A 61,271-nucleotide genomic window follows, 5' to 3' on the forward strand; every position below is an offset into this window, starting at 1 on the left:
ATTGAGTAAGTAGATTGAATTCACCACTCAGACCCATTGTCAGCAGCATTAAATCAATAACATATAACATTGCTAAACAGCTTGCTAGTATTTTAGCCCCCCTGGTGGTGAACACACCACATTACATAGAAAACTCCAATGACTTTGCAAAGAAAGTCAAACATTTAAAGATGACGCCAGGAGAAACTCTGTTGTCTTTCTATGTCACTTTACTTTTGACTTGCATACCTACATCAGAGGCAGTAGAAACAGTCAGGAAATGTCTTCAACAAGACAGTGACCTAAATAACAGAACTAATTTCACTCCGGACCAGATCTGTACCCTACTGGACCTTTGTCTTTCTACAACTTATTTCAAGTTCAGTGATCATTTTTACAGACAGAAGCATGGTTGTGCCATGGGATCGCCAGTGTCAACAATTGTAGACAATCTTTACATGGAAGAAATGGAAAAGAGAGCTTTGGAAACCTTCAGAGGAACACCACCAAGCCACTGGTTTAGATATGTGGACGACACCTTTGTCGAAATCCATTTAAAAGAAGTGGAAGCTTTTACGACACACATCAACTCGGTGGACAACAACATTAAGTTTAACAGAGAGGATGCCAACGACAACAAGCTACCTTTTCTCGACTGTTTGGTGAACATGGAAGGAGATGAAAACCTCAACATTGAAGTATATAGGAAACCCACTCACACAGACCAATATCTTCTTTTTGACTCACACCACCCACTGGAGCACAAACTGGGGGTGGACCTGGGGCCCCACTCTGGAGCCAGGCCTGGAGGTGGGGCACGTTGGCGAGCGTCTGGTGGCCGGGCTTTTACCCATGGAGCCCGGCCGGGCTCAGCCCGAAGAGGCGACATGGGTCCCCCTTCCGATGGGCTCACCACCTGTCGGAGGGGCCAAAGGGGTCGGGTGCAATGTGCAACGGGTAGCAGTAGAGGGCAGGGACCTTGGCGTTCCGATCCTCGGCTGCAGAAGCTGGCTCTTGGGACGTGGAATGTCACCTCTCTGGTGGGGAAGGAGCCTGAGCTTGTGCGCAAGGTTGAGAGGTTCCGACTAGAGATAGTCGGACTCACCTCGACGCACCGCTCTGGCTCTGGAACCTGTCTCCTTGAGAGGGGCTGGACATTCTTCCACTCTGGAGTTGCCCATGGTGAGAGGCGCTGAGCTGGGGTGGGCATACTTGTTGCCCCCATCTCGGTGCCTGCACGTTGAGGTTTTCCCCGGTGAACGAGAGGGTGGCCTCCCTCCACATTCGTGTGGGGGGACGGGTTCTGACTGTTGTTTGCGCTTATGCGCCAAACAGCAGTTCAGATTACCCACCCTTTTTGGAGTCCTTGGAAGGGGTACTGGAGAGTGCCTCTCCTGGGGACTCCCTCGTTTTGCTGGGGGACTTCAACGCTCACGTGGGCAATGACAGTGGGACCTGGAGGGGCGTGGTTGGGAGGAATGGCCCACCTGATCTGAACTCGAGTGGTGTTTTGTTGTTGGACTTCTGTGCTCGTCATGGATTGTCCATCACAAACACCATGTTCAAGCATAAGGGTGTCCATATGTGCTCTTGGCACCAGGACACCCTAGGTCGCAGTTCAATTATCGACTTTGTTGTCGTTTCATCTGATCTGCGGCCATATGTCTTGGACACTCGGGTGAAGAGAGGGGCGGAGCTCTCCACTGGCCACTACCTGGTGGTGAGTTGGCTCTGATGGAGGGGGAGGAAGCCGGTCCGACCGGGCAGGCCCAAACGTATTGTGGGGGTCTGCTGGGAATGTCTGGCAGAGTCCCCCGCTAGACGGAGCTTTAACTCCCACATCCGGGAGAACTTTAAACACGTCCCGAGGGAGGCGGGGGACAATGAGTCTGAATGGACCATGTTCCGCGCCTCTATTGTTGAGGCGGCTAGTCGGAGCTGTGGCCGCAAGGTTGTCGGTGCATGTCGCAGCGGCAACCCTCGAACCCGCTGGTGGACACCAGCAGTGAGGGAAGCCGTCAAGCTGAAGAAGGAGTCCTACCGGGCTTTATTGGCTTGTGGGACTCCGGAAGCAGCTGATGTGTACCGGCAGTCAAAGCAGCAGGCGGCTCGGCTGGTCGCTGAGGCAAAAACTCGGGCGTGGGAAGAGTTCCGGGAGGCCATGGAGAAAGACTTCCGTATGGCTTCGAAACGATTCTGGTCCACTATCCGGCGTCTCAGTAGGGGGAAGCAGTGGTACTGTTTTATGAAATGTTTATTTCAGGATCGGAAGAGATCGGCAAACACAAATAAGGACTCAAACACTGTTTCTGTTAGAATATAAGGCACACATTTATTATTCCCCACAGAAAACAGCAACACAAAACAGCAAGCACTTCGCACACGCAAAGTAGCAAGCACTTAAAGCCTGGCAAGCTTTCAAACAGGCATGTTGTTCCATCTCTTACCATGGTGAGGACTGGGAAGTCGGTCAGTCCGGTTAGAGCACAATCCACGCGGCCGGGCGTCCATACAACCCACGGCTGACTTCAACGACTGAGGGCAGTCCCCTCCTTTTTATACCAATAAACAAAGTATCAGATGGGAGCGAGAGTGGCCACTTCTCCCTCCCATCTGAGCTGTTCGTCCCATTTCCAAAACAAAAAACGTTCCCAGCATCTCAGCAGTGTGTGAAGCAAAATAATATTGCAAACTCAGATAATAGCACAAATATAAGCAAAATGAGGAATACAGAATCAGTCTTTCCCACAACACATTGTCATAGGTTCCCACCACAAGTTAAAACAAGTTATAGCAAAATAACACATGTTGTTAGTTTTAAGTGAGCAACATAACAGACACAAGCATATATGTTGCTCTTAGTTTAAAACTAACCAGTTTTTCACAAAATGCATTGTCAAAGAACAAAAATAATTCTTTAATATATCAAGTACCAACACTGTTTATAGTGGGGGTGGAGTGCTGCTGACCTCGACTCGGGACGTCGCGTGTCGGTGAGCGGAATACTTCGAAGACCTCCTTAATCCCACCAATATGTCTTCCATTGTGGAAGCAGAGCCTGAGGACTCTGGGTCTGGTTCTCCCATCTCTGGTGCTGAGGTTGCCGAGGTTGTTAAAAAGCTCCTCGGTGGCAAGGCCCCGGAGGTGGATGAGATTCACCCTGAGTACCTTAAGGCTCTGGATGTTGTGGGGCTGTGTTCGGTACTCCGGGATCATGGAGTACCGGACCCTTTAAAAAGGGCTGTCAGGTCTCTGTACGACCGGTGTCAGAGTCTGGTCCGCATTGCCGACTGTAAGTCGGACTCGTTTCCGGTGAGAGTTGGACTCCGCCAAGGTTGCCCTTTGTCACCGATTCTGTTCATAACCTTTATGGACAGAATTTCTAGGCGCAGCCAAGGTGTTGAGGGGATCCGTTTTGGTGGCTTTAGGATTGCGTCTCTGCTATTCGCAGATGACGTGGTCCTATTGGCTTCATCAGGGCGTGATCTACAGCTCTCACTGGAGCGGTTCGCAGTCGAGTGCGAAGCGGCCGGGATGAAAATCAGTGCCTCCAAATCCGAGACCATGGTCTTGAACCGGAAAAGGGTAGAGTGCCTTCTCCTGGTTGGGGAGGATGTGCTGCCCCTAGTGGAGGAGTTCAAGTATCTTGGGGTCTTGTTCACGAATGAGGGGAAGATGGAGCGGGAGATCGACAGGCGGATTGGTGCAGCATATGCTGTGAAGCGGGCGCTGTACCGATCCGTTGTGGTGAAGAGAGAGCTGAGCCAAAAGGCGAAGCTCTCGATTTACTGGTCGATCTACGTTCCTACCCTCATCTATGGTCACGAGCTTTGGGTCGTGACCGAAAGAACGAGATCCTGGATACAAGCGGCTGAAATGAGTTTTCTCCGTAGTGTGTCTGGGCTCTCCCTTAGAGATAGGGTGAGGAGCTCAGTCATCCGGGGAGGACTCAGAGTAGAGCCGCTGCTCCTCCACGTCGAGAGGAGCCAGTTGAGGTGGCTCGGGCATCTGGTCAGGATGCCTCCTGGACGCCTCCCTGGTGAGGTGTTCCGGGCACATCCCACCGGGAGGAGGCCCAGGGGAAGACCCAGGACACGCTGGAGGGACTATGTCTCCCGGCTGGCCTGGGAACGCCTTGGGATTCCTCCTGAGGAGCTGGCCCAAGTGGCTGGGGAGAGGGACTTCTGGGCCTCCCTACTGAAGCTGCTACCCCCGCGACCCGACCCCGGATAAGCGGAAGAAGACGGACGGACGGACGGATGGACAATTGGAATTTATCCTGTAAATTACTGCAATTTATTACTGCATTTTAATCCTGTACTGTACAGCAATGTATCCTGTAGAGTTGCTGCAATTTTTCTGAGCTGTATGAAAACGAAATTTCGTTCTGTATGCACTCTATGCATAGAAAATGACAATAAAGAAAGTCTAAGTCTAAGATTAGGAACAGACATTTTGGGGGAGTGAAAGTTACTAATATAAGAAAAAAAGTAAAAGTAAAAAAGTAAAAAAAAAAAAAAAGACAAAGTGGTAATATTATGAGAAAAACGTCATATTATGAGAATCAAGGGGGGACATTTTCAGAATACTCACAGTTTGCGGAACTTTTTCAGTCCTGGAGCATTAGGGCCAGGTTAGATTATTTTAATTATTTTATTCTTTACAAGTATAAAGTCAGGAGAATGAAGCCAAAGGGATACGAAAATAAACTCGTAATATTAAAAAAATAAAAATATTACGAATATAAAGTATGTTCTGAGACTGAGTCTAACTGCAGATTTGTCACATTCTACACGGCGGACGCTCTGACGCATCCGCAGCATAGGCAGAACCCGCCCGACGAGACGTCTACGTATATGATGTCTATGGGATGGACTATATATGTCACACCAGCTGCTGTGACCTTCATACCTGCGCATCATCACACCATGATCAGCAGCTGCTGCCATATAAGGACGCATCCTCCACCTGCACCGCGTCAGATAGTGCAACTGCTGACTGACCTTCGAGATCTGACCACTGCCTGTCTGACCACTGTTTGTCTGACAAACATTAATGTCCCATCAGTGTTCAAAAGATCGCTGTCAAGTAGTTTAGCTCACTAGGTAGCATTGCTGTGTGACCTGCTAACATTAGCTTTCCAGATTGTTTTTAGAACTCATCAGAAATAATAATAACCAAACTGCTTCATTCTAATTTTCCCTACTTCTGCCAGACCTAATGCCTCTAATGTGAAGTTTTGGAAGAACAAGGGTTGTCCAAATAGACTGTTTCAGTCACTCTCCGAGGTCGGTCGTGTCTTTTCTCTCTCTGCAGCTTTTACCGCCCCCCCCCCCCCTCTCCTGCTTTGCTTTGCTATGTCTTGTCTTCTGAGCACTTTCTTCATATCAGCCGAACTCTGAAAAACATGGATCTGGTAAGCTGGTCTCTCAATACTATTGATAAAATTTTTTCGACAGGTAGGCAACGGAAGGGGGACCCGTCCGGTCCTGATTTGACTTATTTTGTGAGATACACCCTAAATTCCTGGAGGAAAACGGTGTGTCTTTCGACCTTGTCATTCCTGGACGTTTGAAATTTTCACATTGGATTAAGGATACTGGGATCTCTACTTATTGGTTTTTGTGGATTTTTGAAGTATCAGCAAATACAGCGGATGTCGGAGCCATTTGGCCTTGATCAGGCTGCCGGCTGAATATGACACGCTCACTATGGCGGTGAACGGACAAACCTGGCAGGTGAATGGAGCGAAGCCGAAAAGCTGCCTGTGTTGGAACGCAGACTGTCTTTGGTGGTTGAATTCAAGGGGAGATGGGATAAAATCTGGAAGTGAAGCACAAAAAAGCCCAATAATTTGGAAAATTGGATTTATGTGGAGCCAGCAAAAGACTTAAAAGCTAACAGGAAAGGCAGTGCAGCTTGTCTCATAACAAATAACATATTTGGATTCCCTCCCTATCTCTACTCCTGGATTGTTATGGCGGAGAGTGCTCAGAAAAGCCCCCGGCTACCCCCCTCCCCCGCTGACACCTGAGGATGCTTCTCTGAACTGTGGGCCGGCTGATAACGTCAAGGACAATGGCTTCTGGAGAGTGTTCACGGAGATAAAACACTTTCACCCATACACACACGCATAACTGATACTCAAAAAACTGATGAATTACGCACACGCGACAGGTCTCAAATGTTTACCTTCTGCATACATGTTGTCTTGTGTTATTTGTGCTTTTCGTGCTATGAGGTTTTTTTGTGTCTCTTTATTGGTGAGAGCATAAATAGGCAAACATCTGTCTCTTTTTTTCTCCCCCCCTCTTTCCCACATTTTGTTGCACTTCCTTCGACAGTTCAAGGGCAGCGCCTCGTGAACTCCGTGTAGGCAGGGTTCGGGGCTGTTTGGAGGAATGTGGCCTTGACGGCTGCGCTATTTAGCAGTGGCTGACTGGCTGCGTTCCTTGGCAACGCAAGGCCTCAGTCAATTGTTCCCCCCAAAATGTTTGTTTGTTTATGTGATGGACGGTTGTACTGGAACTGACTTTTTGATTGCAATGCAAATTGTAATTGACAATAAAATTTGATTGATTGAATTATGTTGCTGTTTGGCAGGGAGCTTCGCACTCAGGGGAACTTATGCCAACCACTGCAATGGGTTGAAGGTGTGATGCTCACTCAGGCTCCTGTCACTCCTGGGCAAAGCCTTTTATGGCTTTCTAGTGCAGCTGGCTGCTACAAAGTCCTGAAATATGCTGATCATGGAAGGAGGAAGCTTCTTCTCGCAGTTCTGGTTCAGCTCAGTTTGTGGTTCAAAGCTGGGAGAAATGGTAAATGGCTTGTACGTGTATAGCGCTTTATCAAGTCAGACAACCCAAAAGAGCTTTACACTGCAGTCAATTATTCACATTCACACCCTGATGGTGGTGAGCTATGTTGATAGCCACAGCTGCCCTGGGGAAGACTGATTTCCTGTATTTTCAGCCAAATTTAAGTGATCCGTACGGGACGTGCTTGTCTCATTATTTTTTTTTACGTGTCCTGTCTGGCAGTGTAATGTAATGTATATATATATATATATATATATATATATATATATATATATATATATATATATATATATATATCAGTGGCGGCGTATCACTTCACTCAGAACGTATCATTTCTCTTCTTCTACACTTTTGGGGCTGTCACGCAAGGAGCCCTACAAGTGTCGGCAAAATATAATACTGTTTTCGCTTACCACCGAGACAAAACGGGTGAATTAGAGCATACTTTTAGTTTATTTTTGAAATCTAAACAATGCCTACGACTTGTGCTCCCGGTTGCACACAGAGGCATTCCAAATCGTCAGATGGACGTTTCTTTCGTTTACCGAAGAATGAAGAAAGACGAAAGAAATGGATAATTTCAATGAAAAGGATGCAGGCAGACAATCCCAATGATGGGAGCCATCATACCACGACAGAATTTGCAGTCTACACTTTATCTCCGGTAAATACAACTTAATTTTGCACTAGTCATTGTTCTACTTAAATCATTATATAAATAAAAAAATTAGGATATATATTTAAGTCAAGATGTAAACGTTTGTTTCGTAATAATATACGTACATGTACAATGTATGCAAACCCTCTGGCATGAGTCTGTGAAAAGGATTAATAAGAAAAAAACACCAAAATAATCCTTTGTGAACAATGTTTTTTTTTATTAATTAATACTTATTGTGGAATCGTAGTGAACAAACGTTTTAATGCTACGAAGGCTGCCGCTGCCTCAGGTGACCACACAGAAGGTTGCTTAACGGGCGTGAGTCTGGTTAGTGGTTGGGCCACAAGACTTTATCCATCCATCCATTTTCTGATTCGCTTTATTCCTCATGGGGTCGCGGGGTGCTGGTGCCTATCTCCAGCGTTCACTGGGCAAGAGGTGGGGTACACCCTGGACAGGTCCACAAGACTATAGTTCTTGATAAACTTACGATAGAAATAAGCAAAACCCAGGAAACGCTGAAGATGCTTCCTGGTTCTGGGTTCTGGCCATTCCACCACTGCTTTGGTCTTGGCTGATGTTAAAATTTGTTTTTACTATTCGCTATATGTTTTATTTTATTTTCCATATTCATCATATTTATCATGTATTTACTCATTACTATTAAAAAGGTTTTAAGATTTGAGTTTATTCAGATATTAAAGTGTCTTTCAGATAACTAATCTTTCTCTCCTATGTGACAGAGTAAGGTTTTGTGAAGAGAAAAAGTCTCATGATATAAAGTTGTTTTGCAGCACTATCTGCAACTGTGAGGAATTGCACCTCGCCATATGGGGCAACTCCTTTCAATGAGAACTGAATGCTCAATTGTTCTGTGTAACTGAACTGCTAGTTTGTGAAGTTGAAGGTCATAATTGCAGTTTGCTTCCCTGGGAAAATAAAAAGTAAGGGGAGGCACGGATGCACTTCAGAGTGATAAGAGACACATGCCTGAGAGTGTGTTCCTGTGTGCTCTCCTTGCAAGATTTATAACTAACTTCCCTGTTGTCTATAATCCTTGTGTTGTTTAATGAGTATTTTAGATGTTTGAACCTGACAGCTGGGTCTGATCTTATCTGTCCTTTACCGATGATAAAACCTAGGAAGGTTTTATCATTGGTGAAACCTGAGGACTCCCACCGCCCCTAGAGGGACGTGGGAGTCCTCAGCTTTGACAAATTTTTCTAGCAGGCGTTGGAGGACTTGGGTGACATGACTAAGATGCTCTTCTTTGGTTATAGAGAAAATTAGTATGTCGTCTAGGTAGACAAACATGAACTAGTTCAGAGAATTATCCTCCCTGTGGACCAATCAATATGTGGGTTATAAAGGCTCAACCAGGAATATCCCAACACAATACTGAATTTGGAGTTGGGAATGATCTTAAATCGGATTAACTCACGGTGGTTACCTGAATTAACTGCCAAAATAGGGACCGTTTGGTGGGTGACATGAAAAAATAGTTTGCCGTTTAAACCATTAGCAAACAACGGAGGGTTGAGAGGTTCAATAGGAATGTTTAACCGCTTTGCCAATTCAACATCAATAAGATTGTCTTCAGCCCAAGAGTCAATCAAAGCAGTTAGGGAATGGGAAACAGAGTCAGGACACAGTTTAACTTCAAACTGAAAACGACTTGAAGAAGGTTGGGGAAACTAATTTTTGCTCATTAGAATCCCCATTTCTAATGACCTCAGTCTTTTAAACCTCTGTACTCCCACGGAGGGTGGGCAGCTGACTACTCTGTGGCCAGGCTTGCCACAGTAAAGGCAGTCACAGGCTTGGAGACGTCTCACTATTTCAGCGGCGGATAGACGTGGGCCTCCAATCTGCATGGGTTCTCCACCAGGGGGCTCTGGGGTCTGCGACTGTTCGGGGGTATAAGTATTATTAAATAAAAGATGTATATAGTGACAGCCAAAACTATTTATAGGATTTATCTGCATAGAAGTGAAACTGTAAGAACCTGGATGCAAGCACTTGAAGGTGTTTGTGAGAGTGCGTTTGCATATGCAAGGTTTATACACGAGACAAATACTCAATCGTGGTTGTGAGGAGCCAAAGACTCACCCCCCAGAGCATCGAGGCAAACACTCAGGAGACCAAAAGCCCAAAAGGGCCCCCAGAGCAAAGGAGCCCAAAAGGGACCAACACAGGGATAGCTTCCTCCTCCATCCCAGAGAACAGCAGAGGAGAGCCCCATGGAACCCCCCCCCCCCCCCCCTCCCAGCAGCCACAGTACCTAAGCCCCCAGGAGCTGCAGTGATGAGCCTGCGGGCTCTATCAGCAGCCAGCTACACCAGAGTGGATCCAGGCATGGGCCCAGAATCCCGAGGCCCAGGGACACCCCAACAGAGCCAAAACAGAGCCATGGAGGCCCAAACCCCACAATGCAGCCACCAAGAGTCAGCACACACACAGGCCCCTATCCCCAGGCACTGAGGACCACCAAGGCACCAGCAGGTCAAGGTGCCAGCCAACGAATGGGAGCCGGAGAGGAGTTTGGGTTCCACACTTAGAGGAGACCTGAGATACCCCAGGAGAGGGGCCAGTCCAAAACCCAACCAGACAAACACAAAACCAGTTACACATTTACCTTCACATGTTCCCACGCCAGTGCCCCCACATGGAAATGCTCTTAACCACACACAAAAAAAGAAAAGGGGAAGCTGTACAAAAACTCGCACTCACCACACACATCCTATACTCCCAGGTCCAGGTACCGGCACCCCAGCGGGGTATTCAGCCCCCATATGACAGAAGGCTCACAGAATCCAGTACTTACAATGTTTGTAAGTACTGGCACCCCAGTGGGGTATTCAGCCCCCAGACCTGGGAGGTAATAAAAGTGTCACTTTGAAGTAGAAAGCACAGCTTTGTTTTTGAACCTCCAACAAATTAAGCTTCAATCTCCACCCCCCACCACACACCCCTCACCATCTCCACCCCCACCCGGTGAAGCTGTCCCGTATTTTGTAAGTCCCGAAAAATAACACAGGTATACTCTTGTATATATATATTCTAGGTATCCTATCTATTCCAGTCCTTAAACTATATATTTTATTCCTCAGTTTCTCATGGGGTAAAAAAATCTTTGACAGTGATTAATCATGTTTATAAACATGTTGTACAGCCCAGGCAGTGTTTTTGAAAAGAAATATCTTATGGAAATAAAGGATCTATGAATGGCTGTGGAAGCAGGCCCTCGGGGAGTCATTTGTGACCCAACTGGAACTCTGTGAGCTTCACAAGCGCAATAAAGCATGCTTTTTACAGGTTTCAAATTGGCTTTCTCGCTCCAGCGTCTGTCAGCCATAAACTGAGAATAAATACCGCAATATATGGGACACTTATAAATGCCTTCATAATTCATTCCTTTGGGAAGAAACTCAGGTAAATTAATTTGTTTCTGTGATACTGTGTGCATTTATGTGAATAGTATCCCAAAAGCTATCCTCACTACCCTAGCCCTGCTCACTACCTTTTTTATCTTGTATAAATTGGATAACACTGGAAAACAAAGGCACATGTAACATAATGCAGAAGATTAGACTCAGGGGTATATGGGTATTGCTGACCCTTACATAACATTATATTCATGTCACTGTCAGCTATAAAATAATCAGGGTCTGACATTTTTGTGAAATATAAATTTCCAATTTCTTTTGCCAGCCTTCATTTTTCCACTTTGATATAGTTTGGTTTTCAGTTATTAGACATTAGTGCTATCATTTTATCTCTGCCTCGAAATATGAGGCATTATTTTGAACCTCTGTACTCCCACGGAGGGTGGGCAGCTGGCACAAGACAATGTCTTAAATACAACAATACAAACATATTGCCTACACAGCTCCATGGATTTGATGCTAATAACCTGATAAAAGACAAAGACCTAAAGGACATAATACACCCAAAAATAAGAATCCAGGAGAGCTGAGTGCCAGATTTTTGATCAAAGCACCTTTTGAAGTCAGCACAGGAGGTGTGTATGTTTGTGTGTGTGTGTGTGTGGTGTGCATGCATGCGTGCATGCATGCTGTGTGTGTGTTTCTGTGTAGAAGCTAAAGAAAACGAGACAGTGAGAGACCAAGACAGCATATTTATCCGTCTTTATCGACACAAAAAAACTTAGCAAATATCCATAATTACAGTGAAAAAAGCATTATAAGAAGAGACAGACAGTTTTATAAGTCTAGTCCAATATTTTGAGGGTGGATAAGATGAAAAGGTCTGCTCAGGAGTGTACAGTAACATGTATATGTACTGACACATAATGGTACATACAATATGTCACTCGGAAGTACATGAACATGATTATTACAGGGGATGTACCACTCTTATTTAGAAGAGTACTGAAACACATGCTTTTACAGCTTTTTGTTAATGCTCTAATAAGAAACGAGTAGATGAAGTTATTTTAAGCAGTCCACAGCAGATCTAGAGACATGCAGGAGACACAGCCTCACATGCAAAGTTTCATTGAAAAGACTTAAAGACTAAACATTATGAAAATGTGGTTGAAAAGCTTTGGATAATCCACAGCAAGCATGAGGAAAGAATGGTAGATGAATGATGAGCTCAATGGGCGTACACTGACACATGTGGAACACCTGATTGAGTTTTATACCTCCCAGATATCAAAAAATGCTACCAGCCCCTTAACTAGCACCACCTAGTGTCCCAGCAGTGTCACATCATGTGAGTGAGTGAAAAACAGTTGTATCTTCATTTCATATTTTATATTGTTTATTATGCACAAAGATATCCCTAAGTTTGTACTTGACCCTACTTTTTGTGCAACATGTGGTCTGTAGCAGACTGGCTCAAACCAAAAATAATTTCAAATAAACTCTATGTTGTAGAAAATCTGTTGTCTTAACTCCACTAGGCAATTTCAGAATTGTGTGGGACTTTAACATACCCACTGTACGAGCTCAACAATATAAAATCTGAATTGTAGTTTAAGTGACACTGTGTGATGAAAATACCAAACTGTATAATTTATTTTTGTAGTACAGTTGTCAGAGATGTCAGTCCCAAAATAAGTGGACCTTAGGCGGCAAAGTTTTTTGTGCTTATAATCAGAGTTGGATGTGGAAGTGGGAGAAGATGGTGGTGAAGGGCAACCGTTGTCGAAGCCCTACTGCTACTTCTACTAACGTCATCAGACATTAGTAGAAATAGCAGTATTTAGTTGTGAAAGTGCTAAATCAACTTATGTTACACTGAATGATAAGAGATTAAAAGAAGATTTTGTCTTAAACACATGATGCATGCATTGTGTGAAACTGGCTTTAGGTTAGTTCACTTTTCAGCCTGTCTCTGTGGGGCTATTTTTACCAGAAAATGAGTGAAAACGAGATCTAGCCTTTTGCATGTTTCTTTTCACTGGACTGTAGCCATACAGAGCTGTGACCCAGAAACTAAGGTACTGAACAATGATCTAGGCATACCATGGTACCATGACCTCACTATGTTAATGTTTGTAAGTACAAATACGAATACGTTTGAGACCATGAATCAGCCATGAATGGTCCTAAGATGAAGGCGTTAACTGTCAACTGTTTCTTAGCCTAGAAGAAAAAAAAAGTCTGTGTTGTAAAACCAGTTCACATAAGTGTTTTATAGAAGGTGGGGGAAAAACACAAGCAACTGCTCAAACAGCCTGTGTAGAAACAACAACGATATTGACAAATGTCAGATGACAGATTGACTCATCAAGAAAAAGAAACACCAGCAATTATGAAGTAAGCTAAAATCTCACATAAAAACCTAACTTAGTTATTTCGTGTATTTTTAATTGAGCCATATGCTTAAAAGGTCAGACATTTTTCCCCAGTGTTTGATAGTCTGTGGAAAGATTTGTGTCAACAGACAATTGGCTCAAATATAAACTAAAGTTTATATTTGACAAACAATAACTTGCTTTGTCATTGCCTTTAAGAACATGGTAAAAACCAGACCAAAATCTTGGAATGCCTCTGACACCTTGTTGATTCCTCCCAACAAAAGATTTAGACATCTCTAAAGTCAAAAGGGGGCTCAACCCAGGATTAGCTAAGTGTACCTAATAAAGTGGCCAGTGAGTGTATGAGATGATTTTTATAAAACAAAGGATCTGATGTGAAGCAGCAAGCCAAATATCTACCTAATATGTGATTAAAAAACAACAAACAAATAAAGTAGACCCTGATAGTAAATTCATAATTCAGTTTAAAGTGAATAATAATAATAAACACATTAATGTAAACATGATCCAAATATATTTGACAACATTCTGCCACAGAATCCTGAGGCCAGAGTGCCTTAAAATCTTAGGGTTAGGTAAGTGCACTTCTAGGATTATTAAAGATGTGCTTGAAATCTTAGATGGCTCATAAAGCATATTGCATATAAAATGCCAGAGCTGTTCTTGAATGATATTGTTTTAAAATATCGTGGGTGATTACTTGTGAAGAATCAAAGGAAAGAGATTTAAAAAAAAAGCAGAGTTAGTCCTCCAGCCTTGGAACAAGTACTCTCTGTGGTGCTTGTGTTTAATGGTCCCGTAGAGAATATTACCTCCTACCTATCTGAGAGGAGCTCTCCTGAGTTAAGTGAGTTTGATGGGCTGCCCCCTGAGCTCCATGCTTTTCTGACATGGGAATAGAAGGCAGAGGCCCCTGTGAAGTGAGGAAAGAGATTTGTGCGTGGCCTGTTGTTCCCTGCCTCTCTTCCGCTGTGCCATAAAGCTTCAATCTCCCAGTGTGCAGAGTTTGGAACAATGAGATCCAAGTCACATAGTCTAAAGGGTCCTCCCTTTGCTTATTCCTGCCTGTTGTTTTAATCCATCGTACTGAAACAGAGAAGAAAGTAACATTCTCAACATATACAACAGAAAGTGTTTGACAGCATAGGTGGGTTTAGGTTGCAAGGCTGTTGCAGCAAAGATGAAATATTCTTATCAAAATAAAGTAAACATTCTTGTTAAAGTCAATATATCGATTTCAGAAGAGCCAAATCCTTTCAATTAATAATACATGATAGTGGTCTTATTATGGTCAAAAAGTTGACTTCTGTGTTTGAATGTCTGATCTAGGTTTTAAAATAAATTCTATTTTTATAGATGGGGAAAAAACACAACACAAACTGTTTTTACTGAGCTCATACTGAGACCGTTTTTCCTTCAGGTGCTTTACAAGAACAGATTTAAACAGCTTTTTCTGAGCATCTTTCTGTTTGCTGAGTAAATCAACTGCTAATTTTTTCACCCAGTAAACGTGTTCATCATTATCCATTCATTAGAACGTATTGTTTGTTTACTGTGGCCCCATTTCCAGAGAGCCCAAAAGGAGGCCGGTGGAGTGGGAAGCCCCAAACAAAGGCTTTTCTTCCCCACCCGCCTGGGCCTCAGAAATGCTCACCACTCAGTCAGCACAATGCCTTTCACTGAGCTTTTGGCCACTCATGAGTGACAATTGAATCACAGTGAACTTTCCCAAGTACATGAGCCGAGGTGGCTACACTGTAAAAATACTTCAGAAAAGTTTAAATATATTTATTATTTAGAAGTGTTGGTTTACAATCAGTTAAAGTTATGATAAAGAAATACAGATAGGTTGTCTTGTTTAAGAAATCGACCACTTCAGGTAAAATGTGGCAATAAAAATTTTGAATTTCATAGAAGATTTCCACTAGCTCATATGAAAAAAAATACAACAGATACTGTTTAATTGATAACAAGATAATGTTTCCACATTAAATTTATTCTTTTCATATGTTCACCTTGGAACACATACTGACAACGCTAAACAGCCAACGCTAAACAGCCAAGTGTTATCCTTTCTCACAGGCATATGGCAACATGTGAATACAAGAAATTTCTACATTAACATTTCAGATTAAAACCTTTTTCACTCTACAGATTGACTCCTGATCTATGAAGCAGTATTAGTGGTTTATCAAGATAATCTCAGGCTTAGTTCAGGATTTTCAGTATCACAGAGCTGGTTCACTTCTTACCTGGGTCCATCATCATGGTAACTCATTCTAGAAATATATATGTACAGGCATAGATGTCCACTATTTTCTTTTTCAAGAACCGCTCACCAGCTGCTATCTTTGCTTTTAGAATTGACAGGAAAAGAACAACATGTTTTCACTTTTAATTTTGTCTTGTTTAGGATTGTATACATAGGAACCAGAAATTCTTCAAGGAACCACATTTCCATTTGTCAGATGAGAGAATTCATGTTGACCAAACAACAGATACAAACACTGGATGACTCAATTTGACAACAGTGATGTTTTACAGTGTACGGATGAGTGGTTCTGCATGGAGGGCCAGGCACAGCTGCATTGCTGGGAGGTCTGCCTATTGTCTGAGCCACATAAAGGCTGTAAGAGCTGGGGACAAGGCTTTACAACTCAGCCCAAAAAGCTGCTACAGCACCCCCCCATCCCACCCCTCCATGACCACATCACTGATGCATCAAGAGACATTGGCGTACCCTATGAGTGTGAACAAAAAGACACAATAACAGCAGGTTTGTTAAAACAAGCACTCATTAATTCCAATTTCATGTCATTATACAAATGCTACCACGTTTTTCTTGAACATGATCTGTATTTATATAGAAGTCAGAGATATTTTTCGTTTTTCTATTTTTTGCTTCTTTCCGTCCACAGAGTTCATCCCTTCCCTTCTTCAATGAACCTTTAACAGCAGCTGCTGTGAACCCCAGGTTGTCAGTGCAGGCCTTTAGCACTTGGGTTCATGTCTTGTCAGGTGGGTCTGTGTTGATGACCGAGTGAAAGAGAAGACTGTCAATCATCTGCTGGTGAGTCTTGTTGCAGATGGGCCTATTCCCAACACATAAAAACATCGCAATGCATGGAAAGAGACAAGTATTTCTTTTGTAGATCCTTCTGTGAGTTAGGTAAGATCAAAACTTGTTTAACACAAACATGAATCCTAATAACGTCAATACAGATTACATTCAGCTCTTACACTTAATATTTAGACGACAAAACTAACAAGAGATTAATTACACATGTTGAGATCTTTCAAAGCTTCACTTTTGTCATGTTCTTTTGTTTCACGTAAATAAGAAAATCTTTTGAAAAAAGCAATCATGACTTGTGGATCTTTGTGTTTGGGCTGTGTTCTGCAGTGATCATTGTGAGCTTTCCATTTCTTTTTTGATTAGTGACCATTTTATGTTATATAGATCAAAGAAATCAAAGAAAATGACACATGGTTTTCTGTATTTCATAAATAAAATACTAACATTTGTTTGCATATGTATTCTTCCCCCTTTTCACCCCAACACCCAGGGAATGGTGGTGGCAACATCATGCAGTGGGGAGGATGAATGAATGACCAATGAATGGACCATATGATGGTGCAGATAGTGAAGTTGCTCAGTGGAATAGAATTCACAGTATCCATGTAAAGTGACTAGTTTTGTATGTATGGGGGGATTATTGAGAGTTTAGCAGTCTTATGACGAGTGGAATGAAGCTGTTGTGGAATAAGGTTGTTCTGCATTTGAAACTGTTGAAACTCTTGCCAGAGGGAAGCAGGATGAAAATTCCTTGATGGGTACAGTGGGATGGTTTAGATCAGAGTATATTCATGTGTAAAAATGGCCCAATCAAAGTCCATATCTAAACTCAATTCAGAATATTTTTAAAGATTTTAAAAAACATGTTCGCAGACTTTTATCCCATCAGAGCTATTTTTATAAAACATTTACCAAAACATCAAATGAAACCTGCTGTTTAAAGCAGAGAACATTAGGAACAAGCAAAAATTAAAGCTTGATGAAGATGTAAAGGACACAGAACTCAAGGCTACTACTGGAAGTTACTTTTCAGGAGATGCATGCACTGTGTATGCTGTGCCCTGCTTTGTGACCTGAATGTACATGCAATGGATCAGCTTCCTGCTAATAGCGTGGACCTGTGCCTGTGGCCTTTACAGTGTGCTCAGAATAAAGTTCAAGTGTCAGAAGTTCAATTGATTTATAATGGTGAACTGGCTGTGATGAACTGCTGATGTCACAGGATTTCTCACCACTCATTTAGGGAATCAAGTAGTTTGCATCCAAACAAGACAAATGGACTGGTGGCTGCTTGTAACCTTTCTCATATGCGTGTCCCCTGCAAACCATATGCCAGAGCTTCTTGGCTCTATGAGCTGCCTTTATTTATAGCCATGCCTTGCATGTGCATTTTGTGCTCACCGTGTGTCGCAGTTAACTGGCAAACAGAGTTATTCAGATTAATTACATGTTTCTGGCACTCTCTGACCTAGGCTTTGTAAACCTGGGACCAGTATACCTGCTTTCAAATCTACTTTTCTGCTTTACAGGTCAAAATAACCTTGCCCATTTGACTCCATTAATGACACAATGTCTCCACATGGCCAATCGAAGTAACAAATATGTCCTTTGATAAATGCAACAAGGACATTACATTTTCAAATAACCTGGCAGATACTTTTTCTATCTAGTAGTCAGACTGATGTAATTTTACTTCTGCTGCAGCAGAATGTGATAGAATTTGACATTTAACAATTAGCAGGCTAACAGGCTTTTGGATTCTCCCTTGAAAGGTAATACGTTTTCAAACACATGTTTTAGCACAGCATGTGGTCCACTGTATGATGTAATTCAACATGGAAATATTACACTATTTAAACTAGAAAGAATGTACAGTCATATTCAATAAATCAAAATATGCGTCATAATGAGACTCATTTGTCTGGGTAAAAGTAACTTTTGAAAATAACAGCCTTTAAGCAGGTATTTTATTAAGCCTGCATTTCTGTACTAAGAATGTTTTTATTGGTCTGATGTAATATTCTAATGTTAAATGTTGTATTTCTATTAAGCTGTAACCAGAACATCATCATTGAAGGAAACAGGCTTAGAAATATGAGTGGAATTAATCTACTTAATGTGTTTCACCATGTACATTTTTTAATAAATTAACATTTAATATAATTCAATACCCGATATTCTAATTGAATGAAATGTCTGCACTCAAGGTGAAAAAATAATAAAAAATAAATAAATAAATAAATAAATAGAAATACAGAAATATCAGTTACAGTGATGCTAGTAAACGTAATTTGTAATGTTCCATCACTGTGTTGCTTTATTTATGTCTTTTGTTCTAAGTCTTTATGTGTTTGAAGGGTGCTAGTTGATAAAACCTAATAGTATTATTATTAATGCTTAACATAATTGTTATTTTCTCTGTAGCATCAACAATAAATGTGACATCTGTGACAGCAAAGCTATTTCCATAGCACACCATTCCTGTTTCACCTGTCAGAGCTGTTAGCTCTTTCCTTCTGTCTCCTAGAACTTTTCTGAGGTTAACAGTGACTTTCAAATACACTAAAAGTTTAGATGCATCTTTGTCTTTCCTTATTTCTTTATCTCCCTTAATTCCATTCAATTTATTTGTGTAAGGCACTAATTCACAACACATGATTTCCAAATGCACTACAAAAAAAGTAAATTCAACTGTATTAGAACAACAGACAGATTCAGTAAAGTAAGAGAACAAGGAAACATTTAGTGTCGATGTCCTTGTTCTGAGATAACTAAGTACATTCCATACATGGCATCCATGTAGAATCAATAGTTGACACATCAAGTACTCTGTGTGGGGGCTAGAATTGTCTTTTTTGTTTTTATATAACATTGCTGGAATTAGCATATTTTAACACTAACAATTGCAATTTCTAAAAAGGTCTGTTGTATTAGACAGCAACATATAAGGGAATGCCAATAATGAACACATGCTTAGCAGATAAAAAAACAGGAAACAAAATGTTTTTTTGTTTTTTTATCACCAAAAGGCCAGAATTTCTGATCTAGAAGTTCCTACATGTGGACTAATTCAAAATTACATACTGTTTTTTTTTTTAAAACATGTCTGAAAAACATTTGCCAGTTATGGTTTTTCTTATTGATTCCCCTAAGTTTTTTACTGCAAACACAATATACATTTATGTGGATGAAGTATTAAATACAATTGTGTTACAGTGTTGGACTTGGGCACTGCATGAGTGAGTAGGACCCTTCTTCTAAAAATAGTGTTTGAGGCATTGCAAAATGTATCATCTATCTGTCGTCTTAGCTCGCATGCAAGTCAGATGAAAATGACAGAAGGAGAGACCTCAGCTCCGGCTGTTAACCTTTTCATCCCAAACACTTTCACGCATTGTGTCCCAGTACAATATTTGACCTGATGAAGAGGTTTACATGCATCAACAGAGTACCGCTTCGGATCTTGTTTTAGGGATGTCTTTTTCTGAATGTATTTGTTTTTACATTTTAGATTTTTAGTTTGGATTTGTAACTTTTTCTGGAACTGATAGGTGTTCTGCCTTGCTCAACTTCTTATTAAGTGGAATAAGATGGATTATGACTGATTTCTGTGGTTGCATCACAACCAGTGTGCCATATGTGATAGGATAAAATAACAAATTAGACTTATTCCATAAAAATATTCATTTTTATGGAATAATATTAATTATTGAGAGGATAATTTCTATATGATTTAATAAATAGATTGTTGTATGAGGCAACACTGTTTCTACATCAACCCCCTTAAAGATCTGACAGGGTCTCACAAACTTCAGACATTTATCATAGACTTTGATTATTTTAGTAAAGTTACGGGTTCTATGAGGGTTTTTTTTACAAAACAAGCAAAACATGTAACATTTTGAAGCCTTGTAAATCTAAATTATGCTCAAAATAAATAACACTGGGCCCAGCACTGAATCTTGGGTAATTCTAAACAACACCTTTATGAGAAACCTTTCTACAGGCCATCAGTTAATATTAAACCAGCTGATATTGATTTATACACAGCAGCAAGAATGCTTTAATACTGACTGATTACAACTTATTTCTGGGGCTTTTTATGCTTTGCATAGATATATATTTTCTATACTATTCCAATTTCTTCCTGTAGAACTTCATTTGTGGATTAATTTGTGTTGATTGTTCATATGCCAGGATTACATAAGGTAGGAATTTGTTGTCAATAAAATATTGAGGCAATAAATGGTTGTGCAGGAAATAGGAGTTCACTCTGTAACCAGCGATTGCCGGTTTGATCCCCCACTCCAACCATCTAAGTTTTTGTGTCCTTTGGCAAGACACTTCACCTGCTTTGCTTGCTGTCGGTGGTCAGAGAGACTGGTGGTGCCGATTGTATAGCAGCCTTGTTTCTGTCAATCTGCCCCAGGGCAGCTGTGGCTACGATGTAAATCATCACTATCAGCATGTGAATGTGTGAATGAATGGATGAAAGGCTGAATGTAGTGTGAAGCGCTTTGGGGTTCTCGAACTTGACAAAAGCGCAAGTACAGGCCATTTACCATGATACCATCAGAAAATAGTTAAACTGAAAAACATTGACATCTTCCATACTTATATTCACCCATTTGATGAGTGTCTAATTAAGGATTTCTTTGAATATTTTCTTAACCACCATGAAGTATCTTTACAATTTCCTAGTTGACACTTTGGCATCAACAATATCATAAACTTCTCATTTAAAGGGATCAAATGGTGTTAGGTGAATGTCTTTTTTCTCTTGGTGTCAACAAAAAGATTGACAAAAACAAAGACTGTTATCATCATTCACCATAATTTTGGTTAAAAGCTGACTCAAAATGAATTTACACTTTTGAAATATCCACACTTACTTTGACATCGTAGATCTTGCCTTCGTCATGGTTTACTATTCAATTTGAAAATAAGCTGCCTCAATGAACTCAAGCTGACATTTAAACCATGTTCTGCTCATGAATACATAAACTATATATGTACACGAAAATCAACTCCTACACTAATTGTATCTCACAAAAACTAAAACCTTGACACTCGCTGCTCTCGTGATGTTGTTTGACACTGACAGTTGTTGGACAGACAGTGTTAGCAGGTAGGCATTTTATTTCAGTTATTTTGTGATTTTGGAATATTTTCTGCATCTGTAGAGACAATTTTTGTTCTACTTCATTTCTTTTTGGGGGTTAGGGTTGTAGCAAATCTGGGAAAGATCGCACACACAGTGTGTTGCTACAATTTCATGAAATGTGCTCTTTCACTGTCTCCACTGTTTGTGTGCATGTGTGCATGCATGTTAGTGTCATGCTCGTCATTGCAAAGCCAGTTAGTGCGACTGATAGGGCCCACACACTGGAACTCCTCATTTATTCTGCTAATGTTTTTTTCTACAAAGACTTCATCACACGGCATTTCATAGAAGTCTTCAGACTGCTAGGTGAATCAAAATGCCGGCGACACCCATCCCCGGCCTGTATGTCATCTGTGAATAAACAGGGTGTCAGTCTGGCTGTGCTCTGGCTGCCTGCAGACAGCCTCTGTCAGCGTCAGACCAGGAAATGCCACCTCTCTGCTGACAGCTGCCTGTGCCGCGCTCACACCGGTACCCGCAGGGAGAACCCGGCAGCTCCCCACATGGCTCAATGCGCTGCCAAGCTAAGCACAGATCCCCAAACCTGCCACGCGTTGCCCTGACAGCACTTCAGTATATATCTAAATAGAGCAGTGTCCCAGGGAAACTTTTACATTCGCCTCCATTCAGGGAGGATTTGTCACTGGGGAAGGAGGATAATGAAGCAGTGTTTCTTCTGTGCGTGTTCAAGGCAGTCCTTTCTAGCAGACATGGTAATGGCTGGATTGGATTAAATGAGCTCTTCTGCCTGTCTGTCAAGTGGAGATCTGTGAGATTTTATTTTTATATGCTGCAAGGGCATTAAATGAAGATAATATGAAAACAAAATTAATAAGGGAGATGTTTAATAAAAACTACTCTGGACCTATACTGTTTTCCTTATAAAAACATACTTCTTTGACAACTAAAATTCAAAATGGTAAAAAAATAAAGAAGGATTTTCCTATTTAGCGGAGCTGCTTAATGCTTAAATATACTAATCAAAAAACATCAGGTCCATTCCACATGGCTGGATCGTGCCAAATTTTGTGAAGCTCTTTCAGTCTTAAAGTTGATCATTAACCATCTCATTCTATGACATCCAGCCTCACTGAAAAACATGTAATATCCATGCTAGTCCACAGGGGGAAAGGTAGTATTGTCACAATTTGGCTCTTCAACACGTGTCAGGCTTATGCTTTATTAGGACAATTCATTTACATTGACTTGCAACCAGGTCACGTGACCATAAAGTTTTCCCCAGCAAAAAAAAAAAAAAAACGAAAAGAAAAAAGAGCATGGCTGTCGTTTCCCATGCAAAAGTAAACATTTAAACAAAACAACTGCGTTTAATTCATTTTGATTACATTTATAGCAAGAAGTATGGATATTATTTTCATAATCTTTGTTCAGGGAAGGTAAATAACCTTTCCTTTATTAGTTTTGCCAAAGATTTTCTCAGAAAGACGAGAGTAAGTGACGTTTCCTACCTACTTCACCAAGTGTCACTGAGATTCCAATACATATGAAAACAACATTTAAGCAAAACATTTTGCAGTTGTATGCATTTTGATGACATCTCTAGTATAATATAAAAAAAATGAAACAAAATATATTATAAGCTTCATTCAGGGAAGGTAGACAGCCTTTCCTTTATTAATTTTGCCGAAGATTTCAGTGCATCTCAGAAAGACATTAGCAGTCACGTCACGTTGCTTGCCGGTTCCAGGACACAGCCAGTTACGTTGCCGACGTGCATGAACTTTCACGTTCATAAAAATCAATATTTAAGAAAAAAATATTGCAGTTCTATGCATTTTGCTAATATCGCTAGCAAAACATATGCATAAAAAATGTATAATCTTCGTTCAGTGGAGATAGACAAACTTTAATTTATTAGTTTCACTGAAGGGTTCAATTTCATGTGTTCTACTGTATGTAGGCCAGACCAAAAGCGGGGTGCATTTTGTATCACATTTTATGACATTTCTAGCAAAAGGATTTCTGCCCACTTTATTTGCTGCCAATAAAATAGGCAGAAAATAAACACAGCGTCGGACACAGAAGAGAAAACAGAGAGATACAAAAACAATGTCATTCTGTATGTGTCAGGAGTTTCTGAAAAACTCACGAGAATTTTCTCCAAACACAACACACCAGTACATTTCCAACCTAATAACCCTCCAGACATAAACTGGTTCATCCCAAAGACAGAACACCCAAACCACAGCTGAGCGCCGTTGTGTATGCGGTCCAATGCAGATAGGATTGCTCAGACTTGGAGAAACTAAACAACAGCTACATAAATGCATGGCACAGCACAAGAGGGCCAGCAGCTCAGGACAAGATTCAGCAGTCCACTTGCACCTCAAGAACAAAGGGCACTCTTTTAATGACACTGATGTCGAGATTTTGAACAGGGGGAACAAATGGTTTGAAAGAGGACTGAAAGAAGCCATCTTGGTCAAAAGGCTGTGCTTCCAACTCCCCGGTTTTTATAGCTTGGTCCTCCATCACGTTCCAAAGAGATTACAGTGACGGTGGGTCATTGATTTGCATCTGAGCTAGAATGTGCCCAGGAGGAAGGGCCTCCATGTACTTTAAAAACAGCAGCGCACCAAATACAGGTTGTTCAAGTGGGAGCCACCAGAAGTGAGAAAGAGTCCTGAAAAGGTGTCAAAACGTTTTCAGAAATAACTGAGCAGGGGTCCAGTTTCCTCCGATTTAAGCCTGTTTGCCATGTTTAGTGTGATTGCCATTTTATCCAGAGTTCAGACACCTGGTTTCAGCTTGATGTGTTTTAGTCTTCTTTGCTAGATACTTATAACCTGACTCATTCAAGACGTATGTTGCTCAGCCTAGCTCCACTTACATACATCTGGGACATCGCCCATAGAAAATTATTTCTCCAACCAATTTTATGGTCTGGCCAATCAGGACGCAGGGCTGGAATTTCATAGATGTGACGTAGTGGAGACGCGACCATGATGTGAGATTGTTTTGATAGCAATGGCGGCTCGTCGAGGAAGCAAGCGTTAACATTGATGCTGCTATTTCTTCCGTGTTGTCCAATCTACCTAATATTGTTTCATTAAAAGAACATCAGAGAACGGCTTTGAAGGCTTTTGTTGGTGGAAACGATGTTTTCGTCCTCCTCCCAACCGGATTTGGCAAGTTTTGTTTTCTGGGGCGCGTCCGCTGCAGACGCTGGCGCCCCGGAAAACTGACGCAGACGCTGATGAGAGCGTCTGCGTCGCTCTCACAGCGTCACGGGTTAGCTTCGGTGTGAGTGGTTGAAATAGCACGTCAATAAAGATGACAGACAAGTGGCTTATCCAATCATATGCAAGACTTTTTGATAAGGCCCAGCCTTCAATAAAGGCAATTCCTATGGCGGTGTCCCAGAATTATGTGAGTGGAGCTAGGCGGAGCGAGACATGCATCTGGCTTGAGTCAGGTTAAGATACTTATGTCATGAAGAGGAAGACTCATATCCAGAAGAAGCATGTAGCCTTTTGAGCATGCTGAAAAACGGATTGTCTGTGTTTTTTATGTGCATGTGCTCCATCTAATGCCTCCAAATATTCTTAATGCCAGTGGCCTTCATCTGATCTTTGGCAAAATATGACCCAATTTATTTTCCATAGTCAAAACTTTTTTTCGTAGGACTGTATAATTTTATTTCTGTTTTAAGTTGAACTTCTATCCTTTTTAATGGGATTTTTCTGGTTTCATAATTCTTCCCTCGTTTGTTTCAACTCAGTTCCCTGCTTTGTATAATAAAAGGCCTTGTATTTTTTGCACAAATGACAAATTCCTATTTTATCAACTGCTTTATTTAAATTAGCAATTATAATAAATTACTATTATACAATATGCCAGTTAACTGGGTTATACATACATGTGGTACGTGTTTCATATGAAAATAAAAAAATATATAAATACAGTTATATCTACCATAGAAAATGATTAATTTCGGGTCATCAGTCAAAACATCTACAGCACTATATTTTCCTCCAAGTCATTTAAAAACTTCTTTAAAATTTAGATCAGCTCTACCATTAAGCTCATACCATCTGATACAATAAAATCAGATATAGATAAAACAAAATAACTAAATCACATCTGCTATACATGTTTTTTTTTGGAAATATAGGAATAACTCCTAAAAACAGTGATTTTTATGCTTTGTTGAAGAATATAAAACTGAAGGTAAACTGGAGCAGGAAAAAGCTGGAGGACAAAGTCTAGCATTCCCATCTTAGCATGCAGAGAAAAACTGAAACAGCTTTAAAACTGGTAATATTACTCCTGTTTGTTGTGCGTCACATGGAAAACTTTTTTCCATGTGTTTTATATTGATCAGTGAATTGAGTTAACACCTATTTTTTTATCAAATATGATCTGTAGCCCCAATATATTCAGCAATGTGTGAGGAACAACATTTTCACTCTAATATTTAGAACACAGATAAATGTCCCTGCCGTGCTCACTGCACTCTCAGGTCTGTAGACTCATATGACTTGGTTGGTGGTCTACTCACTCTAGTGGTCTGGAGTAAGTTTACAGCTTTTCTTAATTTGCAGCAGATTTTGCTACTTGCAGCATTTTCCCTTTGCATGTGTTTTGTGTGTTTGTATGTCAGCATCATTTGTGTTTGCAGCATGTTTACACTTTGTGTTTAATTTCTGTGATTGCAGCGTTTCTCTGCATTTTTCCATTGCATGCGTTTGTGTGTTAGCCTCTGTGTTGTGGTTGGAGTACTTTTTGTGTTTGTAGCGCATTTATGTACTTGCAATGTGTTTGGACCTCTCGGCTACCGTAACTATCCATATGGATTCCTGTGTGTGATGGAAGTGGAGACAGCTGGTTTTTGTTCTCCTCCAGTCAACTACAAAAGTTGAGGCCTGATGACTTTTTAAATTTCACACTTTCTGTATACCGCTCATTACCTGATGGACAATTTGATATTAAATATGATTAAATATATGTGCATGTAAGCACAGACCCTGTGTATGGCTGGTCAATATATTGAGTTTTTGAAGATAGTAACACATTTTTAGATTAATGGTAAGATAATATTGCTAAAATTACATTAAAATTTATGTTTTTAAGGATAATTTGTTTTATATTTTAGGTTATTTTTCATGTTCATGTTAACACCATGAGGCTTGGAGTTAAAAGTGACTTCATGACACTTTGAATTTGGCTTATGTGGATTTGATTTAGAACTGCCTTTGTTCTTTTGTTCCTTGTCATTTCTGTACAGTGAAACTATTGATCTATATAAAAATAGTACTCATGTTTCTCTGTCATATTTATATGACATTAAGGGGAGTACCGGCACTTATTTTATTCCATTTAAACCACGGAATGAAAGGAATGTGTAATGATAAAAAGTTATTATTTTTACTGTCCAAATTTCCATGGATGGAAATTGAGAGAAGCATGATATTTTAGAATTGGACACCACCAACAAATATTAATCTGGATGAAGGGGATCAACCGTGTGGCAATCCTTCCACTCCTGCTGCAAATGCTAATTCTATTAGCAGTGGAAAGCTAGAGGATCTTAGCAGAAGTCAAGATGACCACTTCTGCAAAAATATCCATCTCGCTTGTTTGGGGCAACAGCAAAGTTTGAACAAAGCCTGACTTAATTAATAATTTTCACATTTCCAGATACATCTGGGGAAACAGAAGACAGTGAATCCATTATAACAGTTTACATATTAAACTATTCAGTCACATGTCATGTTTGTATATGCCTTAATTGAATAACAGAATACCACATATTCATTATCTACTTAATTGGTGACTGTTGCGAATGTCAGTGTTCTGGGTGCACCTTTGCTTGTACTTGCGTCTGTGTGGGTTGAGAAATTATCTTTCATAGCACCCTCAGTAAAATGTTTAGCCCCCTGCAGAAAAAAAGATCTGGAGCTGCCACTGTGAATAGATACCACTCAGGGCTTAGCCCCTACCGACGCATTCATCTGAAGACAATCAGGACCCGTTATTACCACACACACAAAAAAATGGTCTTTGGTAAAGAAGTAGGAAGAGTAACATTGGCCTCGTATTTCCAAGGTGGAGAGTGTTTCAAGAGCAGAATCAGCTCCAGGTTGACTCAGAGCTAGTTTTTTTTCCTCTGGACAAGTGAGTAGCAGATGTCAAATGCTGTTTTTTGTTGGTGTTATAGTGTTGTTAGACTTGTATTGCTATGTTGATTTGATTTCAATGTGATGCTACAATTGTGTTTCTGTGTCACATGTTCTACTGCGTGTAGGCTCACTAAAAGCAGGCCGCGTTCCAATTACTCTCAACCCATCCGCCGTATTTATAGAGAAATTCAACATTTGAAGATGGGATCTGCAATTCTATCAGCTATCAGGCACAGGGGTAGATCTTGTCCAAAATCAGCACACCTGTCCAGACTCCACCCTGCCTGCAATCACCTCTACTGGTTCTATCTGTCTCCACCTGCTTATAAGCCCCGTCCAAGTCAGCCTCCAGTGCCAGATCGTCTCGAACCAGCCCGGTTAGAACTTTCCAGCGCTTATTTCTAAAAACCTGCCTGTCTGCCTGTCTGTTGCCCGACCTGTTCTGAGCCTGCCTGACCCCTTTGACTCTCTTTGGATATTGTACCTGGAACTGGACCTGGACACCTTTACTGGATTTCCCCTCAGTATTGCCGCTAGACCATTGGACTGACTGTTATTGGACCCGGACTGCCTTTTGGATAACGTCTCTGGAAAGCCCCGTTCCCCAAACGGACCTCTGTGCCCGGACCCGTGCGCCTGCTTCTCTGTCAGCTCTCCTGGCTCAGGAACCCCGGCATCAGGTTAGTGATCTAGCCAATCTCACTTTAGCCCATCACCTCCTGCTAATCACTAACCTGTTGCCTTTGTCCCAGGGGACTACCAGTGCGAGCGCGAGTCACGGCGCCGCTAGAAGCCAAGCCCACTTCCTGCTTCTAAATAAACTATTTAAACGTTACTGACCTGCTTCGGTTGAATCTTTAGTCCGTTTTCCCGTACATTACAATATTGGTGTCATTCCTTAGACACTGGAAGTAAAGGACACGCGCAAACTGGGAATTTTAACAAAAAAATGCTTTATCTATAAAAAATTACATTTTTCCTTTTCCATGTCATACACAGTTTACACGGTAAAACTGTATTGCTCCGTGTCTACATAATCCATCCATAGTTTTTTTCCAATACAATATATGGCTCGACAGGAAGCAAGCCTTTCAAAGTGGCCTGAACAATCTTCTTACTGAATATGATAAAAATAAAAAGCAAACGATCATACAAATAACTTAAATATTTTCTATTTATGGCTCTAACACCACTTTTTTCTCTTTAAAAGCCACTGTTAAATGATGTGTTTGTCTGTTTATAACAGCCACCAAGAAAAATCTCTCTACAATTACTGTTGCGCTGCGCTAAAGGATCCTGTCTATTGCGCAATAGGCGATTAATTCGAAAAGCTCTAAAATTATTCTTGCACCTTCCGCAAATGGTTGCTGTCGTAAAAATGGACATGGCTACGACAGACTTGCCTATCTCCTCCACTTATACAGCTGTGATCTAATCCTGTTTACATGAAATAAACCTGCTCTTGAGCAGGCTTAAGCTTGCGCACATGTTGCTATGACAACAAGTGCGGGATGTCTTTCGAAGAACCAAACGATCCAAGATAATGCCAAATCGTCAACAATCAAATCCACCTTAACTGAGTTAGCGACCTACTAAGAATGGACCCAAGGACTACATGTTGATTTGTGCACAGGGCCATCACTTCAAACACAGAGTCATCAATGTACTGCTTAAAATAATCCATCGGGGTCCAGTTTTGGCTTGTCATGGCATCATATCTCTGAATGATGGGAGAATCACTGTGTTGAAATTGGAATAAATAAAAACAATTAAGGAAAGAAAATAATAATTAAAATTAGTCTCCATATTTAGAGAAGAAAATTTTTTTTTTCCGAATACAAACTCATATTCTGGCTAAACAGAGGACGCCTACTGGACTGAGATGTGGACTGTCTTGCTTCATCTGACTCTGCATCTGCTTGCCCTGCCTGAATTTCGTCCTCAAAGCGCTCTGAATCAACTTCCTCTGCTTCTGCCTGAAACATCGGATCTTCACCTTCTTCATCAGACAACTCAATATCTGAGTCTCCATCAATAATCCGCATTAAAATTCTCTCTGCATCTGAGAACGACTCCCTTTCTTGTCATTTAAAAAATCAACAGAAAAAACAGAACAAAACAGAGGAAATAACTACAAATTTCCACTACAGAGGAATTTTTTCAACTTTTAAATACTATGGTAAAATACAGTCAAAATACTTCATTGAATGTTTTAATTCTATTTATAAAGCCCTTAATATTCAAGCTCCATCATATATCAGAGATCTGATTAACCATATGTTCCTAACAGAGCACTTTGTTCTCAGACTGCAGGTCTACTGATGGTTCCTAGAGTCTCTAAAAGTAGAATGGGAGGCAGACCCTTTAGTTATCAGGCTCCTCTCCTGTGGATCCAACTCCCAGTTTTGGTCCATTAGGCAGACACCCTGTCTACTTTTAAAGGCATACTATGCAACATTTTTCAGTTAATGAATGTGTTCCATACCGTTTTGGATGATTAAATGAGTCATTTCAGGTCGAACAAAGGTTTTCTCGGCCGCCCTGGTGGTCTGTAGGAGAAATACCGCACTTGCAATTGCAGGAGCCCTCGGCCCGCACCCATAGGCTCAGAAATCTGTGCATCGCGAGAGTTGGTCTTGCTTTACGGCGAGAACTGCTACACGCCCCCAGTGAAAGGCATGCTCGTTGCTAGCGCAGTGGCGATATTTGTGCAGTTATCATGGCGGAACCAGTGAGAAAACAGCGAGAAAACAGCGAGAAAACAGCGAAAGCCCATGTCAGAGCAGGCAAGAAAGAGGAAAAGGGCTCTGGACAGAGAGAGGAGTCGTACACGGGTGAACATCGAGCAAGCTTTTTCGGAATGGCAGGAGCCAGAGCCATAGAGAGAAAGAGTTGCGACAGTCCCATTGGACTCCGTTGAACGCTTTTTGCTGCCAATAACAGCTGAAAAAGTAGTAGGGTGTATGTTTATATATATATTTACCGTTAAATAATGCAATTGCTGCTGTCTGTCCCATAGAAGAACATGAAAGCCAGAGTATGTTTTGGAACTATAGCGGTTTACACGAACCACGTGACTGCCCTGGCGGTGACATCAAAGAGTGTCGCAACTCTTTCTCTCTATGGCTCTGGCAAGAGCTAAAAGAAAAAGAAGGCTGCAAGGCTAATGCGGACCTCGCGTTTCTGCTGATGCGATTGTAAGTAACATTGGAATGGTTTCTCTCTCTCTGTGTGCATGTTCATACTTTCACTGTGTTAGTCATTGTTTGTACTGCCGTTTTTTTCGACTTTTCGTTGCGTTCGCCTGTCTGCTAAGCTCAAAACAACCGCGCCTGGCTTGACGGAGAAACCAGGAGAACAGCTGAGCATCTTTACGACAGTGCACTTTTACTTTCGCCCTCTGGGGGGAGCCTCGCTGGAAAATCAACCCCGGTTGCATAGTATACCTTTAAGACTAGGTTTTAAACTTCCTTAAAGCTTTCCTTGGCTTAGGTTACCCTGAGCTATCTCTGTACTTATGCTGCTATAGGCTTAGGCAGCTGGAGGACATCAGGGTCTATTTTTCTCCTACTGTTCTCTAATTTGCATTGTTTGTTGTTATTTCAACTTTCAGTTCTGTTTTTTTCTCGTTATAATAGGTACACCTGGTCTGGCATTCTGTTAGCTGTGACATCATCCAGGGGAGGCAGATCATCTGCTATCACCATATGACATAGAAAGGATTCCAGGATCAATGTGAGCTTCTGTGCTTTTGTGTCTCTGCTCTGTCTTCTCTAACCCCCAGTCGGTCGAGCCAGATGACCGTTCATACTGAACCTGATTCTCCTGGAGGTTTTCCTCCCTTTTAAAGGGGAGTTTTCCTCTCCACTGTCTCTTCATGCATGCTCAGTATGAGGGATTGTTGCAAAGCCACCAATAATGCAGACGACCATCCCCTGTGGCTCCACGCTCTTTCATGAAAAGTGAATGCTGCTTGTCAAGACTCGATGCAGTCTGCAATCCTTAGATAGGAATCTTTTTAGCCAATCTATATTATTTGACTGAATTTGACTTTGTAAAGTACCTTGAGATGACATGTGTTGTGAATTGCCGCTATATAAATAAAATTTTATTGAATTGAAATTGAATGGCACGTGAGGCAGTCTTCCTTTTGGGGGATGTGCCTAATGTTGAGGGGCATCCAGTAACCAGAGGAGAAGAAGGAGGAGGGACAAGGGGAGAGAAATACTTGTGTTTCCCTTTGTTTTTTTTTTTTTTTTTTGCTGCTGGAGTTTGTGTGGTACGTGACCAGCTAGGAGCCCAGTGCTGGAATCTTGTAATCATGTCTCTGCCTTCTTTAGATTAAAGTGTTAAAAGGTTTAACACAGAGTTTAAGTCATTCTTAGAGAGTGTTTACATTGCAGAAAGGGAACTGAAAATAAGTACAATTTTCTTGGAATTAGTGTATTTGTCATTAATTTGAGCTGGTAAATAAGACTGATGAGTAGTTTGACCCCTAAAAAAAGATAATTAGATACTGCACTGGAAATAAGATGATAAAGATGAGTTGTTCTTATTTTAAAAATCTTATTCCATTGGCAGATCATTTAAACTTGCCTTCTCAAATCAAGGAGAAATACACTAATTTCAAGAAAAAATTACATACTTTTAGTTCCCTTTTTGCAGCTAATTTAAAGTGTGTATCCATGAAGGAAGAAAACCATGCTTTGCTGAACCATGTGCACAGTCAGCATGATCTTTCATCCAACATAAAGTAACCATTGTGAGCTTTGTAAAAAATAAATAAAAAAATATATACTCCTCCTATGTAATGAATTATGAGGAGATGATTCAGCCAGACACTAAAATAATGCTTGACGGGATTTATTGAGGAGATGATGGGTCAGGAAGGCAGACAAAAAAACAATCCAAAAAGGTGTACAGAGCAAACATCCGGGTGACAACAAAAACTGGGACAGATTCAAAAAACAGAGGAACTGGTCAGGTAATACATACAAATGCTGAAGGGCTCTTACCAATGAAATGTGTGTGAGAAGTTCCAGCAACAAACAGAAAACTGAGGAGGGTTTAAATAGACAGATGGACAGGTGAAACGAAGTGACTTCTAATTAACTAGGAACAGGTGAGAGTGATCAAGAAAGGGGAAGTGATAGAGAGGCTGATGGGACAGAAACTAAGATGACCAACTACAGAGCAAAAATAGCCATAAAGAGAAAACCCAAGATAGAAAACAAGGCTAAGACTGAACAGAACACAAGCTTAAATCAAATCTAATAAAGGAGACCAGATAACTAAAACAGTTAAGGCTAAACATGAATCCAATACAATACTAGAAACAGAAATAAACCCTAAGGCAGGAAAGTTAACTTAACCAAAACAACAACAACATGAACCAGAACAGAAAATTACACAGTAGTCAAACTTACTCTGTAGTTTCTGAAGTGATTCAGCCTACCAACATGGCAGTTAGCAGCAGAGTGCCTGGATATATGACATCACATTAGAATTATGTATTGGCCCCCATCATCACTCAGATCTTCAATAAGTATCTTGAACTGTGTAAGGGTCCCTCATGCTTTAAATGCTCCAACATTCTGAGCCCCAAGACATGCCAGTAGTTGTGCTTTTTGACATATTTGTTATGTTCCTTGGGTCATACTTTGTTAAGTTCATCCATTAATATTTGCTTGATCATTATGTTGTGATTTAGTTTGATTCAGTAAGTCCTTTCAGGTATTATTGTTTGTTTTATTTCTACCTTTTCTCACTTTCTGCTCTAAGTGGCTGGAGCAGGCTGGCTGTGTATGTTTTTCTGTCACTTTAGTGAAATGGCATGGGCATAAACAGAGTTAAAGTGATTGTGGAACTTGTACAATCATCTGCAAAACCAGGGATTTTAAGAATTTAAGAATTTTTGGTTTTAATAGATTCTTTTATTTCATACTACTTCTGCGCCCCTTGAAAACACAATTTTTTTTAGCTTTTTTAATTAAGAAAATTCTATTAAAATATGTGCAACTATATACGGTGAACAAAATAATAAAATCCAAAACTTTTTACATAAATATAACAATATCTATTTTTATAAGAATATCTATTTTTAGTGAAACATTCTGTGACTGCGTATCTAGGTTTGAGGAGGGTAGCTAGGGATAGGACGCTCATGGACTATAAAATCCGAAGCTTTTCCTGTAGTTGCCTGATGAGGTGGTCTCCAATTTCTAATGCAGCTGCTGTTGCTGGCTTTATCATCTCCTCCTGAAGGCTTTGTTCCAACATTTTCTGAGTGGAACCACTTTGGAGGCAGAAAAATTTCCATCAGTAGACATCTATCCATCATGGACAACACCTTCCACCCCCTACACCAGACTGTAGAGGAGCTGAGCAGCTCCTTCAGTGCAAGACTTAGACATCCTGTCTGTAAAAAGGAGCGCTACCGCAGGTCATTTATTCCTGCTGCTATCAGATTTTACAATGCTGCACTGTAACTGCAACTGTGACCATAACTGTAATAATTAATGTGCAATAACCAAGGTGCAATAATCTATTTAATACACTGTCCTACAACCCGTGCAATAATCCTGATGTAGTGACTCCTGCTGCTATCACCACCTGAACATAAGTCAGCCCACATGTATGTATGTATGTATGTACAAATGTATACAATGTATATGCACATACATACGCGTAGGTGCGTATGTAAGTAGGCGCATAGAGATATGTATATATTTAAGTATATAGATATGTTTATATATATATATATATATATATATATATATATATATATATATATATATATATATATATATATATATATATATAGACCACTAAGAATGTAAATGAGACATCATATGCCCATTCCTATTTCCTTTTTTGTATTTTTTGGTATTCTTTCTGATCCATTGTATATATGAAGATTCACTGTATGTAACTGAATGCACCTTCCCTACTCTGCACCTTCTTGTATGAGCCGATGTGACGAGTGAATTTCTCCATTGTGAGATCAATAAAGACTATCTTATCCTATCTTATCTAAACAGTGGCATCATAAAACGGAGACAGCAAAGAAAGGCAACCTCCAACAATGTTGAACGCCTCTGATGTTAATGAAGAGATTTCAGTTTGTGAGCCAGCTAATGCACCTCACCTATAAATAAAGAAACTTAGAAAATACAGTTCTTGATAAGCATATCTAATAAATCCTAAGTATCTAAGCATGTTAGATTTACCTTACGAGGTGAAGTCAAGTCAAATATTCCCACATAGGTTAAATCCCTCCTCTCTCAGGCTGGCTTCATCTTCTGTCATCTCCTCACTCTCTTCAATCCCCAAGCTCGTCCACTCATCTAAACTTTACAAACTGTCTCCAAACTATAAAAACTCTATCCAAACTCTTCTATCCAAGCTACAAAAAGTCTATCCGAAACCTGAACTGACCATAGCTCTTCAACAAACTCCCACATTTTGACTGAGGTTCTTAAATGACTGTCAAAACTTGCAGGAAATCTGAACTGCTCCCTGAAGCAGTTGTGGTACAGCTGGGTAGCGAGATGTCGGCCGTCATAGTTTTTGGCTCCTCCCCTAAATGAAGCAAGCCTCGATACACACTTTGCAGAAATGCCCCCTCCATTACATGACACTCACTCCGAAACCTCTGCTGTTCTCATAACACCTCCTACCAAATCATGACAGAGCTTCTTCTACAATGCCATCATTTTGGAGTCTTGTGTTTGTTTGTCCATCACTGTGTGGTTAGGTTCATCCACAAAACATGACAGGTCCTGACTGCAACAAACAATTAAGTCTGCTTAAAGGATCATCTGGCCTGACCTTTCTTTCATCTAGGACTCTAGTACAGGTCTAGGGTCAGGAAAATGGAAGCCAACATCAAATGTTCTACACACAAACTGTTTAGACTTTTACCTTCAGGCTGGCGCTAAAGAGCACTTTTTGCTAAAAACATAAATACATTCTAGACAAGATAAAATGTGAAAAAGTATTTTTTTGTATAATGTACATTATGTTAGTAGCTTAAATGGTCATCTAAAAGTTTTCTTGTGTGATGCCATCTCCTCTCTGGCTTTTGATTGCTGCACGGGGCACTTCTCAATTTCCAGGTGGGTTCATAAAAGCACCAAGATGCGCAGAGAAATGGTGCATTCATCTGGGACAATGTTCTTCGAAGTTTTTTTGCTTCGAAGAATTTCTGACCTGGGCACTAATTTACCTTTCCATAACCCTATTCTCCAGAGCTGTGTTTTTAACATAACAAGCAAATCAAAATGATTGAGGATGTAAATAATGTGCGTTCAAACATTTTGATGCTGTGTGACAATTATTTAATTTTGCTTAATTGCATCATGTCACAAATTTCTTAATCCAATCTAATTGGTCAATGTCTCTTCTTTGATTGTTAGGAGCGCATTTGTCAGCCCCCCCTCACTCACTCACACACACACACACACACACACACACACACACACACACACACACACACACACACACACACTCACACACTATCAACCAATCACATCTCTTGAAAGACGGCGGGGTCTTGCAATAGGGTCAACCACACCTCCTCAAAAATAGGAATTTCTGTTGTCTCCTTACTCAGAGTCGCTCTCAGCAACTATCTCTACCCTCTGTCTCCTTATAATTATTTCGGCTTGTCCTGCTTGAACCAGACATAGTCCATTGTGTCATTAATTGAATCTTGTCAACTGTATACCAGAGGGTATAGCCGCTTTTCCATACCATGTGAAATGCCTCAGGCTTTAGGAAAGCCCGGGGCTTTCAAAAGCCCTGCCTGTTTTGTTACAAATTTTCACAGGGAATTTCAGAATCCTGGGAAAACTGGAAATGGGGGTTTGAGAGAGAGGGGAAGACATACAGTAAAGGACCCCGGGCCTGGAATCAAACCTGGGTCATCTGCGTAGAGGACTAGGACCTCTGTATATAGGTCATGCTCACTACCCCCTGCCATCGGAGCCTCGGATCGGAGTGCTATAATTTCACAGATAAAAGGTCCTGGTTTGAGGTAGCACTTTTTTCCGGATATGTTAAAGGGGCAAGGTCGTGTGCATCAAAACAAGACTCTCCATCCGCAGGAGAAGCCAAAAGCAATAATGTGAGTGTACAAGTTTAGCGATTTTATACCCTTAATCTGTTTTCGAGCAAGAGAGTATACCTTAACACTTCAGCTCCATCCGAATAACTTTATTGAGTAAAGACTCTTTAGCCAAAGCGGAATGATAAGTGCTGTCCGAATAGTGCTGTCAGTAAATATGGAGTTATGAAAAGAAGCCTGTAAGCTTCCTCTCGGGGCTAGTTTTGCCTAGGAACTTTGGAACATTCCTTTACTGGTGCTAAGAAGCGTTAAGGTATCCCACAATCCTTTGTCTGATATGATGTATAAGCATAGTCCCCTCATGGAAATCAACGAAAATGTCCAAAGAGAAGAGAGTGCACATTTTGAAGTTCATTTCTGGAAGGCTGTAGGCCTGGATTTGACTAGAATCATCCATGTGACAACATGTAATGACATTGTAGTTAAAGGCTTTCTAAAAATGGCCCTGCAGTCTTTTCTCCCCACAATAAAGTTCTTACTGTTGACCCCATGAAAGGTTATAGAACAGGAGCTAGGAGCAGAAGCTAGGAGCTATCATTAAAGGTATTCGGATGGAGCCTTCATCTGTGCAGTCAGTTCATCAAGATTATGAGCCTATTTCGAATACACAAGACTGGCTTTTCATGTAAACCTAACGTTGTGGAGCGTTAACTGTTATAAGCGTTTTCAATTTTTCATGATTTTATGCTGCAGGAGGGGAGAAGTTTGGACGCAGGTTGCCAAAGGCTCCCAGGTATCCTCTCTGTGCCCTGTCTAAATGCTACACTTTCTATGCATTTTCTACTTTATATAGAGATTTGCCTATAATTGTAGCGATTCTTTGTACCTGTGGACCGATTTATCTGTTTTTGTTATTCTAAAAAAAACTTTTTTTTTTACTAAAACATTTCCTGTGCTGCTGGCTCGATGGAGAGGCAGAAGCCGACTTACAGACAGGATAAGTGGTTAACCGGAGGGCATGAGGCACGTAGCAGTTGCTGTAGGTGGACATGAGCAAAGGTGTGACTTGGGCTTGTTGGTTCTTCCAGGATGGAAGGTGTACAGGCCTGATGACGATCAAAGCCAGGATGATCCAGCAGAGTTGGAGGAGCAGCGGCCGACCAAAGAGGCAGGAAGTCTCTTGGGACTTGGAACAGGCTGAGGAGTTAGTGATCTTTTCCGAGAAGGGTTCTAGCTTAGCCAGACTGGAACAAGTAGTAACCAGAGAGAGGAACAGAGAATTAGTCCAGGGACAAACTTGGAATCAAGGAATGACTTGGAGCAAGGTTCTGGTCAGGTACCGCTCAGGTGAGCTAATGCTCTGTAGCCTTTCATCCTTCTCCAGTCACCTTAAGTGCTCCACCAGATTGGTGGCGCCCTACTGCAGGAGAAAGTTAGAAACCACACCACTACAGCACAGCACCACATATCTGACATATTTAAGAATAGAAGAAGTGGGAACTGATTACCTAAAAATACTCCATAGGTTCTATTCAACCAACCACTACCGTCAGAGATTTTACTAATGTTTGAAAAAAAGAAAGAAAAGGATATGACTTTGGTGAGGTTTTGGTTGTTAGCCTTTGATTTCTCATTATCACCATCTGCTGGACTGAAGGTGAAGTGCAGTTTTCTGACCAACTTCCCTATTTGTCATTAGGCTGATTTAAATAAATTACAAGAGCCCAGACTATCATTTACCCCGGGAAACCAAATCCTGAGGGTTTCAATTGAAAAAGGGCTAATATGTCCTTTTCCCCCTGTTCAGGAATAAATTTATCTTTGAAACTACACTGCTGTCTGTTATTGTTTGCCCAAGTTACCAGGAGTAGGACCGTTAAAAAGCAGGAAAAGTTCCTAAGATACTGAAACTGCATTCAATAAAGATACATTCAGTAAACACCCATTTGCGTAAAGTATAGTACTTCAATCTAAAGAGAAACTTTTTAGGTATAGAATAGACAGCAAAGAATAACAATCCATTCATGAATGTGTTATGATCTGCTAATTAAAATATGCAACTTTATGTTGCAGCCCACTCCAGTGTCTAATGCTGTAGACTGAAATTCTGGAAAGTTTAGAAGAAATCTTAAAATGTAGGTAGTTGTTAAACTAAATGTAGTCATGAGTTAAACAGATGTTTTTAAGCCTTTTGATAGATAAGTAAGGTTGGCAACATGATTATACCACTTCGTTCATAAAGTCTGCCTTAGCCAATGTATTAGGATTTTATTAACATGATATTTCTTTTATTGGACAACTTCGGTGTAACTTAGTAAAAATGTTTGGGTGTTTTTTTAATGCATTTCCAATAAAGGGCCGCTCCCACTAATTGCCCCTAATTGTTGGTAATATCCCTGTGTCATTTTTCTTTAGGTCACGCCGACATGTGGCTGAGGAGGTGCTTTTTTATTGATGTGACAGCTCTAAATTGAGAACCTTTGGCGGAGTGTCAAAGCCTAATTAATCACTCTAATTTCATCTATCCACGTGTCTTCCTAGGTCCTGAGTGAATGGGATCAGAGAGAGCTGTCTGCACATTAGCTGAGCCTCCTCATGCTAATTAGCTGATAGCCCTGAGATGGAGAGCCCCTCAGGGCGAGAGGAGAGGGGCTGAAGTCAGCCTAAATTGCTACATAATGACCAAGTGGATAGGAAATCACAGTCCAGTGCATTTTATTTATATATTACATTCAAGTTGTTTGGCTCCATTTATATCCTCCCCCCTTACTCCCAGACAAACAAATGTGGTTTCTCCAAAGTAAAATATCGGGGGAACAGTCCTGTTCCTATATTATCAGCCATGGTTGATAGCATTATCTACTTTGAAATGATGAAAATGGATCCAAATCGCATGCAACAGCATAATATCGCCTAAAAAATATAAACAGAGTTCCATACCGAAAAGGAGAAAAGTTATTATTATTATTATTATTATTATTATTATTATTATTATTATTATTATTATTATATAAGTGTTTGTTGTAAAGTTTATCGCTGTTTTTCCTACCTTGACTATAAAGTGTTAATCAGAGACCCAGCAGGGAGTAGAAACTGGCTCTGAGTCAGTTTGTTTTAACCATCAACGCTCCGTAGTGCTGACCTAAGGGTAAAATTCTGAGTAACCCGTGACCAGGATGAGTTTGGTCGACAGCTATTTAAGATGCCCTTTTACTGGCCAAGGAACTTTACAGATCATGAATAGATAGACGGACAGTTCAGATGATCCTCACTGGAATTCTAATAGTGCGTTGCAGTGTGGACCTGTCAGATTTTGTGGATGAACTGGACCACACAGAGATGGATGAGCACAAGACAGGCTGAATGATGGTGGTGTAGGAGATGATCAGTAGCTCCTGAGGAAAGTTGTACCGCTTAAGTTTTCACAGGAAGTCCAGTTTCTGCTGGACCTTCTTACGGATGGACCATATCAGGTCCTGAGAAAGGGTGGTTCATAGGAACTAGAAGTGGTCCAGAGTAGACACAGTGTTTTTGAGGATAGTGAGGTGGGAGCAGTGTGAGGGGTTCTCCTGAAATCCACTGTCATCTCCACAGTCTTTAGCGGGTTTAGCTCCAGATGGTTCTGTACCTAATCTGCACAGTGAGAGTTTCATGTTTGGCTTTATATGTTTGGCCTACATGCAGAATCACACTCGGAAGCAAGAATCAGATTCAAAGGTTTATTAAACAGAGATGGAGAGAATGGACGCTCGGGGCTGACGAGGGAATATCGGATCGGAATCTGTAAACAACTGTAAAGAAAGGGTAGATGGTCAGATTGAGGTGGACAACAGAGGGAATGAGCTAGGAGGCTAAAGCTTACCACCGGACGCAGCAACCGGACCGGGGGAGGACGGTAAGGACTCAGCGTGTTGGTGGCAGGTGCTCCAGAGACCGGAGGGCGTAGGCAGAGGTAAGTCCGAGCAGCGTCGCCGATCCAGAGATCCAGGACAGCAGAAAAAAAACGGACAAACTCGGGGTGAGGAGAACTCAAGAGGTTGTGCAGTTATTCAAAAAGGGACTTGGGGAAACTTCCGGAAAAATCGCAGACTCTATATTTAAAGAAACTTTTCAATGACCTTGTAATTTACTGAGATGCACCTGCATGTGTTGTGCCTGATTTGATTTTGCTGCTGGTTGAAATTAAAATGCTTTTTTCATATGTGGCAGTTTGGGAAAAACCAATGAAGGGTTTTCCCAAACAGAGGCTTAACTCCAAAGGGAGCAATAATGGTAGAATTGTGCACCTGTCTGCAGTTTTGTTTGACATTATGCGTGTCTCAGCCCTTTATTCATCAAGTGAAAACAGAGAGAAAAACATGCCTGCTTCTATTTTAGCCTCTAATTTGTAAAGTCAGTCATGATAAAAATGAACAGCCCTTCAAACACTGGTAAACTGTTTGTGAGAATATGGCAGTGACATGTTAGCTGTGCGGCTGGTTGTTATTAATGCCTCAGTCATGTCTGCAGACTGGAATTCAGTTCAAAGAAGTTATTGAATGTATTTGGTGGACTGATCTTATGCAGACATTTGGCACTGTTCCTGCTTCTTAAACTTTACAGGACCCAGTGTTGCTATATTGCCTGTCAGAAGTTGTTAAGAAAGGCCTCTTTCTAATAAAACCTTCATCACAGCACTTTATATGAGTCTGAGTACATCTGGCCAACGTATCTGGCATCCTTTGCAGATTCTGGCACAGACACCTAACTTGAGACCTTAAAGCCCTTGGCACCCCACCTGGCTGGCACCACCTCCCCTGGGAAAGCTGGGCCTGAAGAACAGTGTTACAGTCAGGACAGAATGGGGAGCTCCATGTGGATATAAGCATTAAAGAGAGAGAGAGAGAGAGAGAGAGAGAGAGAGAGAGAGAGAGAGAGAGAGAGAGAGAGAGAGAGAGAGAGAGAGAGAGAGAGAGATGCTGACCCTTGCTCTATTTATTGTTGGTTGCTTGTAAATTCCCAAAATGTGAGTGTGGAAGCAGTTCCACCGAGAATAAAAAAAATCCCACAGAGATCCACTTCTTCGGTGGGGGTGAGGAGTATGTTTTTGCAGTCTTCACACATGGTAGCCGTGTAAAGTACGGATGCGCTTTGCATCTTTGGCATGCCACTTTGGGATTCTAGAGGCCAGCTTGAAAGACGAAACATTTTAATGTTCCTGGAAGCCAGAAATGTGAACCATATGTACAACAGTCTACAGTTTTCAAACATATAACCCGGATATCTTTGGTCCCAGTTACATTTAAGGATTATGCCCTACACTAAACCTGGTTATCATTTTCTATGCTTAACAAAATAACTGGTTTGGGTTTCAAACGGCAAACGTTATAATAATCATAGGTATGGTGCTGATTCAAAATATAAGCAGATACATGTTTCAAATAGGTTTTCTTTCTGGGTTTTCTAGTGACATTCTGCAACATATATAAAAATGATAATATTTGCACTTTTTTACTGTACAATCCAATACAAATCTCTTTCCAACACAAAAGGACCCTGTAAGAACATCATATGGTGTGTGCAAAAGTATTTATACTTTTAAACATTTCCTCATTTTGTCTCATCACAACAGATGTCTCTTAATTATTGAGATTTTATGGGACATAGCAAATCAAAGTTAGAGTATGCTCTTTGTGCTTGTTCCTGCCAACTTGTCAAAGTGAAAGTCCCTCCGACCAAGTCTTGTTTTGGCCTCATGTCTTTTCACTTTACTACTGCTAATGAGCGGATTTTCTTTTCAAAATACTTTATTTCATATTTTACATTTCCTTTGCTGTTTTTAAACACTGACTAAAAGACATTTTAAGGAGTCATGCAATTCCTTATGAAGCCTTGCTTATTGTATGTTTGTTGTCCTCTCCTCATGTTCCCCTTTAAAGGGGCCATGACAAAGAATTTAATTCTTCTGAGGTATTGGGGGTATAATACGGTCTGTTGTGAACTGATGAGGCCGTGTAAATTTCAAAAGTGAATACCAAAGGACCTGCTCAGGGGCGTTCAGCTTTGTTGCTTTGCTCACAAGTGGTCAGATTAGAAAATGTGTTGTCTTTCAACTTAGGTTGTCTTTCTACATAATTCATATTCTCCAATCAGAGAACACCATCAAGCAAACAGCCAATGCAAGAACATTCTACTCACTCACTGAAGGACGAGAGAATCACAGAAGAGTGGATGAAATTCATTTATGGGGACTTTACTGAAGACTGTTTCCTTGAACATGGGAGAATTCACGTCTGGGTTTTTCGAACAGATAAAAAAAAAAAACCCTTCTGTACCAACACAGAAGGTAGCGACCATAAAGCTGTCATTACCATAAGTTTATTTCATCTCTAAATGCCGTCAAATATAAGGAAGGTGTGTTTGTAACAAAAAAATCCGGTTGACTGACTACTGCCTGATTTTCCTGTCGTTGCCTGGTAGAGTGAATTTCACAGTCACCACAGTTGACCAGTTTTGACTAGTTTTCCAAATATGGTTGTAGCCAATCAGAGTTAAGTCAACTAGGTAGAGCTGCACATCATTTCCGCATCCAATCCTTTTACTGAGGAGGGACATTTGGCCTGACAAAACACAAAAGCTGACGTTATTTTTTTAAATGAAATTTGTTTGGAGAATATGATTCAATGTGTGTGTGTGTGTGTGTGTGTGTGTGTGTGTGTGTGTGTGTGTGTGTGTGTGTGTGCGTGCGCGTGTGTGTGTGCGTGTGTGTGTGTGTGTGCTTGCAATTGAGTGAGAAATGTATTTTCTCATTTTACTGGTAAAGTGAGAACTTTGATATGGACCTCACTTTTTGGGGGCTAGTAAGGGTTAGGGTCAAGAATTGTTTTTGACAAGACAGTTGAAGTGCTAAGCCTAACATTGTTCACATTTCTTAATTACTTTTAATAATAACAAAACACTATTTTCTATTCTACAAAACTCTATTTCTAAACCACTGGATTATCCTTAACTGGTCTGAATAATCCACAATTAATTTCTCCCAGAAAATCAATTTCTGGCTAACCAAAAACACACACATGTATTAACACACAGTGAAAGTTCAGTTATTAATGTGTGTTTTTTCACTCTGAAGCTTGAAGGGCTTCACCATACACTGTAATCAAGGAATCAAATTCACATCACTCTGGAATTTAGACCAGGTAGGCAGCCAAAAGTGCTTTATTCTAACTTTGGAAATATACAGCCTCACACAGTTTTCAGCCTAGCTTAGCCAAATGTTTATAGGCTAGTTTAACCATGCTGACTTTCTGGAATAAGGGCTACAGACTCACAGGGATGTGGTCGATAGAGAAGCACATTTTTTCTTAAGAGGGTGTTTTGTGCCTGATCTTGTCCTCACACTCTTCACACCAGAACAGAAATAATTACCAAGTCGACCCACTGCAAAGGACTCTTGTCTTCTTTTCTGTTCACCCATTTCTAATTAACTGCTGCAGGCGAATCTTGCCTCTGTTTTTCATAATTCATGCTTTGCTTACAAAGTGTAAAAAGAGCTTTTTCTTAGACGTATCTCTTTACCTCATGTTCTAGTTCCAGTGTGGAACCAAGTATAAACTTGTATTTTTAAGTGGAAATCGTTTATGCCTTTATGATAAGCTCAGGTCCTTGCTGCTTCAGTCATGGGAAAACTGAGCACAATGTGCTCCAGTAGAGTGAGGAAAGCTGCTCATAAAAACTGTTTTCTCTTCTTTTTTTCGTTTTCTCTCCAGTTTTTTCCAGTTATGCTTTCAAGAAGGCTGCCAGGCCCAATCACTCTCAGTTTTGGCACAGATGCTCATTTAAAGTAACTGTGGAAGTTTTTCAAAATTATCATTTTTAGTACTGCAATCGGGGTAAGCACTTGCATGTAATGAGCTATATAAAATAATGAAACACAACATGGAAAGACAGTAGTCACAGTCCACAAACTTGTGCACACACAGTAACTTTTGTAATGCATGAAACATTCTTGTGTATGCTATGAATTTGCACCAATATTGTTTTTAAAAGGTTATTTGCTGCACAAGTTCTCCAGGATTTCAATGTTAGGCAGAGGAGAGCTTATTTCACCAGTGTTAATTGTAAACTCTTTCCAGGTAAATACAAATATTACTCCCATTCATCTTCATACATCCTCGTCTTTTTCTATGACTAAATCAAACTGCAATCTTATGCCAACCCCATGAAGCTCCAATGTATTTGATTACTGTAATTAAATTCTGCATGTGTAAATGATTTAATGCTGTGTTAAACATGATCACCCCAAAGCAATGCTCCACATTCTGCTATGACTTAAAATTAAATACACACGCCAAATGGCTAAATAACTACTTCCATACTGGTCTCATCTGCTTGTGCTATTTTTATAATTATTTCAATAGTCAGAGATGCTGACCGCCTTGAGTTTATTTCTGGATTCACACAGGCGTGTTACGTCCAGTGGGAACTCCTGGGTCTCCTAATATAATTCTTAAGGTCCTAACCTTACTATTTAAATGCCCTTAGGCAGCCTACTGCATGTTAGGATTTAAAGCCCTATACACTCAAGGGAAAAGGAATATAAACTCTTTTAGTTTTTAAGGTTTGACATATTAAAACTTATATATTTAAATAAACTTAGAATGAATGCAAAACGCTACATTACATGTTACACCGTGCCTTGCAGCAAAATGTTTAAACAAACTGAACAGTTTATGCTATGTAAATGTTGCTTAGGGTTTTTGATTGAGTTAATTCAGGTTTATGTGGCATAATTTTTACATGACTTTTTTGAGGTTCAATTCAATTCAATTCTACCACATAATTGCAACCAGACCAAACTGTCATACAGTAAACAATATAACAGTCCTAATATTCCTTCCACCCTTGCTATTTTTGATTTTCTGCTGTGCTTTTGGTGTTTTGATCATTGTGTTTTGCACAACTTAGTTTGGACCAAAAATCACTGAGCTATTAGAGAATCTGCCTCCTAAATTATTGCAACTCAGGAAACTGATGAATTTGTGAGTTCAGTTAATGACTGCAAGGTTTTTAATTCAATTCAATTCAATTTTATTTATATAGCGCCAATTCATGAAACATGTCATCTCGAGGAACTTTACATAGTCAGAATCAGTCAGATTATACAGATTGGTCAAAAATGCCCTATATAAGGGAAACAGTTGATTGCTTCAAAGTCCCGACAAGCAGCATTCACTCCTGAAGAAGCATAGAGCTACAGGGAGAGTTGTCTGCATTGTCCATGGCTTTGCAGCAATCCCTCATACTGAGCAAGCATGAAGCGACAGTGGAAGGAAAACCCTCCAGCAGAACCGGGCTTAGTATGAACGGTCATCTGTCTCGACCGACTGGGGGTTACAAAAGACAGAACAGAGACACAAAAAGAGAGACAAAAAAGCACAGAAGCAAACATTGATCCAGTAATCTGTTTTACATTAAATTATATAAGCAGGTGATCTGTCTTCCTTGGATGATGTCACAGTTAACAGAACGTCAGACCAGGTGTGCCTACTATGAAGAAAAAAGAGAGAGAGAGCAAAAAGTTAAAAGCTGAAATGACGATAGCCATTTCAATGTAATGCAATGCAAAACTGGAGAACAGAAGACTGGAGAACAGTAGAAATCAGTAGAGTGAAAAAAATAGGCCCTGATGTCCTCCAGTAGCCTAAGCCTATAGCAGCACAACTACAGAGGTAGCCCAGTGTAACATGAGCCACTCTAACTATAAGCTTTGTCAAAAAGGAAAGTTTTAAGATTAGTCTTAAAAGTAGACAGGGTGTCTGCCTCACGGACCAAAACTGGGAGTTGGTTCAACAGGAGAGGAGCCTGATAGCTAAAGGATCTGCCTCCCATTCTACTTTTAGAGACTCTAGGAACCACCAGCAGACCTGCAGTCTGAGAGCGAAGTGCTCTGTTAGGAACATACGGGGTAATCAGAGCTCTGATATATGATGGAGCTTGATTATTAAGGGCTTTATACGTTAGAAGAAGAATTTTAAATTCTATTCTTGATTTAACAGGAAGCCAATGAAGGGAAGCTAAAATAAAAGAAATATGATCCCTCTTGTTGATTTTCATCAGAACTCTTGCTGCAGCATTTTGGATCAGCTGAAGACTTTGAACTGCATTTTGTGTACTTCCTGATAGTAAAGAATTACAATAGTCCAGCCTTGAAGTAACAAATGCATGGACTAGTTTTTCAGCATCACCCCTGGACAGAATGTTTCTAATTTTGGCGATATTCCTGAGGTGAAAAAAGGAAACTCTGGAAACATGTTTAATGTGGGATTTAAATTACATGTCTTGGGCAAAAATAACACAACGATTTTTAATTTTTATTACCAGAGGCCAAGTTAATGCCACCCAGATTAAGAGATTGGTTAAGAAGTTTATTTTTTGAGGACTCTAGCCCAAAGATTACAACTTCGGTCTTGTCAGAATTTAGATGCAGGAAATTTAAAGTCATCCAGCTTTTGATGTAATCAAGACATGACTGCAGTTGAAGTAATTGATTGGATTCATCCGGATTTATGGATAAATGTAGCTGAGTGTCATCAGCATAACAGTGGAAATGAATCCCATGCTGTCTGATAATTTTGCTGATCGGTAGCATATATTTAGCAAAGAGAATTGGTCCAAGGACTGAACCCTGTGGTACTCCACAGGTGACCCTAGAGTTTGAGGAAGATTTATTATTAACATGAACAAACTGGAATCTGTCCGACAGATAAGATTTAAACCAGCCTAATGCTTTCCCCTTAATCCCTACAGTATGCTCAAGTCTTTGTAGGAGAATATTATGATCAACTGTATCAAATGCAGCACTGAGATCTAACAGGACAAGTACAGACACAAGTCCATTATCTGAGGCCATGCGAATATCATTAGTGACCTTCACCAGAGCTGTTTCAGTGCTATGATGAGCTCTGAAGCCTGACTGAAACTCCTGGAGTAGGTCATTGCTTTGTAAATGTTCACAAAGTTGATTAGCAACTACTTTCTCAAGAATTTTAGATAAGAAAAGAAGATTAGATATAGGTCTGTAGTTTACTAGCTCATCTTGATCAAGAGAAGGTTTCTTAAGTAAAGGTTTAATAACAGCTACTTTAAAAACCTGTGTTACATATCCACTTACTGAGGATGGATTAATCATGTCTAAAATAGGACCACTGATTAAAGGGATTACCTCCTTAAACAACTTGGTTGGGATTGGGTCTAACATACAGGTAGAAGGTTTAGATGAAGCTAAGATTTTAGATAGCTCAGAAAGCTCTACTGCTTCTAAACAGTTCAAACACTGTGCAGGTTCTAAAGATTCCTCCAATGCTGCCTTACTTACTGAGGATGAGGTAATCAGGAATTTGATTTATGAAGACTTTCATAAATCAAATTTATGAAAGTCTTCTGGAGAGAAGTGTCAAGAGCACAAATGTGGGTCCTTCAGAAGGTGTGTTCTTCCAACGGTGCTCTTCTTTTTTTCATGTGGAAAGTGATGAAGACTCATTTAATTTTTTCTGTTGTGTTTTTTTTTTTTAAAACATCCAACAGTGACACAATGTAGCATTGTCTCAATTTATACCAGTCAAGCTTAATAAAATAAAAATACAATGCTGAGATGTTTTTAAAAGCTTTTCTGCAGTTTCTCAGAGCACCCCACATTCTGAGCCAAGACTAAAATTGGTGGGACTTCCTCTCCTGAGGACTGGCAGTTATCTTAGAAAAGTTCATTGTGACTCATCCTTCTCACTGCAGGGTGACTCAGAATTGTTTTTGAATGGTTTTAGAACCCTCTTCAGTTTGATTGGCCACATCATTTACTTTTCGAAGGTCATTCCTGAAGTCTTTCTGCTATGGTATTGTGTCAACAGGAGTATGTTCCAGACCTGCAAACTGCCCCAATTTTAGTTTTTACAAAGGTGCTCATAGCTGCAGATGCTCAGTTCATAAAGTGTCAATCCAATGAGCAGAACCTGCTTATCATTGTTTATGTTCTGAGGAAGTAGTCAGGGCAGCTTTGACAGTGCTTTTGCACTTCAGTTTTTTCTGTGAGCCTCAGTGTAATTTATCATTTGTTCGTGTTTATGTAAGGTGTTATTAACTTACCGTTAGAGACAAGTGAGAACTGGTTTATTTTTTTTATCTCTCCCCATTAAAATATTCCAAATGGAAAGAATTTAGCATAATGACACATTTGAACAGAGCACTAAGAGGCACTATTAAATATCACAGCAAACCAACTGAACCGTCCTATAGCCAATAATACAACCTGTTTTAAAAACAGAATGCATCAACAACTAAGCTCTGCTTGTTTTTTTATGTACAAAACTTCAGGCAGGTTTACGAGCCCATCAGTAATGGTAAAACTATGGAGCTTATATATGATTTATTTATTTTTTACAGTGTTTCTGTGTTCAGAAGTAACCTTGCTTGCAAGCTGAAATCTCATTGTATTTGTGCGTTTACAGACACATGGAGTCCATCTTGGTCCACTCCCATCTCAATCGTTCAGGCCGGAACCAAAAACAGCTCGGGCCAATCACGTTGCAGTACCATGGTTTATGGTGGATACCACCTGTGACGAAAGCAAGAGCTCCTGAGGCCACATACGAACCAATATAAACATGGCAGCACAGGAGGATGCATGGGAAGCTGCTGCTATCACATCTGTTTGGTCAGAACCCACAGTATCATGTGGGTGTAACTTGTGGTTTCTCATGTCACCTGCTTCCTACATTTTCATTTGATACCACGATTGAATAAACCAACCTTTGGTAGGCAGGCACTACATCTCACTTCGCCCAATCAATTGTGTTGAATCCCCCTGCTTTCCCAGAAAAAGATTTGATGGGAGCAGGCCCAGATTAGTAAAGTGCAGAACAACAAGAGTTTGGCTCAGATATTAGTGCTGTTTTCTTTTCTCTCCTGCTTAGGAAATATCACTATGTAGCAAAACAAGGAAATAGATGTTTGACAATTACAAATGATAAAGCCAAGGGTGTCAAAGTGTCTTCGTTGATCATGGCTTCTCCCCACATGGTCTGAACCAAAGACTTTTGGTTAACAACATAAACATAGCCAAGAACTGGTTTTCAGTATATTTCAGTACATATTTGTCTATCATATTTGTTGGTATTCTGAATTTCTGCAGATGTTTCCAGATCAGATGTTTTTTTTTATCCCGGTATCCATGCAAACAGATGCCTTAATATCAAAATAGAATAAACGTAACGTTAAAGAATCTCTTTTCAGCATAAAATTTTCTACTTCTGTTTGTTAAACCTAAATATTTCATATTTTGAACTACAGAGCATGATGCTATAGAGCATCATGTGAAACAGCTTACCTTACTTTCTATAGGGTACCAAAATGCTGCTACACAAATTATTTTTTTAAAGTGGTGTAAGCTTTGATTAATGTGTTTGCAACTAATTGTTGAATATGTTAACACAAAATGCCATCTCAAAGAGTACTTCATTTTTCACCTCAGTTTCAAACATATACACACAGCAGTGTCAAGCAAAGCACTCACCTTAGCAACGGTGCTTAAAGTGATCACTGGATCAAACTATTAGCTGGCAGCAGCTAGGCTGGCACTTATTAAAGCAACACATTCACAGGCACAAATTCATGCAAGTCAATTATTTAGGTCAAATGTGTGTCATAAATTTAAATGAAAGCATCAAGTTAAATTTTGTGTCTCACTTTTTTCACATATGTTGGTGCACCTAAAACATGTTTTACAAGAATTTAGCTTCTAAACATGTCCTGATTACATTTACATCACTATAGAGAAAGCTACTTTTATTATAAAATCAATGTGTTTTTCTTTTTTTCCACTTTTTAATTATCAGTGATTGTCTGACCATCTGAGGATTGACATTCAATATTCCATAAACAGTCTATGAGTGCCCTCAAGTGGTCAAATACTTATTAGCTGAAAAATCTAGTATGACATTTGGCTGAACTGTCAATAGAGGAGCTGAAAAAAGAATTTACAAAAAATACCACTTACTATCTAAAGGTACTTAATCCATAGTTTAATAAGCCATATCTTATTCCTTAACTGCTGAACAGGTAGGCATATGAGTCATTTTTTGTGTGTGTGTTCTTGTACTTGCAGCTGTTCGAGACCATTTTTTGCTCACTTTACTTTGAAGTAAAATGAGGACCAAAAGCGGCCCCATTTATTTCTGGGCTACAGGTTAGGTTTAGAATGTGTTAAGGTGTCAGTTAGGTTTAGGGTGGGGTTAGGTATAAACTGATAAAAGTTGGGGTGAGTTAGGGTTAGGCCATAGAAAAGCTTGAAAATGAGTGGAAGTCTATGGAAGTCAAGGCACAGTCCTCACTATAACAAGGATGTGTGTGTGTGTGTGTGTGTGTGTGTGTGTGTGTGTGTGTGTGTGTGTGTGTGTGTGTGTGTGTGTGTGTGTGTGTGTGATGTGGGGGGCACAGGGGGAGTGTTGGTGATTTGAGCAGGACATCCTGGAAAGACTCAGAGTTCCCCGGTTCAAATCCCACAGACTGCCAAACTGCTCTCCAGATGCCACAGCTGGAGAGCAGCCTTAGCCCTCTGCTCCCTAAGGGAAAAAATTCATTGGAATGTACAAAAGTTGCTCACAAATAAAAATCATTATTGTTATATGTCAAGTGGTACCCGCAGTGGAACAAAGCCATAATGAAGGTAACAGCAAATTGCTAATATTTAAACAGGTAATTGTGCCGTATTCAGTGCAGCATGTTAAATATTTCACTCTTGTGGACACAGCTATTTCTGCCATCTTTAGATACGTTATAAATATAAGAGTATCATTCTTCAAGATACTTTGCCAGATTTGTAGAGCTAATTGGCTTTCTAGCCAACATAGCCATAGCTAGTATAAGGACTCATCAACATCCTTCTGCTTTTCTTGTTTTTTCTCCCTTATGAGCAAAATACCTCAAACCAACACTTTTGCCTCTTTCCTAATTTACACCTCTCCTCCAGCGTACTTTTACTATTACAGGGGTTTCAAACTTCCGCCAGCAGCTCACTGTTTTGATTCTCAACTAAGCTGCTGCAGGAGAAGGGAGGAGCTGAGTTTTTGTTTCTGCACTGCTGCTGTGCAGAGCAGTATAGTAGACAACATAGGCTGAGTTCATATTGATTTTGACATGAACAAGTGTCTTTTAAATATTGTTTTTGTAGTATAGTTAGGCCTAAAGATTGTATTGACAACCCTGTTTTGCAAACGCTACGGGACAGGTGTGTAGAAAAGTGAAATTATTTTGCATTATTTCATTAAATATGCAACAGTGTGATGAAGTTACATTAAATATAGTTTAGAACTATTTGCCTTCTTACATTCCTCTTTCAATGAATAAATAATTATGTCAATATGTTTAGACAAACAGGAAGTGTGCAAAGACAGCAGAGCTCATTTAACTTGTCCTCTGAGTCAGTCGTATCTGACTGTCTTCAAACAACCACAGCTGAGCTGATTGGAGTTAAAGGCACATGGCAGTCATGGGATATTTGAAACTTTCTTTTAATCTCAGATTTCCAAACAATGAAAAACAAAAAAAAATTTACAGTCCTTCTAACAGTGATTCTTTTACAACAACATAAATACTGTCTTGAAAAAAAAAAACAAATTCCCCAAAAAATGAAAACCTTTTATTTTCTCAGCAGTCTCTCTTTGTGAACATTGAAAAAATGTAGTCCGTCCTCCTCAGTTCTCAACAAGACAACATCAAAATAACAACAACCATTCCATCTGGGAGGCCAAGCCGCCTCGCTATGTAGATAGTCTCTAGTGGAGTCCTTTTGTTTCCTTCATGTTTCTAATTCATTTAAAGTTCTAAGGTGTTAACAGTGCTCAGTTTTAGATCCAGAAGGAGGGGAGAATGTAGTCAAAGTTGGTGGGTGCAGGGGGAGGTGGTGATGGTGTGGGGGGCTAGTGCTCTGACCATCAGAAGAGGCTGGTCAGCGTTGTCTGTGAGGGGCTGCGACACTCATGGACTTCCATACCACCCGGCACCGATGTGAGTACAGAAGTGACAGTAGGCATGGTGGGGTTGGTTAAGTCCGTGAGGGTGGTTGGGGTGCTAGAGGGGCTCATGGAGGCATTGGAGATCTCAGAGGCCGGGCCTGAGGGCGTCCCACCTTGCAGTGTGGAGCCATCTGATGCCTTGTCCACCCCGGTGCTCTCCTGCCGGAGCAGGTTCCTCCTGAATTTTGCCCGAGCATTTTGGAACCAAACCTTTAGAAAAAAGACAGGGAAGAATGAATTTTAACGTATTTATCTTAATCAGAATCAGAGACAGTATGGGGTCCTAAACAGAATTTTATCAGCTGGAATAATGTTTACTTTAGAGGTGTAATAAGATCTCAAGATTTTGATTTATTTTAAACACCAAAATATTTCCTATCCATTTCATGAGGTCCGTTTCATGAAACATTATCTAGTTAATATCTAGTTGCTTTCATCATGAGGAGTCCTCTGGTAAAGTTGGTGTAGTGGACCCTGGATATGAAAGGTGCGGTTTTAACTTGACACAATGTATCTATAGCTGAGTAACATTCAAGGAATAAAGTTGATGTGTCGACAAAAACAAAAATATCATTGAACTGGCTGTTGATGCTTGATTACACAAGCCTTGAAGAGGCCTCCATAAGAGTGACAGTCAAGTCATGAATGATTGTAAGCTAAGATGGGCATCTGGCTGGTAGCTTGATGTCGGTGCCAAACAAAACGTCTATTTCATAGTTTTTAATGAAACTGGATTACACTAAATTCAAAATTCAACAAACTAAACCTGAATAAGGTGATTCCAGAATGACGTAGCAATAAATGTTTTCATTTTATTTTATATCAGGTCCACTTTAGAATGAAAGAAACGTAAAAATCACAACATACCGACTGATCAAATTGTTCTAGAATATTAACACTGAATACACCTGTATCAAGGCTGTATCCTTGCATATATACTGCAAATATATGCATCTTGTCATATATACAGTTAAGCCAAGAGTTCTAATGCAAATTAAAAAGAGAGATTATGTTTCTCCTATTTTAGATTCCCTTCTTTGGCTCTTTGTTAAATCAAGAATAGAATTTAAAATTCTTCTTCTCACATGTATAAAGCCCTTAATAATCAAGCTCCATCATATATCAGAGCTCTGATTACCCTGTATGTTCCTAACAGAGCACTTCGCTCTCAGACTGCAGGTCTGCTGGTGGTTCCTAGAGTCTCTAAAAGTAGAATGGGAGGCAGATCCTTTAGCTATCAGGCTCCTTTTCTATTATTTTAAATCAGAAGAAATGTGTTGATTACTTCAACTATAAATCGATATAGAAAACCTTTTAAAACTCTAAAAGAAAACTCAGAGACTGAGCAAGAACCCAGTAAGCATGGCAAATCATTTTCCTGCAAAAAAAAAAAACATTCTGTGTTTTGGGAAACAGAGAGCCAAACAGAAAAGAAAGGAGAACATATTGAAAATATTGACCTAAACTAAAAACAGTGCATGAGAACCCCATGCTGATGTTGCTGTGATTAGGTTCCTCAGATACTGGATGAGAAATGAAATGAAATAAAAAAAGAAACCCAAATCAAAAGGTTGGCATGATTCCAGCCGACGCACCAAACCAGCTGAACAGGTAAGCAGACATTTACAAGATCAGAAATATTTCTTATAGGTATTTATAAACCACCAAAAGACTACTTTATTTGACTTTAATTTTTTTAATCTTTGTTAATTCATTCATAAAATAAAACTGCCTTTGATAAAGAAGTATTTCAAGCAGATCTACAGCAGAAGAAGTTTCCCTTTCCTCTGTTTGGACCCAGCAGTGAGCGTATCTCTTTGTCTTTTTAAAGCCTATTTGCTGATGTTCTAACTGGAGTCTGGGATAAAAGCATGCCTAAAAACACAAAGCTGCACTGCTCGTGTGCTGTGTACAAAAGTTATAAAAAGCCTTCACGTTTCATGGGTAGTCACAGGAAACGGAGCCACAGGAAAAAGGAGCCTTCTTCTTTTATGTTTGCACATAAAAATCCAGAGCCCATGGCTTCCTTTATTCACCGATCCTGTGAGGAAATTCTAATTGACCCGTCTATAGCGTGTGGGCATAAAGGCAGCTGTGATTTCAGCCCTTATTCTCATGTTTGCTATGCTGTTTTTCAGAGCACTCCAAGGAACAAGACCGGCCACCAGCTCAGCACTGAAACCAGCATCCAGCATTTTTTGCTTTTCTTTTCCAAGAATTTGTAGGAATATGATGTTAATAATTATAATTATAATAAAAAAGCAGAGAGCGTGAGTGAGTGAGACAGCACTGCGTGCTGAGCCGAGCGTTGGAGCGTGCTAGCGACAGAATCAAGAGCCATGGGGAAACGAATGGCAGGAGGCGCTCTTCAGCCGGAATAACAGGCAAGAAATGCATGAAGGCAAAACGACTATTTTGTTTCCTACAAGCTCTAATTAAGGAAGTAGGATATATTGTTTCTCATTTTTACATGTTTTTTTTTTCTTTTAATCCACAACCTGTTTGATTTCCACCAAAACAACTACATATTATCTGGGGAACTGAGAACAAGAAGAAAAAACACAAACACCTTGTTTTGCTGTCTTTCCATATATTAAAGAATATTTTCTTCCCTGTTCCTCAGTCATGATCAGAACATTTGTTAACAACCAGAACGTACAGCAGAACCCCAATCAGAAGCGCAAAAATACAAGCATTGCTTTTGTTAAAGAGAATCTAGTCATTTGTTATCTTCAAAATTACTAAAACTATTGATGAATTTGTTACATCTATTATTTTATCTTTCAGAGACAAAGCACCAAAACTCTAATTCTGACTCGGTTTAGTTTGTACTGTTTTGTTTTTTTTTTTCTTGAGAAAATTTCGGTGACAACTGATGAACAGCAATCACTTAAATTATTCTTGACTCATTCATTTTCCTATCGGAAATAGTTTGATTTGCAAAGGAAACGATGAACAATGCGTACTGAGTGTGAGTGGCAGCTGTAGCTCAGCTGTCAATGTGGTTCTCTTATAATCCTAAATCTGAAGCAGGACTTATTTTGATGCTTTTTTATTTATTTTAGTCAATTTAGCCTTTTTTTACTAAAGAATTGGGGTTTGGTCAAAAATCTAAGCCTCCAAGCGATCAAGAAAATGAAGTCTCATTGGCTTTTTTTCCAACATGTTCCGCCTTTTAGCGAGACTAAAATTACATCTGATCAGATTTCATCAATGATTTTATCTCTTTTTTATTAATTTACAGAAATTTAAAATATTTTTGACACGTTTATTATCATTTTAAAAGAGTTTTATTGCATTTTATTCCAGAAAAATGGTCGCTAGCAAAAACCATGACTTACGTTTTTTGTCAATAAACTTCACGGTTTTGCCCTGTGCCAGTCTCCTTGTTCCAGACAGTACTGCCCTCCAAACCATGGACATTCATGGATAACGTTTTATGGTTGTTTAAGCTTTGCACAGTTGTTGCCTTTTTGTGGCCCAGAAAAATATATTAAAATATGAATATATATTTTTAGCCCATTGATCCCATCAGAATTTGAGCTCAGCAAAGACATTGAAAGTGAGGGTTTGTTAACTCATCAGATAAACCTCGATCAGCTTTCAACAACATTTAGACATCCGTAGATGTATTTATGTCAACAGCTCTCTTACTTTCACCTTTAACCAGCTTCACATTGTTTAAGTGGAGAACAATGCTTTGTAAAACATACAGGAGATTGAAGAATTACCCATATAACAATGAATCATTTTAGTCTAGTTTGCTATAATATTTCTTTTCCTGTTTGATTACAGAAAGTGTGTACCTAGACCTTAGAGGCTGTGAGGATTACCTGTAAGACCCGCTTGGTGAGGCCCGTCTTCTGGGCGAGCTGCTTCAGGTCCTTGGCATCCGGGTTGTGGTTGATGGCGAAGTAGGACTTCATTGTCCGCAGCTGGTGGTGCTTGAAGGATGTTCGCATCCGCTTGGTCTTCTGACTGGAGCTGTACTGAGAGTCCCGGTCTATGGACTCGCCGTCATTCTCATTACAGCTCAGCGCTGCAAGGAACAAGGGTGAGAGGGCTGGTTGAGACGGCTGAACAGCCTTGTTGTTATCATTTTTATTCCTTTGCTCCTGATTAGCTAGACCCTGCAGTGTTTTTACACCTAACTTATATAGGGTCCTAACTTTCTCACGGCCAAAGTAATCAAAGGTTGTACGTCTTAGTGGGATTGAATAGCTATTAGGGCATCAATGCTTCTAATAAAATGACCCCCCAACACACACACACACACCATGGCCACCACTGACTTTATTTTTAGTACATTATGATAGTTATTTTTAGTGTAAAAACATTGCTTGATTTTCCTACCCACAAAAGCCATCCAAGGTATAAGTTTTATCTAACAAGTGTCCCTTCCAGCTGTGGTTCCCCTTCCCCTCCTCGCCGCACAGATCAGTTTGCCTCCTATCTCTGTCTCCCCATCATGGGAAGAGGTGAAAACGTAGCTTGGCCAAGCAAGCATGAGCTCCCAAACACACAGCAACCACTGAGACAGCAGCACACATACAGTATATTCATCCCAGCCTGCAAATTTCTTGGCAATATTCAAGGTGTTGCCGCATGCATAACAGTTCAGTATCGGAATGTTGTAAATGATGAATATGAAGTGAGTGAAAAGCACCAGAATAACACTTTACTTAATTAGCTCATACGCACCAGGCAGAACAAATGTTGTTTTCCGGCCAAAGCATATGCTGAGGCACTTTAACAAACAAAACAGAACCAAAAAAAAGGAAAAACAGCCATCTTAATTCTGGTGTCCTCTTAACTTATTCATTCCGTAGCAGAATGCAAAGGTAATGCTCCTTGATGGGGCCCGCTCAGGGGGTTACCCTACATCAGGGTTAGTCAGGTTCAGCCTCGCTGCTGTTTCTGGCTGGAAACAGAAGAGGGCGCACTACCACTTCTCTCTCATTGCTACTCAGTCACCTCTTGGGAGATAAGTTTGTTCCAAAGTTTGATTTGTTGTGTGACAGCAGCTGAATGTTTGATTTAAAAAAAAAAAAAAGACAGATTTCCCATAAAGACAGAAACAGCTTCTGAAGCAGGAGGAAAATCTGTGCACCTGTTGCAACTCTTTAACTAAAACCGGGTGATTTGTTAAAAAGATTGCATTGATTAAAAGAGCCAAATTATAATGAAAACCCACCTTATTTATTCTCTAGATCCTGATACAAATCTTACACATGTTCTGAAGTTATAGCAGTAAGCCTGAAAGGCCAAACAGGAAAGCCAGAAAACGCTCCTGTTAGGGGGTTACCATGCTGTCTGCTCTCTCTTCCAGTGAATAACCCATCAAATCACATTGATCTGGCTGCTACACACCGATTCTGGCCTTGTCCCAATGCAAAGAGGCTCCAGAAGTGGGTGTGTTTTGTGTGTCACTGTGTGTGTGGTTGGGGAGGGTTTAGAGGAAGGGGGATTGTGAAGTTCTGTAGATTTGGATAGAAACAGAGAAGTAGAAAATGGGAAATGCAAAAGCAGGAACCAAAGAATGATTTATTAATAAAAAAGAAAAAAGAAAAACAGATTCAAGATATCTGTATGGTGAAAAAGAAAACATAGCAAAAACACTAAATATCCACAGATATACCTGATTGATTCTTGATTGGACAAATTTAAATGTATCAATGTTTTATTTGTAAAATAAAGTAATGCTCAAACAAACCAACTATATCAAGTTCCATAACAGCCCATATCATATACAGAAACAACTAAATAAATATATGTTGGTGCACTTTTCTTCATAGATATTGTTCCATTTTTTTCACAGAACACTTAAAGTGCTTCTTTCCTCATAATTATCTTGTGTTTAGTCTCCTTCCTGCAGACGGACACATTCTTGGAACATGTAGAATGACCCAAACCAGTGCACAGGACAAAAAGCGTCAATTCAAAGTGTAATACTCAAGGATATAATAGTTATTTTAAATAAAGTTTGAGGTATTTATGCATTTATTTCAAAATCAGACATAGGCCTTTATTTCTGTAAAAGAGGATTTTACAAGCTGCACTGATCTCGCTAGAGTATAATATCTAACCAGAAAAATATTTTTGTGGTGGTAAAACTGTAAAGATAATAATTTCTACTAGACTATTATTATTATCATGATTTTAATTTTTATTACTATTATCAATTTTATTATTGTTATTATTAATATTTAACTGAGTAAGGACAGATGTTTATTGGTGCGTTTTAGTTCTGAAAGAGAAAATGTTTATATAGTAAAAGTAAAAAAAAAAAAGTACTCTATGTACTTTTATGATTTAGCCCACTCCTCGTTCCTTCTCACAGCCACACAAACATTTTGTAGACTGTTTCTTACCCGCGTTGTATGCAGCTAGCTCGGCCCCAGGCCCCGGGCTCTTCCTCTTCCTGGGCCGGCCCTTCTGCACCGTGCCCACGCCGTTAAAGTAGGATAATCCCAGCGCGTTGGCCGGGCCCAGGCCTTTGTGCGCCACAACGTCCGCGTGGTTAAAGTGAGTCTGGTATTCTCCCTGAATGAGAGTCTCAAAGTGCAGGCGGCAGTACACCAGGCTGTCCTTCATGCCGAAGTGGTCCCCGGTGGTCAGCATCTTGCTGCACGTGGTGCACGTGAAGCAGTTGAGGTGGTAGACCAGGTCCCGCGCGCGCATCACCATCTCCGAGGCCGAGATTCCCAGGTGGCAGCGCGCGCACCTCTGCACCGAAAATCTTCTGCGGACAAAACAGAGTCCATGAGCGGCAGAAGGCGACACCCACCCCAAGTTCTACCCGGGAGGGCGAGCATCACACTGCAAAGTTAGAACCGAGTCAAGTTTTCCCGAAGTTCAACTGAATTCTCATGTATTCACCCCCACCCACGCTCACTCAGTAGTTGATCCGTCTTCTTAATAATAAACGAAATTTTTATCGTGTTTTTTTTTTTTTTTTTAAGAAATCGCCACCTCATCTTTTCTTGGTAGAATTGTATTTTGAGAATATGCGAGTTGGGCTTAAACGAGAACACGTTCATTCTTGAACTTTCCCTTTTCTGACTGAAACATTTTCTATTTCAAAGTAGTTTGGGATTTTTGTTCGTTTTTTTTTTTTTTAACTGTGCACAATAATGCTTGCACAAGATAGAGGGCTGCTCCATGTGATCAGCTTGGACTCCTTACATAACTTTTTACCAACTACCGCTGGAACAATATCCGACTTTTATTGTACTGTGTCGTAATTAAGCACGAATTGCACCACATGACACTCAATCCGAATATGACTGAATTATCGAATGAATTTACTAGTTGAATTAAATGTGAACTATAATTAATAACCCCTTATGCACTGGACATGTTTGTAAAGATGCCATCAGCTGAATTCAGCTCTATGAAACGAAAGTGAATTAAAACGGGTCTTTGCATGTGCAAACACAAAGCAACTCAAAGTTCCATACCGAAAAAAATTATGGCGGCCGGCACCTGATTTAACTAGTCATTGTGAAATTCTGCAAGCATGCATTGACATATTCCACTCTGCAGCGTGTCGATTACCCGCCAGTCGGACACTAAATTGACTATAATTAGCTCTAAAAAGCATCGAGCAAATCAAACACACGCGGCTTTCTTCGGTGAACTTTCTCTAAGGAAAACCCGAAACCCCCAGCCAATGTGGCCGACCCCCACCCCCCCACCCCACTCTTCCCCTCCTACCTGTAGTAGTCCTCCTTGCAGTAGATGCTGCCGTCCTTGCTGAAGCAGGTAAGCTCGGACTCCAGGTTGAGCTTGCACTCGCAACACTTGAGGCAACGCATGTGCCACTGCTTGTCTACGGCCAGCAGGTAGTACCGGTCCGCGATCTTCCTGCCGCAGCCCGCGCACAGAGCCACGCGCTCGCTGGTCACACAGGGCATGGCCTGCCACGGGCACGAATACGTCGGAGGACAAGGGGGGAAAAGAAAAAAAATATATATATACTTATTTTATTTTTGTAAGATATAACAGCTGGGACATTAATAATGCTTCGGCAGCGCTGGTTTAAAATGTGAAACAATGTAAATTTCAATAAATTTGCATCTCCATAGATTTATCAGTACCATTCCTGAATGTGGCTTAACCTCAGTGGAGGTGTCTTGTTATTATGACATCATTATTAGTGCATAAACATTTATTTTTAAATTATCAATAAAAATGTAGCCTCTTTCGCAGAATTTGAACGATGTGAACATGTAGGATGGCTTTATACCTCGACTATTTCTCTTTCTTCGCTAATAAAAGTCTGCGGCGTTTGAACAGAAACACAATTTCTATTTAAAAATGCACGTGTGCTGGTTTGTTAGAAGCTTTTTGAATTGGATATTATTTATTGCACAGAGGCCTCTGAGATAATACACACCTCTAGGACTCAAGTGCTATTTTTCCGTACCATTTCATTTTCTTTTGATTTTAAAGTGCAGCAGGATTACAGAAAACTTTCCCAATCTAAATGACACGCACCCGTAACTGCGAGCAGAACGGAAAATAAAA

General features: G+C 40.3%; 1 protein-coding gene and 1 long non-coding RNA gene across 3 annotated transcripts; one reads left to right on the plus strand and one right to left on the minus strand.

Annotated features, from left to right (window-relative positions):
- The first annotated feature begins 15,377 nt into the window (after window positions 1-15,377).
- Window positions 15,378-51,051, plus strand: LOC118560893. The gene is made up of 3 exons (XR_004929674.1): window positions 15,378-16,022; window positions 16,165-16,316; window positions 49,179-51,051. It is a non-coding gene; the product is annotated as an uncharacterized LOC118560893 (long non-coding RNA).
- Window positions 51,052-52,220: 1,169 nt separating this feature from the next.
- On the minus strand, window positions 52,221-60,661 carry lhx2b (LIM homeobox 2b; the record flags this gene model as incomplete). 2 transcript variants are annotated; one of them, XM_036132433.1, is given in 4 exon segments in its annotated part: window positions 52,221-52,952; window positions 56,576-56,781; window positions 59,114-59,481; window positions 60,459-60,661. In XM_036132433.1, coding segments are annotated over 4 exon segments (1,068 nt in total), but the record flags the coding sequence as incomplete, so codon positions are not given.
- Window positions 60,662-61,271: the final 610 nt, after the last annotated feature.

Source organism: Fundulus heteroclitus, unplaced genomic scaffold (assembly GCF_011125445.2).
Source record: "Fundulus heteroclitus isolate FHET01 unplaced genomic scaffold, MU-UCD_Fhet_4.1 scaffold_506, whole genome shotgun sequence".
In the NCBI taxonomy this organism is placed as follows: Eukaryota; Metazoa; Chordata; class Actinopteri; order Cyprinodontiformes; family Fundulidae; genus Fundulus; species Fundulus heteroclitus.